General features: G+C 39.3%; 1 protein-coding gene across 1 annotated transcript; it reads left to right on the top strand.

Moving 5' to 3' along the window:
• Nucleotides 1–8394: 8394 nt before the first annotated feature.
• CMPK1 (cytidine/uridine monophosphate kinase 1) lies at nt 8395–43482 on the top strand. The gene is made up of 6 exons (XM_081307977.1): nt 8395–8866; nt 31471–31617; nt 38136–38288; nt 39726–39802; nt 40041–40137; nt 41353–43482. The coding sequence occupies exons 1-6, from the start codon at nt 8699–8701 to the stop codon at nt 41392–41394; spliced, it is 684 nt and encodes a 227-aa protein (XP_081164103.1). The 5' UTR covers nt 8395–8698; the 3' UTR covers nt 41395–43482.
• The last annotated feature ends 25607 nt before the right edge of the window (nt 43483–69089 follow it).

The following is a 69089-nucleotide window of genomic DNA, read 5'->3' as shown; positions in this document are numbered from 1 at the left end:
CACCATTCTCCAGTCAGTGTTCTAATACCTTAGTCCCTTTTTCCCCACCACTCCTGAATATCAGCCCTCACATACCATTATTTACTTTCCTGTACAGTTTAAAAAAAATATTTTTAGTTGCAGGTGGACACACTATATATTTTTTTAATGTGGTGCTGAGAATTGAACCTAGTGCCTCACATGTGCTAGGCAAGAGCTCTACCACTAAGCCACAACCCTAGCCACTCCTGTATATTTTTTTTATTTGTTCTAATTAGTTATACATGACAGCAGAATGCATTTCAGTTCATTGCACACAAATGGAGCACAGCTTTTCATTTCTCTGGTAGTACCCTTCTGTATAGTTTTATCTCTATATCACCATAAATATTGTCATGCAAACATCCTCAGCTCTCTTGGCTTTAAGCTCTCTTGTACTTGCCAGGAAAACCCAACCCTGAATGAATTCAACTATCTGTCTTTTCTGCCTTCACCTGAACAGCCAAATATCTTCAATTATTTTAAATTACCCAGAAGTCCTACCAATTAGCTTTCTTTAGAAAACCACTTATTTACTCTCAAAGGTATTTATTTCATTCTTTCTCTTTCCTCAATCATCCCACTCTTTCTCCTTACTCTAAGCTGATACTGCATTTTCTTTTCTGAGAAAACAAACATTAGATAGAACCCCTCTCATCATCTTCCTACTCTCATCAATCTTCAAACCTTGCCACAACTGTAATTTTCTTGCAACTATCAGAAGTGGACATTTTCCTCTTTAAGAATTTTATGTCATTTCAGATAGAGGATTAATATCCAGGATATAAAGAACTTAAAACCAAAAAACCAAATAATCAATAAATGGGCTAAGGAATTGAACAGACACTTCACAGAAGAAATACAATTGACCAACAAATATATGGAAAAAATGTTCAACATCTCTAGCAATTAGAGAAATGCAAATCAAAACTACTCTAGATTTCATCTCACTTCAGTCAGAATGAAAATTCTCAGGAGGCTGAGGCAGGAAGATCACAGGTTCAAAACCAGACTCAGCAACTTAGCCAGGCCCTAAGCAACTTCAATGAGACCCTGTGTCTAAATAAAATACAAAAAAGAACCAGGGATGTGGCTCAGTGGCCCGGAGTTCAATCCCTAGTACCAAAACAACAACAACAACAACAACAACAAAAACCCTCCAAAAAAAACCAAAACACATAAGCAATGATAAAAGTTGGCAAGGATGTGGGGAAAAAGGTACATTCATACATTGCTGGTGGGACTGCAGATTGTTGCAACCATTATGGAGAGCAGTATAGAGATTCTTCAGAAAACTTGGAATGGAACCACCATTTGACCCAGCTATCCCACTCCTCAGTTTATACCCAAAGGACTTAAAATCAGCATGCTACAGTGATGCAGCCACATCAATGTTTATAGCAGCTCAACTCATAATAGCTAAACTACGGAATCAACCTAGGTGCCCTTCAACAGATCAATGGATAAAGAATCCCCAGTACAAAAAAAAAAATGGTATATATACACAATGGAATATTACTCAGCCTCAAAGAAGTATGAAATTATGGCATTGGCAGGTAAATGGATGGAGCTGGAGAATATCATGCTAAGTGAAATAAGCCATCCCCCAAAACCAAAGGTTAAATGTTTTCTCTGATATGCAGATGCTAATTCACAATAAGGGGGAGCAGAAAAGAATAGAGTTACTTTGGATTAGGTAGAGGGGAGTGAAATGAAGGGAAGGGAGAGGGTTTGGGGGTAGGAAGAATAGTAGAATGAATCAGACATTATTATCCTATGTACATATATGATTACACCACCTGTGTGATTCTACATCATGTACAACCAGAAAAGTGAGAAATTATACTCCATTTATGTATGATGTGTCAAAGTGCATTCTACTGTCATCTCTTTGGGCAACATCATCAGTGTCTCCTTTTTGCCAAATCTAATTTATCTGTACATCTGCTTTTAATACATTGTTGGCCACACCACCACCACAATCCCATTCCAAATATTCTCCTGTCTTTGCGGGTATATTCTCCAGGTTTCCATTCTACCTCTCTAGATCTTTTCAATGTCCTCCTCCTCTCTCCAATTTTTAAAGGTTTGTGTTCACCAACCTGTTTTGGGACTCTTAACTCTTCTCCGTTAAGATTTTCCACTACTAAACGATGCAGTGAAATGGAGTTATAGTTTAGGACTTCCCATTGTAATCAGACTATAATCCAAGTTCCTTTCCATAACTAAAAGATGACCTTACCTCTTCTTCCATTCTCCCTTCATTCCACGGAGACGTGGTCTCACGGATCTACGTGTTTTCCTCCCTTTGAGGGACATGCTATCACAGGAGTTGTCTGCTGGCTCGGATCCCCCCTGGCCCCCGGGGCTTGGTGCCGGCCCTGGTTTCTTGTTGTGCACGTCAAAGAGGCCAGCTCCCAAGGCCTTGAAAGATTTGTGGTGTCTGTTTTCATATTCAGCCTATAACAGTCATGTGGGAACGTCCTGACCTGCTTGGGTCTGATAAGGTTCCTGGTTGAAGGCTTAGTATGAGTCGACAAGGACCACCTGCCCCCCTCCGTCCTTGCTTCCGCCTACCAGTAACTTTCCATTCTGTCTGAAAGAAATATATAAGTATGAGCTGAGATAATAAAGACAGACTCTCCCTGGATGAAGAACCTTGGTGTCCTGTGAAATCTTTTAACCCTGACGTCTCCCGCCGGACTCGGTCCATTTCTGCCGGACGCGGCAGTTTGGAGGTTCCGCCGACCGGAAAGAGGAGGTAAGCGGACAGGGGCTCCCTCCACGGAGAGGGGGGACTGGAAGCCTTCCATAAGCAGAAGGGGTCCTTCCATAAAGTAAAGAGACTGGAAGCCTTCCATTAGAAGAAGGGGTCCTTCCATAAGAAACAGAGACAGAGACCTTCCGTAAGAGAAGGGGGAAAAGTTGCAACTTAAATAAATAAGGAACCATGGGTAACTCAGCAGCAAAAGTTCGTCTGGCCAACGAACTCAGGGAGCTGCTGAACACACAAGGAACAGGAATAAAAACAAAAACTGTAACAGAATTCGTTGAAGTTATTGCCCAGGCATGTCCTTGGTTTCTGACAGGGGGATTTCTTAATAACAATGATTGGGATCAGGTCAGATGTGATTTACAAAGATTGTTGAGGGATCAAGGTCCGGAAAGTATCCCAATCGCCACTTTCTCTTTATGGAGACTGGTTAAAGATGCTTTGTTAATAGATAAAATAAAGATTAAGGAACAGCTTGCAGAATGTGAACAGGTCCTTAACCAGGTCCAGGAAGAGCAAATGGCAGAGTCCTTACCCCTTTCCCATTATTCTTTCACATCTCCTTCTTCATTCTTAGATCCACCCTAGCTGCTCTCAACCCTGCCTTCTCATCTTCCCCCTCCCTAATAGGCCCACAGAAAAGTCTTAACTGACCTTCTCCAGAATATTCACCACGGCTTATTTTAGGATTTTCAACAAAAGAATCTCTACAAAAAAGTTCAATGTGGATAAATTTCCTATTTTCATATTACCCTGTTTTATTTGGCTACTGTCTGAAAAAATCAGCACTCCAGGCACTGGACACTCCCTTACTAGTTTTTCACAAAAATATGTAAACAAGGCCTCTGGCCTTGAGCTGGGCTTCACAGTGCTGAGTACATTTCTAAGATAAGGGAGTTACTAGCTGGGCTCCATGGTAACAGCTGGCAGGAGGAGGAACTGGAAAGGGAGATAGAGGAACTAGAGGGTCGAATGAAGAAGTCAAGATTTAAAGCACCTACGGCCCCGATCCCTGTTGTGCTCCCTCCTTATAACCCCGATTGGGACGAGGACAACCCCAGAAGGTGGGGGGGGGGGAGAGGTTCAGTGGCAGCCTAAGACGGCTCAAACTTTTCCAGTAATTGAAAACCTGGATGCCGATGGACAGCCAGCCAAAGTGCATTTCCTTTAGCCTTTAAAGATATCAAACAACTTAAGGAGGCAATTATAAATTATGGGCCTCATGCTCCCTTTACATTAACCCTCTTTGAGTCTTTCTCAGCTAATCAGTTGGCTCCTAGTGATTGGCAACAACTCTGTAGGGCTGTCTTATCAGGAGGAGATTTTTTGTTATGGAAAAGTGAATATCATGAGAGATGCCGTGAGTTGGCCCAAATTAATCAGAATGCAGGTCATCCACAGAAGAATGCAGAAATGTTGACAGGGACTGGGCAATATGCCACCATTGACCAACAGATAAATTTTGACCCAGGCGTTTACGCTCAGATTGCCGCAGCTGCCGTGCATGCCTGGAAGGCCTTACCCGTCTCCAAAACAGAGGCTAAAATTTCAAAAATCTCTCAAGGACCTTCCGAGCCATATTCAGACTTTACAGCCTGCCTAATGCAGGCAGCGGGAAAAATATTCCCAAACCTGGAACAGGCCATGCCTTTGATTAAGCAATTGGTTTATGAAAATGCTAATACCTACTGCCAAAATGCCATAAAGTCCTCACGAGCCAAAAGTGTTGATGATATGATTAGAGCATGCAAGGATATAGATGGGCCCCATATCACTGGTCAAGTTCTGGCCGCGGCCCTTAAGACTGGTTTTCAAAAATCTAACAATCAAGGGGAATCATTGGAGCAGCGAGTGTCCTTCCAAGTTTGTTGCTCAGGGACGCCCATTGCAGCCGGGAAACGGGAACAGGGGCCCACCCCGGGCCCCGAAAGCCAGAGTGTACGGGGCGATACAGAGACAAAACAAGCTGCTACCGCAGTAAGATCTTGGCCAGGCAGGGAAAAATGCAGACAAAATCAAACAAAATGCAATCGGCTAAGAAAACTTGGAGAACTTTTGCCCTGAAAATGGGCAGCGAACTCCATGTTGTTTGCATCACCATGGTAACCATGGGGTGCCTGGCCCGAAGAGCGGCTTCCTGGTCCCACCTTCCACACTCTTGGGGGCTACCGATTGGTTCTTCCACAGTCACTCAGACAGGACTTCTAGTCCCACCTTCCAGCCACTAACCTGTACTGCTGTGTTTCAGATTTCTACCGGAGCTGCTCAGAGCCTGTATTTTTAAAAGATGCCTACCTGTAAATGCTAACGAAAGATATCTTTTTCAGACAAAATTTAATTCTACAAGTTTCTATGTTACAGTCCTAAATTTAAGCTAATTCTAAGTTAAATAACCTGACTTTTTCTTTAGAGTTGTGTTACTAAATAATGTTCTATTGATGAGAGATATCAAATATGCTTCTTTATATTTTACCTTTAATTTTGGAAGTTATGAGGATGCATTTGCTTGCCACAGGAACAAGCCGGCAAAGTTCCTGTGATGACCAAAAAATCCTTATTTTCATTGCTAACTATAAAAATAAAAATGTATACTCAAGGATCTTATTTCAGTTACATCAAGTGACGTCACATAAAAGAGTGCACTCCTAGTTAAAAATAAATTAAAATGGATCCAAATATTTTAAGACCACGTGGTTACATAAAGTTAATACAATTATAAGTTAAGTTCTTATTCTTAATATATATTTTTTAGATATTTAAATAACCTATATTTGTTAATCTATAAATTAATTAGCACATGCCTAATTGATTAGTTAATATATATTTGCCTAATTGTTTTTCTTCAACAGGAAACCCATAATTTATGTTTTATATCTACATTTATCAGATACTCTGCCTTTTCAGTTACAGATATTTGAGATAAATGTGTTTACTATAAATTTGCTTTTAAGTGAAAATACAATCAAGTAGTTTCTAATTCTCAAGGTTACTGTTTAAACTTATAAGATGATAAATTATTATAATTATTTCTACAAAATATCTAAGGGTTTTAACTATATTTTCATTGATATTTCTTATCAAAGTATAATAATTTGTTTATAGATTCTAAGGTTTTCAGAAATTGTTCCAAAGTATATTTTTTTTTAAGAAAAAGGTGCTTCAACAAAGAAAAAGCACACATAGATCCTAAAAAGAAGAAAGAAATCATCTTTGGGTAAAACAAGGTCTTTATATTCATTTTCCAAAAAAAAAAAAAAAAAAAAAAAAAAGGGGGGGGGTTTATATTGGTATCTAAACAGATGATGTAAAAAGTTAGAACAATTAAAAAAGAGATTTATATATACTAAACTGACTATAATTAATTTAAGGGTATTTCAGGTTATTTTCCTAATTTAACTATACTAATGTGAACAAAAATTTTGTCCATATTTTGATATGATAAACACCTATTAAAATGTAAGTTTATTTCTTTAAAGAAAGATCCTTATTGCCTAATAATTCTTACTGTTTAAGATAAAGATTAATTTTGGTAAATAAATTCACATTGTTGATTAAACATTAAGTATATTGAACTACTAACTTAAATCCCTGTATGACCTTTTGAGAGGAGACCCCTCACCCACCTCCCTGTAAAAACCTACTCCAAAAGCCTTGAAGGCACTCAGGTTAATAAAAACAGCCCCACAAAAGATGCAGGTTACCCAGATAGATTATTCTATACCCCTATCATTTATAATCCTGCCATCAAAATTAACTCCTACTGGAGTGTTTTGGCAAACAGGTCCCATTTATTGGGTCCATCAACCCGCTTCTAACTCTCGGGTGATAACTCCCTTTTATGAACTAGTGATAAATCTGATCTGGAAAGCCAAATATTTGGGTGATGCACTGTTTGGAAAAACTTTTGACATTCTCATTCAGCCTTATACCCAGGATATGATTTTAAAATTACAACAAGAACATAATCTTTGGTGTCTCTTCCTTTGTAATTTCAAAGGTCAAATTGATGATCACTTCCCCCGACATAAACTTCTAGAAGGCCTTAAAAAATGTCCTATTATTTTTCCTAAAATTATTAAAAGGGAACCTATCTCAGGAGCTCAGACTGTTTATACAGACGGAGCTAAAGGGGGGTTTGCTGTTGTTTTTGATGGATCTCAAGTAATTCAACACCCTGTTCCTAAACTGTCTGCCCAAAGATCAGAAGTTGAGGCTCTAATTATGGCTCTTAAACTTTACAATTCCACCCCACTTAATGTGTATACTGATAGTCTCTATGTTGCCAATTTAGCCTTAGTTATTGAAACAGCCCCCTATATTGGCAGACAATCTACCATCATGGAACAATTACAAACGGTTCAGCTCCTTGTTTGGGCTAGACGAGATCCTTTATTCATTGGACATATCCGAGGACATTCAGAGCTTTCTGGGCCTCTGGCGGAAGGCAATGCTAAAGCAAATGCCGCCACTCACAATATGGGACCGCTTTTCGGTCTCCTCCTTATAGTTGCTGTAGGCCCCTGCCTTGTCAAGAGAATGACACAATTTATTAAAGATCAAATTAACATTCTGACTTCTAAGCCAATACAGGTTCATTATCAACGCCTACAAACCAAGGATGATCTTGCTGAAGTTTGTCTCCGACCGATTCGAAGATGATTTTTCTACAATGATCCCTGCTTCATGCCTTCCTCCTTTTACCCCCTTTTCCTTCTTTATTTTTGTTATTCCTCTCCTCTGACTCTATGCCTTGTTGAACCGGAACCAATTAAAAACCCAATAATGACTGGCTGAATAGATACCACTGAACGCCTTGGCAACAATGAGCTGATCTTGTAGTACCCAGAGACGGGCAACTTTCACGCTTACACTGCAACCTAAGACAGGGGAATGGGGCCTCCCCAGAGACGGGTAAGCACTGTAAGGGCAGTGAACGACCTAAGACAGGGGCTACTTGATTCCCTTTGACGTGCAACAAACAAAAGAGGGGGAACTGCTGGCTCGGATCCCCCCTGGCCCCCGGGGCTTGGTGCCGGCCCTGGTTTCTTGTTGTGCACGTCAAAGAGGCCAGCTCCCAAGGCCTTGAAAGATTTGTGGTGTCTGTTTTCATATTCAGCCTATAACAGTCATGTGGGAACGTCCTGACCTGCTTGGGTCTGATAAGGTTCCTGGTTGAAGGCTTAGTATGAGTCGACAAGGACCACCTGCCCCCCTCCGTCCTTGCTTCCGCCTACCAGTAACTTTCCATTCTGTCTGAAAGAAATATATAAGTATGAGCTGAGATAATAAAGACAGACTCTCCCTGGATGAAGAACCTTGGTGTCCTGTGAAATCTTTTAACCCTGACGTCTCCCGCCGGACTCGGTCCATTTCTGCCGGACGCGGCAGTTGTCTGTTTTTGAGTTTATCTTACTTTTTGTCCTAGGTTAAACGTCACCTCTTCAGAAGCCTTCTCTACCCTAACCAAATCATATCTTTGCTTTTCCTTCCTTTATTTCATTCAAAACCATACAGTTGTTTGTACTTGGTTGTTCGGGCATTTATTCATTCGACTGCCCCCCTATTGTGAGCCGAGACAGTGGGTGTGCGCTACCGAGTACCACGCGCCAGCCCCGGAATAGATCTACACACTCCGAAGTCCAGGACGAAATAACCGCAATCTGAGGTCCCTAAACGCCGGCTCCAGCCCGGGATGAGAAAGAAGGGGGTGCGGCCCCGCCGGATGCCACGCGGCGGTACCGCCCACGCACGGCACAGGCTCCGCCCCTTCCGGCCGCGGCGGACGCCCGGGCAGCTACCGCGGCGGGGCCGCGGCGCCCACTCGGCCCGCCCCTTTCTCCACCGGCTCCCGCCCCGCCCCGTTCCGTTCTGCCCGCGCCGCGCCGGGCGCTGTCAGAGACTCGGTGTATGCTGAGGCGCTGCTGCGGCCGGTTGCTGCACGTTCTGGGCCCAAGCTCCCCGCTGCTGACCCGCCTGCCACTTCTCTGCCCTCGCAGCCTCATGAAGCCGCTGGTCGTGTTCGTCCTCGGCGGTCCCGGCGCTGGCAAGGGGACCCAGTGCGCCCGCATCGTCGAGGTGAGGCCCGGGCAGCGGCAGGCTCCCGGGGATTGCGGCGACGCAGTCCGCGCCCCCTGGTCGCGTCCGCGGACTACGCGTCCCGGCGGCCACCGCGCCGCCTGCGTGGCAGCTGCGAGGGGCGCCGGCGCGTGGTGCGCGGTCCTGCCACGGGGGCCGTCGGGGGAGCTTATTCCTGCGCCCCCTCTTCCATGCGTTTGGGGGACCAGATGCGTCTCACAAGTGGGCGGGGAGAAGGCCCGGCGCTGAGGTCAGTGTGCTGCGGGTGTGTGTGGAGGGTGAGGATGGGGAGCGCGGATTTGGGCTCGAGGCCGTGCGCGGCTCTCTAAAGAGGGAGATGGGGTTTTGCTCTCCGCGCTTTTCTGCAGGCCCTTCAAACTTCCAGCCCTTACCCTATAAAGAAGCCCTGCGTGGCAGCGCGCCCTGTGAACTGTGAGTGCTCTTTGGGCCCAATCCACCGCTGGCTTCGGGGCAGTGCCAAGCCGGAGGCTAGATCCTGCCCTGTGGTTGGGAAGGGTGACGGAGCGCTGTATCAAGCTTAAGCTTAGCCTCTGGCCCTGTCGTCAGCTCACGCTTTGTCCTTGGTCAAATCACTTCCTTTCCTGGAGCCTCACCTGTCCCACCTAATAAAGTAAGAGGCTCTGCACCCAGAGTGACTGAAAATGTCAAACACTTCCTAACGCAAAGTTTACGTTTCTGTTTTCTTTCTTTTGCTGTAAGGTGCAATAACTTTACCAGTTAAAATTGACAGAAGCGTGGTTATCTACAGTGATACCATTAAGAAGGATTAATGGACAATTCGGGAAATTTAAAAAATAAAATATCTAGGCCTAGGGTTGTGACTCAGTGGTAGAGCGCTTGCTTAGCATGTGTGAGGCACTGGGTTCTCAGCACCACATATAAATAAATAAATAAAATAAAGGTCTGTCAACAACTAAAAATATATTTTAAAAAACAAACAAAAACAAAATATCTAGAAACAGAAGAGGTGATCTGTGGTGGCGTAAAACACTCAAAAAATCACTGTGAAACTCGGTGACCAACAAAAGTTTTTGACTTAGAACTTGTAAAATGATTTCCTCCTTTTCCAGGATATGGCCTATATTTGCTTTGGGCTTTTAATTCTCTTTGTTCATAAATCAGCTCGTGTCCTATATTTTATTCTGTAGAGACCAGAAAAAGTAAGATGTGTTATGAAGTCATTGTTTTACCGTTGTATTTATAATTATCAATCATTTTTAGGAACTAGTTAAGCCAAAAATAAATACTATTTTTCTCATTTTAATTTTGTTGGGTTTGCACTTTTTAAAAGATAAGTGAGAAGTGGATGATTTCATGTTTTTGTTTTATATATGAAATAATTCACATATAAATAGCATGGTAGGGGGAGGAGCAAAGATTTGAGTCAAACAAATATGTATTCAAACTGTGATTGCAGTTACTGTTTCCCTAACAAGAGAGAGGTTACTTTGAGCTTGAGTTTCCTTTGTAAAAAGGAAGAAAATAGAAATACCTATCCTTTATGGTATTGGTGAATATTAAATGAGGCAAGATATCTTGAACACAGATGCAAATGATTTTTTTTCCGTACTTTAAACTTCGTGATGTTCTTATAGGTTTTTTTTTTTTAATTTTAAGTAGTATTATCTTTTAAAACTTGGTTAATGACTATTTTATTTGTGTACATTTAAGTATTTTCTTTCTGAATGATGAGGTGTCATTAAATGTCCACACACAAATTAATTCTACACATACTACTGGAATTCAAAAATTGGTAATTAAGAGGTTTAAAATATTAGCAGCTATTACTGAACAAAGTAAAGAAGTTAACAGGCTTAAAAGTATAATCAGCTATTACTGAACAAAGAATATTCTTACCAATTATTGAATTCTATGTGAGATATACCTATAATGTATTATATTATTAAGACTTCCTTTTGTGAGTCTATTGAATTTGGTTCAGTATTTTGTTTGTTTGTTTGTTACTAAAGGAATTGAACCTAGGGGTGCTTTATCACTGGGCCACATCCCTAGGGCCTTTTCTTTTTGAGACAGAATCTTTCTGAGTTGTTTAGGGCCTTGCTAAGTTGCTGCTGGTCTCTACTTTGGATTCCTCCTACCTCAGCCTCCTGAGTTCACTGGATTATAGACGTAAACCATTGTACCCAGCCTGGCTCTATTCTTTTTAAATAGGATTCATAAACTGAATTCCAAAAGATAATATTGTTTTGAACTAAGTTATTTTTTTTGTAGGGAAAAAGATATCTGCATCAGTGTTAAATTCTGCAGCTATCATGTTCAAGCTAATTTAGTTCATAGGGTACCTGAAATGTAGCTGAAATAGAATTTTCTTTGGGAAAATTATGTTGATTTCCAGCCCTAGCTACTCTAAGTACATCTGAGTCCTTTCCAAAGAACCTGAGGATGTCCTTCTAAGACCCTGGAACATTGCAGCTAAGGAAAAGGAGTGTGGTTGTAGGAAAGCTGGTACATATTTTTTCCTCTGGAGGCTGCATTCTATTCTGCTAATTGCTTCATAAGAAGGGAAAGGCAAATTTGATAGGATATTCTTCTGAAAATGTTCCCAACTGAGAAGAAAACATGTGAGGAAGTTTTGAGATTAACCTTGCCTGTTTATTCATACTGGTCTTTTTCCAGTTTTTTTTCCCCTAACTAATTATTTCTAAATCTCTGACCTTTTGTACTAAGTTTATTTTTGAAAATTAGCATTTTAAAAATCAGTGCAATGGCACATGCCTGTAATCCAGCAATTTGGAAGCTAAGGCAGGAGGATCATAAGTTTCAGGCTAACCTCAGCAACTTAGTGAGACCCTGTCTCAAAATAAAATATAAAAAGGGCTGGGGATGTGGCTCAGTGGTAAAGCACCCCTAGGTTCAATTCCTGGTACCAATAAATAATCAATCAGTCAGTCAAGCAGTGAAATACTTTACTATTTAAGTGCCCAGAATGGAATTATTTTGTAATGACTTGTTTATTATGGGTGGCTGTGTTATTTTTGAATTTTTATAATTAAGCTTTATTTACATTTGTTTTTATGAACTAAGAGAAATTGTGGGACTATAATCTAAACTTAGTTTTTAAAATAGCAACTATAATTTCTTCCAACAAACACATATAAATTATTTATATGTGTTTGTTGGAAGAAATATTTAAACCTGCTGTCTTACACAGTGTGAACATTTTACTTTCATAAACAAATTATGACTAAGGTTTATATCCGTGCCAAATTGAATTCTGTCGCACCCAAAAAGTATATTTGTCATCTGTGTCATAACTTCCTCATGACCTCTATGTATAATTCGTACTTTTGCATTGCCATCCTACATAATATACCTACAAAAAGTTTGTGATGCTATTGATTTTAAGCATACATAAAGCAGAAACTTGATTTTATTCATTTTTGTGTCTGTATTGTGGAAAATTTTGTCTGGCACATAGTATGTACTTAATAAGTAATTGTTGGATGAATATTAATAGAAGATGTGTGAATCCTCCGAAGATGTTTGAATTTTTAAAAATTGGTCCCTAGGGGGCGCTCAAGTAGTAGTTAGTGCTTTCAATTTTTGGACCAAAAGTGTGAATGAAACCAACCTTTGCCTTCCTTGGATTTCTCATGTGACAACTTGTGTTTATGCTCAGTGAATTAATGGTATGCTGAGCAGATTTTCAAGTTCCTAATTATAAATCCCCAAACAGATTAGCACTCAAAAGAAGGTAGTTAGAAAAAAAAATTCATTGGATGTTAATGTTCAGTATTTAAAAATGGGACTTTTTGCTCTTGGTGGAGTATTGGGTTTTGTTTTTGTTTTTTATGAAATTTTGAATTTTCAGAAAAAGAAATGGTCCACACAATCCTTGGCCCTTCTGAAGCAGTTTCTCATGTCTTGGAATCAAATTAGACATTTCCACCTTCTTTTCCTTTTTCACATTAATTTTCGTGTGGTATTTGTTTTTATTATAGCAACTGCCCACCAAAACAAACAAACAAACAAAAAAACAATCACAAAAGATATGATGTCATTGAAAGGAATGTACCATGATCTCATGTTGAAATTGAGCTAACTTTGAACTGGTAGTTCACATGGTATCTAACTTATATCTTGCTTTGTTTCTTTTGAAAACTTAAACACAGGGCTCTTTTGCGAATTTGCTGTAGTGTTCCAGGGCATCTTGGCTTACAGTTTGGGAACCGTGGCTTAAGTGATATTTCCTTAGTGAAACTCATCCTGACATTTTTAGATTAGGTCAGGTTTCTCATATACCCTCAGGACATTTTATAACATTTATTAGTTTGTTATTTGTCTTCATCTTTTGATTATTTGACTTCTCCATTATAAGCTCTAAAAACCCTGGATTTTAAAACATACAATTGTATCTTTAATATCTAGCACAAAGTCTTGGCATAAATTGATGTTCCATGAATATGTGAGTAGGTTTGAAAGTCAGTTCAGACCTGGAATCCTGTTCCTTTGTGAGTTTTAAAAATTTTTGGCTTTTTAGTTTCCAACACTGAAAACTGGGAATATTAATCTACTTAAATAGAGATCATGAGGATTACCAAGGGAACCATATAATAGAATGAATTCATATATGTCAATATACCTCTCTTTCTTTGCTTATCTATAAATAGTCAATGAAGGAAATGTTTTTAGCAGTGTACTTATTCTTTGTTAGGCATTTTTTCATTACATTGACAAAACATTGATTAAAGGGAGGCACATTTCACAAGTGCCATATCTATATATTGTTTATTAGAGAGGCAATTTGTGGAGTTCTGATCAGATTGCCTGGGTTGAAGTTCACTCTACCATCTACTATGTGTATCACCTTAGTTTAACTTTTCTGCTTCAGTTTCCTTATCTGTAAAATGGTAACAATACACATAGCATCTATGTCATTGGGCATTAACTGAACTAATATGTAAAGGGCTTGGAGCAATGCCTGGTATATGCCAAGTCCTATATAAATGTTAGCTATTACTGCTGTTATCAATTTGGCTGTTCTGTTTCTTTTACCTGTCATTATCCCTTCCGTGACTTTTGATTTGGCTCTCAGATTTATTCTTCCCTACTTTGGAAGCTGTAAAGCCTATTCCTTTTTTTTTTTTTTTTTTTTAAAGTGGTTACCCTAGAAATTTTAAGCACACATTTAAAGTCTAATAATTAATATCTTTACTTTTCTTCAAACAACACAAACACCTTAGGACACTTAGCTCTATATTCTATTCTGTTCTGTTTTCCAGAATTTTAATTTTATGTTGACTATTCTACACAAAATATATGTTAATGTTTTATAGCAAAGATGTAATGTTTGTTTAGAATATCTCCCATGCATTTGTACCATTTTTTTTTTTAAATTCACCATTTCTTTTTGTGCCTCACATCTCCTTTCTGAGGTTGTTTTTCTTTTTAAAGTATATCCTTTGGAGTTTCTTTAATCAGTATAAACTTGTGGCTGGGGATTTTTGCTATTTCCCCTGTGTGGTGAGTTCTTTCTTCCTAGTTCAACCACTGAAGGCATCATTCTTCAGGGGTTCTGACTTTATGTGGAGCTCTGATCCTACCTCCAAGCCTCTACCTTATTTAGGCCTCAGATCTTTGTTGTGGTGGTGTATAGCCTCCATCCTCCATTAAATCTGAGACTCTAAGCCATCAGTGTTTTAGGGATGGGGAGTCCCCAGGGCAGATACAACGCTGGCACTCACTCCAGATTTGTGCTTTCTTATCTGATATCTGAGTTGTTTCTTTACTTTTCTGCCAACTCAATCATGCATTTAAAAAAAATTAATGATATGCATGTGTTGTGATGGGCTCAGGAGGGGTTTCTCTGGGGGAAAAAATGTGTAATTTTTTAACCCCAATCATAATTAGATATCATCTCTTTGTGTTAAGGGAAACTCCACTTCAATATTACTTTTTTCCATTATCTTTATTATTTTTGAAATATCCTTGATTTACACCCTTTAGGTTAAAGTTTCATTGACAATAATTGGTTACCTAAATACCAAGTTCTAGTTAAGATGCTAATGAAAGAGATCTCTAGTCACTGAAAGATCTCTAGTCCAAAGTCACACGGGAGTACAGGCATTTAACAATCGGCCTTCTGAACTGAAACTCAAAGCACTTCAGGGAAGTTGCTCTATTAGGAGGACTTTTTGACCAGATTTGAGAATGAGGATGGGGAGAGAGAATAACTGTCTTATTCTTTGGTTCATGTTGTCCTGGTCATACTGACTCTGGTTACCTTAAAGCTACTTACAGTATAGCCCAATTGCCATTGTGTATTTGCTCTGGCATTTCAGTTGCTTTAACTTGTAAATCAAGAACATTTTTACAGACTAAACATGTGATAAGAACATTTTGAACTTAATAGAGAACAGGTGTCATTGACATAGTGCTTGCTGACAGTTTTATCCTGCCTGGTGAGTAAAGTTAACAAAACATCACTTTAAAAAAAAAAAAAAAAACTTGTTACTCAGAAATTTTTACTTTGAGGGGACTGGGTCCATGAAACACATTTCATGCCTGGTTTTCATCAGTCTTTTCCAAAAGACTTGAAAGTTGGTTCCATTTACCACTAGCCAGATAGCCCATACCAACAAGTAGTTAAATATGCCTAAATTTAGGACTACACAAAAGATTGCTTCCCTTTCCATTTTCTGTATAGAGCTTTCAGAATGTATTAGTCATTGATATTTGCTATTGAAGAGTATTATGTGTTTAATTTAAGCCATGGGATTTACCTTTTAATTATGTATTGTTTACATAGATAATAACATGAATCTTCATTTTCTTGGTGTCTATTGAGAATACAAAGAAAGCCTAGTAGATATTTTGATTATCTAATTGGAACTGACTTGATGCCTAATATAAATTTTCAGATAGTGGGAAATTTTCTTTGCCTGTTAGGATGAAGCAAGGATAGTCAAAATCAGACTGAATCAAGGCGGGTCAAATATACCTGGATTTTTATGTGTGGATTCAGTAAGTTCCTGATTACTTCTGTATGCCAGGATTTATTAGAATCCAGCAACTTTGGGTCTCTCTCTCTCTTTCTCTCTCTCTTTTTTTCCCCAGACATTCATCATTAAACTCTGGTATTCAAAGACCATGGTAGCTTAGAGGTGAAAGTCTTTGCATCTCTACATGGGTCACTGAGGGGCTACCTTACAGGCCCACTGAAGAATAATAGTCACTAAGAGTCAGGAGACCTGGGTTCAAGTGCCAGCTTTCCACTACTGACAAGCCAGCATATCTGTTTCCTCTTTTGTAAAATGGAGCCTTTTACAAAAGGGGATAGGTGGTGTTGCCAGTCCTAAAACAGATTTGTATCTCAAGACTTCAGTGTTAGCATATAACCCAGTCTAGCCAAAAGGCAAATTACCCAGTTACCCTGAGTGTATGTGCCTTTCCTGTTCTATACTGTATGAATGGGAGTACCAATAAATTTAATAGATTCCCTTCTGTATTTTGTGTTTTCGTAGAACTTTAGAGTGGTACCAAGGATCCTGAAACTTTGAGAAAAGAAATAGTTTTTGAAATGTAACAATTTTATGTGTGTGTTTATAAAATATATGTAGATATATATTAAATATTCATTTTTTAGTTGTAGTTGGACACAATACCTTTATTTTATTTATTTATTTTTATGTGGTGCTGAGGATTGAACCCAGGGCCTCACATGTGTTAGGCCAGTGCTCTACCGCTGAGCCATAACCCCAGCCCCTAAAATATTTTAAAAGGATATTAGGGCTAACTTCTTATAGTATAACAAAGGTTTAGAAAGAATGTAGACTTTGAAGTCAGATATTGGTTTGGATCTCTGTCTAGCATCTGTGGCTATATTGATTTTTTTTTGATTCTGTATCTTCATTTGAAAACAATATCATCTGGGTTGTTATAAAGGTTAAATGAAGTAATGCTTATACAGTACATGGCACTCAGTGTGCAAATGGTGACTGTTATTATTTTAGAAAAGACCTATAGGAAAGAGATCAAAAAGTAATTTGTACAAAAGTAGTTATGGGGAGAATGATATCTCCATTGTTTACTAATGATACACTAATCAGTTAACAGATTTTTAAAAATCTGTATGGTATTTTAGGGTCTATTGAATAAGAAAAAAATTTTCTACTTAGTGTTTTGAATTAGATTTTTGCATTTTAGAAAAGATAAATGGATTTAAGGAAAAGTTTAAGGTGTAAATGCTATTTATATTCATAATAGTTAGTAAATGGGACTAATGACCTCATAGTCACATAAGTATCATAAGTTACTACTATATATCTTATCGTGTTAGTTTTTTTTTTTTTTTTGTAATGGTGCTGGGGATTTGTGTTAGTTTTTTAAATTGTAAAATATGACATGAAATTTTGCTGTTTAAGTGTACAGTTCAGCATTAATTGCCTTTGCAATGTGAATGTATAACTATTGCCACTATATATTTCTAAAAATTTTTTGTCACCCAAACAAAAGCTAACCATTAGCAGAAACTTTGTTTTCCTTTTTCCCAGCCCCTATTAATTTCTAATCTATTTTTTGTCTCTCTGAACTTGCTTGTTCTAAGTACCTCATGTAAGTGGAATCATACTTGTCATTTTGTGTCTGCCTTATTTCACTTAATATTATAAAGTGTTCATCTGCGCTGGCATGTGTTAGAACTTCATTTCTTTTTGTAACTGAATAATGTTCCATTGTATGTATGTACCATATTTTGCTTATACATTCATCTGTTGATGAAATGCTTGAGTCGTTTCCTCCTTTCCCTATTATGAATAATGTTTCAGTCTACATTGTTGTACAAACATTTGTTTGAGTCCCTGTTTTCAGTTCTTTGGAATATATATATCTAGTAGTGGAATTTTTTTAGTTCATATGGTAATTTTGTGTTTAACTTGTTGAGGAACCACCAAACTGTTTTCTAAGGCAGCTACACTATTTTACATTCCTAGGAGCAATGTACAAGGATTCTCTTCTTCACCAGCACTTTCTGTTTTCTTGTTATTATTTTTAAAATTATGACCATCTAGTAGTTGTGAAGTAGTATTGTTTTCAGAATACTGTATCTTAAAAGTTATCTTTGCTCATTTTTTATTGTTATATATCTTCTTATGGAATTATGAAGCTTATGTATTTTAGATACAAGTCCTTTATCCAGATACATGATTTGCAGAAATTTTCTCCCATCCTGTGGATTTTTTAATTTTCTTGTAAGTGTCCATGAAATAAAAAAGTTAATATTGTTGAGGTCTTACATCTTGCACATTAGAATTTACAGTTCTCTCTTGTGGTACAGAGATGAAAAGACTGATAAGTTAGTCTGAAACTAAAAAAGAGGTATAATTGATAAATGTGTATATTGTGCTTGGGACATGGGAGTGGAAAAGAGAGGGGATAGTGATAGATGGAAAGTAAGAAGGTGGGACAGAAAGGGTCTCATTACTTTGATTTCAGGATATAGTGGGTTCTAGTTAATTAAGTCAGATTAGTAGTTTAGGAGAAGGTGTTCATTTACAAATGGTTTTCAGATCTCTTCCTATTGTGTTGTCATGGCAGGAAGGAAAATGTTATACAAAATTTTCCCATGAAGCTTAGCACTTCAGAGGGCATTTTACTTGATAAAATTAGGTTCTAATCAAGAATTAGTAGCAACCCCTTATATTCTACCCTATCATATAAAAATGGCACAGCTGTCAACATTAAATCCTAGGCTGGGTTAAGATTTGATTGCTATATCATCAAAATGTATATTCCTACATTGACTTTAATTTTAGATTGAACAAAATGTATTCATAAAGGTAAATTTTATACTAAAATTTTAAAAACATGTACTACTTTTCAAAGCCAAATAATGATTTTTTTCTCACACTTTCTTCAATTAAAACAGGTTGTTAAACTAAAAATGCAGGTGATTCTTTAATGTCTAAGCAGTGATACATATTCTTTAAAGTGAATGAGAAAGTTGCTTGGCATAATAAACTTCTGAAAGTGCTCCAACAGCTTATTCTGGAGACCAATAGTGTGGGTATATTTTCTGTGCCATAGAAATGGCATTTCCAGAACATCCTGTTTGTAATTTTGAACTCCAGTGTCTAAAGTAGGGCGGCTTCATTGAATATATTTTTTGTTTCTTAACCTTTTCTGCTATGCCTTTTGGATTCTCTCAACTGAGTATGTCTCTAAATTGCCATCTGTTTCTAGTCTATGAAACTGGACTGTTTTCTGTCTCACTCTACAACTCCTGACTTCATGCCCACGCAGAGTGTTTCTGTGTTGCTATATTATACTTTTGTTTTTCCTTTGTTTAAGGGGTGGATCACTTTCCAGAGAAATTTTTGTCTAAACATTTGAATTGATTTTTGGTTTTAGAGCAATTCCCCGATATCTTATCATTAAAACTGTTATTTTCTTTATGTGTGAGGAGTTAGGTACTGGGAGTTGAACCAAGGGGCCTTCTACTACAAGATACATCCTTTGCTTTTTTTTTAATTTTTGAGACAGAACCTCACTAAATTGCCACAGCTGGCTTTGAACTTGGAATCCTCCTGTCATGGCCTCTTAAGTAGCAGGGATTATAGGCATGTAGAAAGGCTATTTTCTACAATGATTTAGTTTTACAGTTTAAATAAATTTTTAATTGTGAAAGTTGTTTTCCTTTTTTTATTTCCTTGAGATTAGATGGTGTTTTTTTATATTGAGATTCTTTGGAGCAGGGCTGGGGATCAGACCCAGGGCTTTGGTTTTATTTATGTCCTAAAGTAAGGTGTTTTTAGTTTCTTAATATAATTCTTACACATTTAATTTTAGGTTTATTCCTAAATTTAAGTTTTTATTGACATTTTTAATAGAATCTTTTAAATGTGTTTTCTTTAATTAGTCACTGCTAGTAGGTTGAAAAGCTGTTGATGTATTTGCTTATAAAAAGAGCCAGATGTGGTGGCTCACACCTGTAATTCCAGCAACTAAGGAGGCTAAGGCAGGAGAATAGCAAGTTTGAGGCTAGCCTCAACAACTTAGCAAGACCTGTCTCAAAATTAAAAAATTAAAAGGACTGGGAGTATAGTTCAATGGTAGAGCACCCCTAGGTTCAATCCCCAGTACTGAGGGCTTGGGGAGGGATGAAAACAGAAAATAAAAACAAAAAAGAAGTAAGCAAGATAATCTTTTGCTGGTTCTCATAAGCTTTTTAATATCCTCCAGTATATCCCTGATGCTGATTTTTAGAACCTCTGTTTAAGGCTATTTACATAATGAGCTGGATTTTCATATTCTACAATATTTATTGTATTGTTGTACTTCTAAGTTTGCTCCTTTTTTGAATACATTTTATTTGATGTTGAGCTGGTTTGATAGTTCTGTTCCTTTATTGGTGTGTAATTTATCCACTTGTTATTTTGGACTTTGCTCCAAAATAAACTGATTATGAGTAAAAGGTATGTTTGTCTAACTCTTTTCTGATTGGAGTGTTCTCATAGTAGGTCTTGAATCTAATAGTGTATAGTCCATGATTTTAGGAGTATGTGTTTCAGAAGATTCTTCTGGTTGTTAGAACTAGGAATGATATTTTGTTGTGGCTGGTAGTATAGTATTCATGTTATTTCTGATAGTATAGATAGTGTTTCTGTTTACAAAATAAAGACTTGAGAAACTGGGCATGGTGATACATCCCTATAATCCCAGGTACTTGGGGAGGCTTAAGTGGGAGGATCACAATCTAGAGACCAGCCTGAGTAAGGTAGTAACATGTTGCCTGTCCCCACCAGCCCTCCAGAACAAAAGACCAAGAAAGGTTAAATTTCCCAGTGTCACACTGGGCTGTGGTGGAGTTTAGTTATAAAGCTTTTAGTTTTAGTTATAAAATCATGAACACGCTTGTTCAGCATACTAAGTATTTTTACTTTATTCACCCTTTTCATGTTCTTAGATGAATTCTGTGTTTCTTTAATTGTATTTCCCCATTTGTTTGGTCATTTTGCCAGTGCTCAGATATTTTGTTTGCATATTATTGTCATTCAGAGTTTTATCTTTGTATATTTTTGTCAAGTGTTGATTCTTAAATCTAAATTTTTTTTCTTAAAGAGTATTTGAGCTATTAAAATGCTATCATTTCTCCTTCCTCTTTTCTCCTTTATAGGATTCTGATGAGTCTCTTTATAAGCAGCATTCTCAAGGAGTTGCATCTCTTAGGCTGACTTTTTTGTTTTTGATTTTTCCCAGGGTGAATTCCATTCTCATTTTAATTTTATTAGTCCCTTTAAAATAAGAAACAAGTACAATTTGGTCAGCTTAGTGGTTGTTGAGAAACCTCTGTTTTATTAGGGCTTCATCAGTCAGATGTATATAAAGACCAGTGTTACCATTGCTTGTAGACCTTCTTGAAGTGCTTTCATAGGAATGAAATTAACTGAATTCTAGTCTTAGGTCACTTGCCAGTTTGGGTTGTAGTGATATGGGAGGGACTTCTTAAGATACTACTTTTGCCCAGAAATGAGATGAGTATGTAGATTGTAGGCTTTGTAGTGATAATAAAAATTGATTATTTAATTAACAAAACTGTGGGTGTTTTCTAAGAGTAATAAGACCTGTCTGCCTATTCATTAATGCTGGAAGTTTTCACATGATCATCTATGAACTCCTGAGCTATATCCCTAGTCCTCTTGATTTTCAATTTTGAGACAAAGTCTTGCTAAATTGCTGAGACTGGCCTTGAATTTGGTCTTCTCCCTCAGCATCCTTAGTCCCTGGGATTCCAAGCTTGTGCCACCACTTCCTGCTTGGTCTTCCTCTTTGATCCATTTTCCATTTGTTTCCAATGTAGGAAATGCAAATTCATTCAGAATGATGGAGATGAGTTAAGAAATACAAGTACTGGAATTGACCAATATGAATGAAAAGGAGTGTGAAAATTTCAATTCTCATTTGCTATAAGGACCATTTGGTATGTAAGTAAAATACCATAATCCTCAATTATGTGAGAAGCTTTCTGCAAAATGTTGGAGGGATATCCAGGTCTTAAAAACCTGGTGACTCCTAACTCAGTTTTTCTTCAAGTCTATTATTCGGCTTTCTTGCTATTGCTTCTGAACAATCTACTTTTTCCCAAGCAGACACAGTTGATATAGATTAGTAAAGTTGTGGAAATATGAAGAATTTCCTTTATTTTTAGTAGTAGAATTCAAGTCATTTTAGAAATGCAAGTCACTATTATGTCTTTTTTAAAAATATTTTTTAAAGGGGCTCGGAGTGTGGCTCAAGTGGTAGCACGCTCGCCTGGCATGCGTGTGGCACTGGGTTCGATCCTCAGCACCACATAAAAATAAAATAAAGATATTGTGTCCACCTAAAATTAAAAAATAAACATAAAAAATATTTTTTAAGTTGTACATGGACATAATATCTTTATTTTTTTTATTTTTTATGTGCTGAGGATCAAACCCAGTGCCTCACACAGTGAGGGACCCCTCTACTACTGAGCTACAACCCCAGCCCTCACTATTACATCTTTTGTAAATACAAACTGTTTATCTCCTCTGAATCAGCTTACTGCCCAGCACTTTGTAAACGTTTAATAAATATTTGTAGATTTAAAATAAGTTCAAAATGTTGCTTAAGTTTTTTTACATAAAGATCAAAACATTTAGAAAAATGAAATGGGGCTGTAATTGTCTGCATTTGAATAGATTATCTCCTTCCTCTTTTCTCCTTTACAGGATTGTAAGCTTTAAATATCATTCTCTAATCATAGGAAAATATGCTACATGTTAATTTGAAGTATGTCTGCTAATGCTTCTTGCTTAAAAGTTTTAACTTAATTTATAAATTCTATACTTTATAGTTAATGTGGATTCATAATTAAATAGGTATCATTAAATGCAATACACATATTTAGAAATTCAGTGAGCACCAACTGAAAATGAGATTGGAAATCAACTAGCAATTTAAGTCAGATATTACATTCAGCTTTTCTCCCACTGGATCTAGACTTTTTCTTGCTATTTTTTTAAAAATTATTTTTAGTTGAGGATGGACACAATGCCTTTATTTTATTTATTTTTATGTGGTGCTGAGGATCGAACCCAGTGCCTCACACATGCAAGGCAAGTGCTCTACCACCGAACTATGACTCCAACTCCTTTCTTTGTTTTTTATGTTTTCCCCATAGTGCTGGGGCTTGTAAAATGTTGGAGGGATATCCAGGTCTTGCACATGCTAAGCAAGCACTATGTCACTGAGCTACAGCCCCAAGCCCTAGGATTTTTCTTCTTCTTTTTCTTGTTTTTTTTTTTTTAATATATATTTTTAGTTGTTGATGGACCTTTTTTTAATTCACCTATTTATATGAAACTGGAAGCCAGTGCCCCACACACGCCAGGCACTGAGCCACAACCCCAGCCCCATAGGTTCTTTATCTATCTATCTATCTATCTATCTATCTATGAATGACAGTGGAATGCATTACAATTCTTATTACACATATACAACACAATTTTTCATGTCTCTGGTATATACAAAGTATATTCACACCAACTTGTGTCTTCATACATGTACTTTGGATAATAATGATCATCACATTCCACCATCATTAATAACTCCATGCCCCCTTCCTTCCCCTCCAACCCCTTTGCCTTATCTAGAGTTCATTTATTCCTCCCAGAGGCATTTTCTTAACAGTGCTTTTTCTTAATGGTAATTATAGTAGGAAAAACTGTTTTTAATCCTCTGTGGATGGACTGGAAGGAACCCTAGAAAGTTGGCAAATAAGTACCTGGGCACTGTTATGATTATTATTAATATTTTCAACACTATCAACCACATTTATTTTCTTGACATTTACAGACTGCTACAGGCCATAACATAAGAATATACATTCCTTTTTTAAATTGGTGCAATATAATTGTATATAATAGAGGGATTCGTTTTGCTATATTTGTACATGTACATAATGAAATTTGATCAATCTTATTCTCCAGTTTTTCCTTCCCCTTCACCCTCCTTCAATCCCCTTGCTATATTCTACTGATCTCCTCCTCCTCCTCCTCCTCCTTCTCATTATTATTATTATTATTAATGTGTTACAACTAATAAAAGCAGGATTCATTGTGTATATTCTTTCATACATGGACATAGCATAATTTGGTAGATTTAATTCCCCAATATTTCTCCAGGCACTGTGATCTTATAGTCAAAGAAAAGTAAATTTTCCAGGACTGGCAAGTGTATTCATGGAATATCTTTATATGACATTGTTTAGATTAATTGGGGAAATTCTATTAGCTTTGCCTTTGAAACAAATGATACCCTCACAAAAGTGTCCTGGCATGTTGTAGGCTGTAAAACAATTGTTTGCAACAGGTACCAGACTGGTGAGTATAGATGACTCTTCATAGCACCCATAGCATTTCTTGAATGTTCTATGGAAGGTGAATTGTCAACAGCCATCATGTAGGTTTTTTTTAAAATGCTGATATTTTATTTTGGAGGTACAAACCCAGAACATTAGTGGTGAGAAAATGGAAGCAAGGCAGGGGTGAACGGTAGGTAATGCAGTGATTGTTTCCAAGCTGGACACTGCTTCATGACAAGCCTTGAAGAGGCCTAGCATGCATATGCCCTGCCTACTTGGGAATCTCTCCAGAGGCTTGGCTGTATGGGAGAAATAATGCCTTATAGCAATTCATGGAAGGGAGAGAAGGCAGAATTCATCCACATGGCTTTCTCCTACCTCCCATTTCCCATTAGTCAAAATTTTCCTCTGTGAGTATTAATTGCCCTACACTTCAAGGTTGCTGTGGCTACATGGGATGCCAAACTCCATGCCCTATGATGGGACATTCTATGAGTCTGGAAGAGGTAAACTCTGAGCATGTGGATCATGAGTGACAAAGATAATCTTATATAGCTGGTGTGGTGGCACATGCCTGTAATCCCATTGGCTTGGGAGGCTGAAACAGGAGGATTGCAAGTTCAAAGCTAGCCTCAGCAATTTAGCAAGACCCTAAGTAACTTAGTGAGAATGTGTCTCAAAAGTAAAAAAAAAATAAAAAGGGCTGGGGATGTGGCTCAGTGGTTAAGCACCTAGGGGTTCAGTCCCTGGTAGCAAAAAAAACTAAACAAAACCCAAAACCCCAAACCTCCAAAAAACAAAAGCCAAAAAACTGGTACCCTACATATAACATGTCCAGTATAGGCCAGTACTATTTTTTCCATTTTCCAGAAGGGGAAATAAGGATAGTGATCACAGATCCTTTCTAAGATCACATGGCTAATGAGTGGAAAGTTCAAGATTTGAACATAGTCTGGCTCTGGAAAGACCAGACTTTGGATTTTATGTAGTAGCAAAGGAGAGTCACTAAAAGGTTTCAGGTCAGGGAGTGACTTGATAAAGAGCTTTTCAGACAAACTCTCAATCTCCATTGTGGGGGCTGGGTTTGTGGTTGAGTGCCCCATTGAGTGCTTGCTTAGCACGTTCGAAGCCCTGTGTTCAGTCCTCAGCACCACATAAAAATAAATAAACAAAACAAAGGTATTGTGTCCAACTACAGCTAAGAAAAATAAATATTAAAAAAAAATCTCCATTGTGCTCATCTTCCTGTCTGACAACACTTATAATAATAGGTATCCCCATCGAGGTAAGGCCATTCAAGATAGGCTTTGAGGGGTTTGAGGAACTCTGATGGAGTTCAGAGCTTCATCTGGGCTTTGACATTGCCTCTTTTTTTTTAAATTATTTTTTTAGTTGTTGATGGACCTTTATTATATTTATTTATGTGCAGTTCTGAGACTTGAACCCAGTGCCTCACACCTGCTAGGCAAGTGCTATACCACTGAGCTACAACACCAGCCCTTGATGTTGCCTCTTAACCTTTGTCTTCACCTAAGCCTGCTCCTACCAAGAGATGAGGCAGGCAGAACCTGAGTAGAAAAGCAAAAATGAGAGGAAGAGATGGACCTTAAGATCAGGAGCAATAGGACCATCTGTCTGTCCACTACTGGCTTGCGGGTCTGGGGATCCTGGCAGCCCCAACATATGGATTTTAAGGTTCACTAATCTTAAAGAGAATACAAAGTAAACTTGGTCTTAAATACTTCATAGATGTTCATTTAAAAGACACATAGTAGTTTTGATTTGCTATGTCCACAATGTCTCCTATGCATGGAGCTCCACAGAGAGCTCCCCTGCTGAGCGAGCATAACCTTGCTTTGGATGACTTGATACTGGACTACATGAACCTGTTAGTATGATCTCCAGTATGTGAGGCCTCTTGCTTAAGCTAAAGTGATACACTTGGGTCACTGTTTGCTGTTCCTTCATTCAGCTTTTCCAGTTCCCTAAGGGAATACCCTGAGCCTAACTCTACCCCACCTGCTGTTGGGGGAATGCAGTTCATATTTGTAGATATATTCACTTGTTTTCTTGTTGAAACTAGTTAATAAAGTTTTTAAATGTGGTTGTAAAACAAAATTAAAACATTTTACTCTGTTGCTTTAAAAATATATTTGTATCTAGTATTTCTGCTTCCTTCCTTCTGTGTAATGTAGAAGGTTCAGTAGCACTATCCATGGTCCTTTCTAATTGCCACATTAATAAGAGGTGCCTGGCATCTGGATCTCTTTCTACATTTAGGAACTTTCTATTTATGCATCATTTGTGTGTTGAACATTTTTGTTTTTATTGTTCACATAGAACTACATAATCTGATTTTTAAAAAAATATTTGTTTTTTAGTTTTAGTTGGTGACAATACCTTTATTTTATTTATTTATTTATTTATTTATTTTTATGTGGTGCTAAGGGTTGAACCCAGGGCCTCACAGGTTCTAGGTGGGATCTCTACCACTGAACCACAACCCCAGCCCATAATATTTTTTGTAGGTGGTGTTGAGGATCAAACCCAGGACCCTGTGCATGCTTGGGAAATGCTCTACTACTGAGCTATATTGGTCTCCAGATTAATCAAGTCGTTTGAGCCAGGCACGGTGTGCATGCCTGTAATCCCAGTGGCTCAGTAGGCTGAAGCAGGAGGATTGCAAGTTCAAAGCTAGCTTCAGCAGCTTAGGGAGGGCCTAAGCAACTTAGTGAGACTCTGTCTCAAAATTAAAACATATAAAAGGGACTGTGAATGTGGCTTAGTGGTTAAGTGCCCCTGGGTTCATTCCTCAGTACCAAAAACAAAAAACAAAAAAACACAAAAGATGGTTTGATGTTTGATGCTATAAGATTGGCAGCATTTGCATAGTTGCTGTAAAATAGAATGTTTTTGTACTTGTTGAATATGGTTCCTTTTGTTCCCTCCAGATCTTAGTGTGAGATTCATGAAAGTGGTTGAGTTTTTCAGCTTCTTCATTAGTTGCTTTTGTTTTGTTTTGTTTTTGTGATGCTGAGGGTCAAACCCAGGGCCTTGTGCATGCGAGGAAAGCACTCTACCAACTGAGCTATATCCTGAGCCCTGAGTTTTTCAACTTCTTCAAGGAAAAAATGAAAATAAAAAATATAGACAGTTACACTAAATAAATTATTGATTACACTGTATTGTTTTCTCATTTTACCCAAGGGGAAATGGCAATATAATATAGCATCTTAAGGGACTTAGCTTAACTGTCATCCTATTCCCTGACCTAATATATGATTTCTAAGTTTATGTATTTGTCACTAGAAAACTACTTTTCAATTGACTAGTAGCTGGTAATTGTAGTTATTGTCTGTTATAGTATTTATAAGGTGCTGTGGCTGTGAATGTAACCCTTAAGACTGTAGTTAGTGACCCACTAGGTTTTAATTGCTAGAAAGTCTCAGGATGTAAAAAAGTTTTGGTAAAGGTTGGAAAATGTCCATTCTTGCTTTCCTCAAAATTGGCATCAGTGATTACTTAATAACAACAGAATGTTTTGAAAATATACCTGCAAGAGTCTAGCTGTTATTAAAATGCCATAATAACTAGTATGTAAGTGATCATTCCTTTTTTGTTGCTGTTGCAACTCTGTGGTAAGAGGATAACTTCAACAAAATCCTTAAGAAGAATATAATATGAAAAGGTATCTGGTAAGAGAATTTTTAAAAATGGAATGTGGATGAGAAGTTGAAAGACACATGTATAGGTTTAACATAGTTGTGTTTGTTTAAATTACCTTGCAGGTCAGGTTATTTTCTCTTTGATAAACCATAAAATTCTTTTATAATATCATTTATATATATATCTATAGTTTACTGGTTTCTGTTTTTTAAAAAAATAGTGTTATAATGCCAAACCCCATTTTAATGCAATATAAAGCTTGCAAATTTGGGCTCTCCTGTGTCAGGAAACAAACAGTATACTAATTTCTAAATTACTAGCTAGGCTTCTAAATGTACATGTTTTTCATACAGCAGAGATTGTAAAGCAATCTGTATCATTGATGTTTTCACTGAGTGTTTGCCATTGTTTGGTACTGTTTGTCTCTGCATTTATTCAATATTACCATATGCTGTAATCACTAGATCAGAGTGAGTATCCAGCAAGAGGAGACTGCCAAGTAGTAGCCAAAATAAACAGTGGGAAATGAAGCTGCTATAAAATTTTGTGGACAGCAGTTACACAGTGCTCTTTGAAAATTGTACATAGTAGGTGGGAAAGTAGGTCATGCCTCATTTTTTAAATAAAGTCCTTTTCTTCAAACAGCTTTCAGAAGTTTGCCTATACTCAGTGATCCAAATAGGCATTTATAAATGATGTGAAATAATTTAAAAATAAGTTTAAATAATTAAACAACTTTGTATTTCTATTTCATGTAAATGTGGTTTTTCAATAAAAATACTAATTGTAGTAATTAGATATCTCTTTTTGGTCATTTCTTCTAGTGGAAGGACCTATATGACTAAGAGACAGGGATGGTATTAAGGTTTTTGTTTGTTCTCATTTAGCTTTATACCCAAGTTAAGTCAGCAAATAATCTGTTCAGAGTTTGTTTTCCTTTATTGACCACCATACTGCTAGCTTACTATTTAGTAAGCAAGAACAAGCTTAACCAAGAATTTTGGAAAGTAGGAAAAAGGTAAACAATATGGCTTCTGCCATCCAAAAAATAAATAAATAAAATGACCCTTGGGCTGGGGATATAGCTCCATGGTAAAGCACCTGCCTGGTGTTCATGAGTCCTTGTGTTTGATTTCCAGAACTGTTAAAACAAACAAACAAACAAAAAACACTTTAAAAATATCTTAAACAAAACAAAGCTCACCATATCCTGGATAATTGAAAGAGCTGTTTTTTATAAAATGAGAAATCAAACAGTTTAAAAGTGTGGGTTATCTCAAATCTTCACATGGAAATTTAATATAACATTTAAATTATCCAAGTATTTATCATAGATAAGATAAAAATCTATAGAGAAAATCTTAAAGAATTTAGGATGTTGGTTGGTGCAACTGAGCATTGAATGTCTTCTAATATTTGAGAGAAAAAAAAACATTTTTCAAGTGGCTTGTATAGTTCTTTTTTTAAAATTTCTTAGTTATAGGTGGACACAACGTCTTTATTTTTCATTACTCAGAATTATTTCTTACACTGTATTGTTTTCTCATTTAACCCAAGGGGAAATGGCAATATAATATAGCATCTTAAGGGACTTAGCTTAACTGTCATCCTATACCCTGACCTAATATATGATTTCTAAGTCCTGAATAATAAATATCTATGCCATAATAATAATACTGCCACTGTTGACCTTTTATAAGATATTCATATCTGTTGTCTCACTTAAGCTCCTTTAGTTTTTTTTGTCAAAACCCATTAAAGTAAGTGTCTGTCTGTCTGTCTGTCTGTCTCTTTCTCTATATATAAAACATATGTGCATTGTATAAAAACACTTCAGTCAACCACCGGCTACATGTATGATTTGGTGCCATAAGATATATCACTAAAGTAAGGCTTTGTAGCTCTCTTAGTTTGTGTAAGTATACACTGATGTTCACACAACAACAAAATCATCTGATGACACATTTCTCAGAAGTATCTTTGTCATTAAGTCATATATTCCTTAGTGATAGGAATAAGGTCTGAGAAATGTGCCATTAGGCATTTTGTTGTTTGAGCACCACTAAGTGCACTTTCACCTACCTACATGATTTAGGGTAGTTACTCAATATGGCCTCTTGATGCAGTCAGTAGACATAGTAAGCCTGAGATGTTTGAGGCGGATGCTGGGAACATGTCATAAACAGGTTTTTTTGTGGGGGAGGGTGGATACTGGGATTAAACTCAGGGTGCTCAAACACTGAGGCACATTCCCAGCCCTATTTTGTATTTTATTTGGAGACCAGGTCTCACTGAGTTGCTTAGCGCCTTGCTTTTGTGAGGCTGGCTTTGAACTCATGATCCTCTTGCCTTAGCTTCCCATGCCACTGGGATTATGGGTGTGCACCAATTTTTCGATAAATAGAAGGAATGCACTCTAATTATAAAAAGTATAGTAAATACATAAACCAGTAATATTGTTTATTATTATCAAGAAGTATGTACTGTACATAATTGCATGTACTATACTTTTATATGAGTGGCAACACTTTGGGGTTTTTTTACGCCAGCATTGCCAATGTTATGTGAGTAATACATTGTGCTACAACTTCTCAACTACGGTGTCACTAAGCAATAAAAATTTTTGACTCCATTATAATCCTATGTACCATCATATATAGTGATTCATCATTGACAGAAACATTGTTATGCAGTGCATGACTGTGTATTATATGAAAAGATAAGGTTAGTATCTTCATGATAACAAGAATATAATTGAATGGCTTTTATGCCCAAATAGTAGTAAGCAATTTATGTGCATTATCGCATTTAATTATACCTACAAACTTGAAAAGTAGGTTTCTGTTTTCCCACTTTACAAATGAGACTTCTTATCACAAGTAAAAAGCTACAAAATGGACTTTGGGGCATGATAGGAATGGTCTAGGTAGAGAGATATTGATACTTTCAGGCACATTTGATTATGTGAGCACTCTCCAGAGTGGTCAGGAAAGGTGATTTTGTGGGGAAGGTAGATCTTATGCTATTTACTATTAAAGGAAAAACAAAAGGAATGAGGTTTATAAATGGTGATGTTTAATTTAGGCTTTTGGGGGTGGTGTATACTAGGGATGGAACCCAAGGGCTTTGTATGTGCTAGGGTCTTGACCCCTAGCCACACTCCCCGCCCCCAATTTAGACATTTCAAGTTTAAGAAAGCAAAAATTTTTATAGAAGGTAGGTGTAGCCAAGTCGTAAGATTTTTGATGTTTTGTCTTGATTCATATAAAATTTTGTTAGACTTTTCTTTGAACAGTATTTATAGTACTTAAGCTTGGGTTGTGTATGTGCAGGAGTATAATGAGGTACTAATGCCTTGAACATTTAAGATAAATTTGGGAATGATTTTATATTTACACACATGTTTATGAAGGGTACTTATTAGTAATCCCACTGGAGTATATGAAATCTCAAAATTTTTTTATTAATATACAAGCAAAACTTGTTTATTGTTGAAAGTTAGAATAAAAAATGTATAGTCCTACTACTGGGTTTGAATGAATTTTGAGTTTTCTCCTTTGTGTCCTTTCTTTAGAAATATGGCTACACCCACCTCTCTGCAGGAGAACTTCTTCGTGATGAAAGGAAGAACCCAGATTCACAGTATGGTGAACTCATTGAAAAGTACATTAAAGATGGAAAGATTGTGCCAGTTGAGATAACCATCAGTTTGTTAAAGAGGGTAAGGAGCACAAATGCCAACCAGTTCAGAGCAGCAAGGAAGCAAATTAAATCCACCCTTTTTGGAGTAGTGGAACAATAGGAGTGTTGAATTCCTTGCATGTAGAAGGTAGTCATGATGTTTGAGAATGGCAGAACTGGAAACTCTGCTTTCCCTTGGGAAGAAATTGAACAGCTGTATACTTCAACTGAACAATCTGTGTGTACATTCTTGAGCCTTTCCTTTGCAATATACAAACATTTGTTCTGTTTTCTATTTCTCTTTCTTCTTTTCCCTCTTTTCTTTTCTTATCCCTTGACCCAAGTCCTTTGGGTATAAATTGAGGAGCGGGAAAATGGGGTCAAATGGTGGTTCCATTCCAAGTTTTCTTAGGAATCTCCATACTGCTTTTCATAGTGGTTGCCACAGTTTGCAGTCCCACCAGCAGTGTATGAGTGTACCTTTTCCCCCACATGCTCGCCAACATTTATTGTTACTTATATTCTTGATAATTGCCATTCTGAATGGAATTAGATGGAATCTCAGTATAGTTTTAATTCGCATTTCTCTAATTGCTATATTTGTTGACCATTCATATTTCTTCTTCTGTGAAGTGCCTGTTTAGTTCCTTTACTTAATTATTGGTGGGATTATTTTTTTGGGGGGGGGTAAGTTTTTTGAGTTCTTTATTTATCCTGAAGATTAATGCTCTGAGGTTCAGGTGGTAAAGATTTTCTCTCCACTCTGTAGGCTCTCTGTTCACATTCTTGATTGTTTCCTTTGCTGTGAAGCTTTTTAGTTTGATACCATCCTATTTACTGATTCTCGATTTTATTTCTTATGATTTGGGAGTCTTGAGAAAATCAGTTCCTAAGAAGACATGATGGAGAGTTGGGCCTAGTTTTTCTTTTAGTGGGCTCACGGTGTCTGATCTAATGCTTAGGTCCTTGATCAACTTAGAGTTGAGTTTTGTGCAAGGTGAGAGATAGGGTTTAATTTCATTCTACTACATATGTATTTCCAGTTTTCCTAGCACCATTTGTTGAGGAAGCTATCTTTTCTCCAATGTATGTTTATGGCGCCTTTGTCTAATATGAGATAACTGTATTTATGTGGGTTTGTCTCTGTGTCTTCTATTCTCTTCCATTGGTATTCATGTCTGTTTTTGTGCCAATAGCTCTGTAGTATAATTTAAGGTCTGGTATTGTGATGCTTCCTGCATCACTTCTCTTTTTTTTAATATTTATTTTTTAGTTGTAGTTGGACACAATACTTTCATTTTATTTATTTATTTTTATGTGGTGCTGATGATTGAAACCAGGGCCTTGCAGGTGCTTGGTGAGTGCTCTACTGCTGAGCCACAACCCCAGCCCCTGCATCACTTTTCTTACAAGGATTGCTTTGGCTATTCTGGGCCTCTTATTTTTCCGATTGATTTTCATGACTGCTTTTTCTATTTCTATGAAGAATGTCAATGGAATTTTAATAGGAATTGCATTAAATCTGCATAGCACTTTTGGTAGTATGGCTATTTTGACAATATTAATTCTGCCTATCCATAAACATGGGAGATCTTTCCATCTTCTCACGTTGTCCTCAGTTTCTTTCTTTAGTTTTCTGTAGTTGTCATTGTAGAGGTCTTTCACCTTTTTGTTAGATTGATTCCCAAATATTTTATTTATTCATTTATTTATTTATTTTGAGGCTATTGTGAATGGAATGGTTTTCCTAATTTCTCTTTCAGCTGATCATCATTGGTGTATAGGGACACAATTGACTTATGGGTCTTAATTTTTTTTTTCTTCTGTTTTTTTTTTTTTTAATTAGTGGATGTCACTCTGTACTGACAAATGATTTCTTCTTTCTACATTATCATCCACATTTTCTTTTTTTTTTTTTTTTTTTAAAGAGAATTTTTTTAATATTTATTTTTTAGTTATTGGCGGACACAACATCTTTGTTTGTATGTAGTGCTGAGGATCGAACCCGGGTCGCACGCATGCCAGGCGAGCGCGCTACCGCTTGAGCCACATCCCCAGCCCTGGGTCTTAATTTTATATCCTACTACTTTGCTGAATTTGTTTATGAGTTCTAGAAGTTTTCTGGAGGTTTTGGGGTCTTCTAAAATATGGAACCATGTTGTCGGCAAATAGGGATAGTTGGAGCTCTTCTTTTCCTATTTGTATCCTTTTAATTTCTCTGTTGAACAGGAATGGTGAAAGAGGGCGTTCCTATCTTGTTCCAGTTTTTAGAGGAAATGTTTTCAATTTTTCTCCATTTAGAATGTTGGCCTTGGGTTTAACATATATAGCTTTTACAATTGTAATGTATGTTCCCTAGTTTTCCTAGTGTTTTTTTTTTTTAAGAGAGAGTGAGAGAGGAGAGAGAGAGAGAGAGAGAGAGAATTTTTAATATTTATTTTTTAGTTCTCGGCGGACACAACATCTTTGTTGGTATGTGGTGCTGAGGATCGAACCCGGGTTGCACGCATGCCAGGCGAGCGAGCTACCGCTTGAGCCACATCCCCAGCCCTTCCTAGTGTTTTGAACATGAATGGATGCTGTATTTTGTCAAGTGCTTTTTCAGCACCTATTGAGATGATTATATGATTATTGTCTTTAAGTCTACTGATGTGTTAAATTATTTATTGATTTCTGTATGTTGAGCCAGCCTTGCACCCCTTAATGAACCTCATTTGATCATGGTGCACTATATTTTTAACATGTTTTTGTATGCAATTTGTAGTATTTTATTAAGGATTTTTTCCTCTTTGTTTACCAGGGATATGGGTTTAAAGTTTTCTTTCCTTGATGTGTCTTTGTCTTGTTTTGGCATCAGAGTGATGCTACTAGCTTCATAGAATGAGTTTGGAAAGGTTCCCTCCTTTTCTTTTTCATGGAATAATTTGAGGAAGATTGGTGTTAGTTCTTCTTTGAAGGTTTGGTAGAACTCGGCTGAGAATCTGTCTGGTCCTGGAGTTTTCTTTGTTGGTAGGCTTTTGATGGCATCTTCAGTGTCATTGCTTGAAATTGATCTGTTTAAATTTTCTGTGTCCTCCTGATTCAATTTGGATAGGTTATATATATATATATATATCTCCAGAAATTTGTTGATATCTTCAAGATTTTCTATTTTATTGGAGTATAAATTTTCAAAATAGTTTCTGCTTATCATTTATATTTCTGATTATCATTTATATTTCAGTGTCCATAGTGATATTTCCTTTTTCATCATGGAGTTTAGTAATTTGAGTTTTTCCTTCTTTCTCTTAGTTAGCTTTTATTTTGTTGATTTTTTGAATTTTTTTGATTGTTTCATTGATATTGGCTCTGATTTTAATTATTTCCTCACTTCTGCTTTTAGTGTTGATTTGTTCTTTTTCTAGGGCTTTGAGATGTAATGTTAAATTAGTTATTTGGTGACTTTCTAATTTTTAAATTTCATTGCTGGTTTCTTCTGCTATCCATTGGTCATTAAATAATGTATTATTTAGAGTCCAGGTGTTAGTGTATTTCATTTTTTATTTTATCGTTGATTACTAATTTCATTCCATTATGATCTGATAGAATGCAAGGTATGATATTTCTCTCTCTCTTTTTGTATTTGCCAAAAGTTGCGTTGTGGCTTAAGATTATGGTCTGTTTTAAAGAAGGATTCGTGTGCTGCTGCGAAGAAAGTATATTCAGTCATTGATGGATGAAATATTCTATACATGTCTATTAAGTTTAAATTATTTGTATTTTTTAGTTGTATATCTTCTTCATTTAGTTTTTGTTTGGAGACTCTATCTAGTGGTGAGAGGTGCATTAAAGTCACTCAGTATTATTGTGTTGTGATCTATTTGCTTCTTGAAATTGAAAATGATTTGTTTGATGTATGTAGATGCTCCATTGTTTGTGGCATAAATATTTACAATTGTTATGTCTTATTGATGTATATTTTCCTTAAACAGCATGAAATGACCTTCTTTGTTCCTTCTGATTAGCTTTGGCTTGAAGTCCACTTTATCTGATAAAAGGCTAGAAACCCCCTGCTTGTTTATGAGATACATGAGAATGATGTTTTTTCCCATCCTTTTACCTTCAGTGTGTGGATGACTTTGCCTATGAGATGAGCTTTTTGGAGGAGATAGCATATTGTTGAGACTTGTTTTTTAATCCAATCTGCCAGTCGATGTCCTTTGATTAATGAGCTTAGGCCATTTACATTCAATGTTATTATTGAGAAATGATTTTTATTCCCTATCATTTTTATTGATTTGTGGATTTTAATTTGTATTAGTTTCTCTTTTGATTGATTTTCTTCTAGTATAATTCCTGCTTTTGCTTGTTTTCACTTTTATTTTTCATTTCTTCTTCATGAAAAATTTTATTGAGTATGTTTTGTACTGTGGGCTTTCTAGTTGTGAATTCTTTTAACTTTTGTTTGTCATGGAAGATTTTTATTTAATCATCAAATCTGAAGTTAATTTTGCTGGGTATAGTATTCTTGGCTGGCATTCATTTTCTTTCAGAGCTTGGTATGCATTATCTCAATACCTCCTAGCTTTGAGGGTCTGAGTTGAGAAATCAGCTGAGATCTGAATTGGTTTCCCTCTAAATGTGACCTGTTGTTTTTTTCTCTGGCAGCTTTAAAATTCTATCATTACTCTGTATGTTAGGCATTTTCATAGTAATGTGCCTTGGTGTGGGTCTGTTGTAATCCTCCTCTATTTGATTTTCCATTTCATTCTTATGATTTGTGAAATTTTCAGATATTATGTATTTGAAAAGATTGTGTATTCCTTTGGTTTATATTTCTGAGCCTTCATCTATCCTAATAAATCTTATATTTGGTCTTTTCATGTTATCCCATATTTCTTGCAAGTTCTATTCATGTTCTTTTAACATCTTTTTTATATGGTCAACTTTATTTTCAAGATTATATATTTTGTCCTCATTGCCTGAAACTCTGTTTTTCAAGTGGTCTAGTCTGCTGGTGATACTTTCCATTTAATTTTTAATTTTGTTTATTGAGTCTCTCATTTTGAGAATTTCTTCTTGATTTATCTTTTTTTAAAAATTTCTCTTTATTGAAATGATCTTTCACTTCCTGTACTTTCTCTGATTTCACTCCTTATATTACCTTTTCCCTTGCAGATCAGTTTAATTATGAACATTCTGAACTCCTTCTCTGACATTTCTTTCACTGTGGTATCAATGGATTCTGTTATGCAAGTATTTTGTTTTGTTTGGGGTGATTTGTTCCCTTGTTTTTTCATGTTGTTCATGTGTTTACCCATCTAATTGTATGGATCTGAAGTAGTAGAGTTTCTACACTGTGGACTTAACAGTGTCCTTGAGTGTTTAGGGGGGGACAAATAATAATGATAACTAATGCAAACCATATACAGCATTAAGCAAATAGTTCCTGCTATGACATCTACAGTTGCAAGAATGACAAAACATTTACCCTGAGATGAGAAACTTTCCTTCATCCTGGCCTTCTGTCATGATTCTCTGCCTCCCCTCAGTACCAGAGAGATGAAGTCAATTGACCATGGACTGAGACCCCTGAAACCATGAACCAAAATAAACTTGAGATCTGGAGAAGTTTGAGTCTTTAGTCCCCGATATATCCTTGTTTCCTGGTATACATTCTTTCTTCTTTAGAAGTCTGTCAATTCCTTTGATGTGTCCATTTCTGATTCATTTCACCCCACTCTTAATTTTCTGGTAGAGGCTGAAAGCAGGATTCTTTTTTCCTCATTATGCTTGTTTCACTTGAACCAAATATTTAAGCTGATGTCTGCATCAGTGCACAGAAAAATAATTAAATAGAGAAGAGGAGAGTAGAGAAACAAAGAAGAAATGAAAATATAATATTGAGGATAAAGATTTAGCTGCCACTCTCTTGCTCAGCTCTGATGAAAGAGCAGGGCTTTCTGGCACTCACAGAGCTGCTGCTAAAGGAAGGCAGGATAGCCTTTACAAACCCATTTTGTCCCATTGTCCCAGATGTGGAACCCCTATAAAAACTTAAATATAGTATATAATATGTAATACAATTTTATAGCACATAATATATAATTATATAATAGAAGACAGTTATAATATAGTGATTATAATATTAATAAACATAATAATATATAAGCTCTAGATGATTATTTCCAGTCTATTTTAATGCACCCATGTCAGTTTCATTGGGATATCTGCAAAACTGAAAACTTGAGACTTGAACAGCAACAGCTACTGAATAAAAGGTTTTTGTTTTGTTTTGTTTTGTTTTTTAGAGAGAGAATTTTTTTTTTAATATTTATTTTTTAGTTATCAGCAGACACAACATCTTTGTTTGTATGTGGTGCTGAGGATTGAACCCGGGCCGCACTCATGCCAGATGAGCGCGCTACCACTTGAGCCACATCCCCAGCCCCTGAATAAAAGTTTTGAGGATATAAAACTGGAAATGAAAAGAAAACAATAACAAAACACCCACAGATCCACTATTCTGCTTAAGAAATTTGTTAATGTAGTACTAAAACCTAAATCTTTTTTCTTTAGGAAATGGATCAAACAATGGCTGCCAATGCTGAGAAGAATAAGTTCTTGATTGATGGATTTCCAAGAAATCAAGACAATCTTCAAGGTTGGAACAAGACCATGGATGGGAAGGCAGATATATCTTTTGTTCTGTTTTTTGACTGTGATAATGAGGTAAGAGGAAAATCTTTATCTGCCCACATCAGTTTTAAGCAACTGATTGTCATCTATTAAGAGAAAGACTAAGTGATTTTATTTCTGTTTGCGTTTTTTTTTTTTTTTTTTTTTTTTAATCAGTATTTTTCCAGTTGGTAGACTGGGTGGACAGAACAGGACTATCTTGCTGTTGGAGTACTAATAGCTGCTTGACATCAGCAGTTTGGTGAACCTAAAATTTGATTTAATTTCACAATAACAAGAATCAGTTCTTTTAAATTTAAGAATTGCCATGCATGGCTGGGTACAGTGGCACACACTTGTAATTTCTGCTATGGAGGCATCAGTTCAAGGCCAGCCTGAGCAACTGAGGCCTTGTCTCAAAATAAAACTTAAACAAAAACAAAAAAGGTAGAGTATCCCTATGTTCAATCCTAGTACTGCAAAAGAAAGGGGGGGGGGAGAATTGATATGCACCATGATGTTATGTAATGAAACTGAACTACTACTTTTTAAAATATTCAGTGTTCTCAGAGAGTGTATTGTTTACTAGGAGGGGGGAAAACTTTTCTGGAAAGTTAGGGAGGCTTTCTTTTTAAAAGAAACCTGCAGTATAGCCCAGTTCACTTCTAAGAATGAAATGGTCTTGAAAAAAGCAGGAAAAAGTTCTTTTTTTTCCTCCCCCACCTCTTCTGATAACATGCCCAGACATACCTTTAAATAACTGAATGAATTTCTTATTTAATTAAAAGGCCTGACTGTCTGACAACTGCTGTGATATAAATTTCATTAAATTAATGCCAACAGCCTGAAAGAATAAGAATCTAAAGTACTGCCTTAAAGGAAGTTGGCTATTCTTAGGTTGAGTTACAGATGTGCCTTTGGTAGAGTCTTGCTGCAGCCTTTGAGTTGTTTTAAATGTAACTCTTCTTCTAACCCCCAAAAATATGTTTTCACTTATCCTTCAAAAGTTAACTTTAGAATGTTACCACAGCTTTATAACTAAAAAATGTTTATTCACAATTAACAAGAAATGCTTTATTCAAATATGTTGACTCTTAAATATTTGGATATTTATGGAATTATTGTAAAGTAAGCAAAAATGAAACAAAGTTTGAGGCATGTAATTCATACCTAATAAGTTAATAATATATCCGAGATGGAACCATACACATACAGATCTTCTTTTTATTGCGGTTTGAAAAAAATATACACAGGAAAAACTGAGTCATGAATGAATTCTTATTATGTTCTGTACTTATTTAACCTAGTTTATATAAATTGAACCACATGTTTAATTTTAAAAAGAGTTGCATGTTGATTAATGAATTAGACACATTGGGTTTAATGCAGGATATTTTTGGTAGTTTTTTCAAACTTTTCAGGCTAAAAGAATGGCAAGCTCATATCTTTCTGTTTTTTAAATAACATTTTTACTTAAATATCTCTTTTTAGATCTGTATCGAACGATGTCTTGAGAGGGGAAAGAGTAGTGGTAGGAGTGATGACAACAGAGAGAGCTTGGAAAAGAGGTACTTTTCAGTTTTTACATTTAACCATCTCAATCCCAGTGTGGAGCTTGAGTGACAAATTAAATTCCTGTCCTGTTTTAGTGTAGAAAACTAAATTAAAAGATTCTGCTGATACAGGTGCAGTGGCCTGTGTAAGGAGAGGATGCTGAGGCATTTGGGTTGGGCCTAATGTCCTCTGAGCCATTCTGTAACATGGAAGAAGATACCTAGAATCTTATGATATTTGCTTCTTTTACAGAATTCAGACTTACCTTCAGTCAACAAAGCCAATTATTGACTTATATGAAGAAATGGGGAAAGTCAAGAAAATAGACGCTTCTAAGTCTGTTGATGAAGTGAGTGTCCCTGGCCTGTTTTTGAGGAAGAGTCAAGTGAAAATGTGATTATTTCTTCAGAAGTAGGCAGGAGTAAAATAAAAACTAATGACAGATTAGTTTGTTTTCTTTTCAAGACACTTGAGAATCAATGAGAAAATAGGTTTTTCTCTCTTTTGAATATCAGGTCTAAAATAGGTTTTACAACTTCAGATTTGTTCTTCATGAGAAGTGGATGGTTTATTCATTCTAAATCTCTTTTCCTAAACACTGGAACATTGGTATTTTGATCGCTGTGATTTGGATCATTTAATTTTTTAAAAAAATCTATAGTTGTGACTGGCAAGTCATCTAGCGCAAGAGCTCCACAGTGCCTTCTCCTTTTTCATCACAGAACACATAGCTCCAAAGGTGCAGGGTTTCCACAACTCATCTCTGCCTTCATAAATCAGTGATCTCTAAATTGTGATTTGAGCCTGCACATTTTCTAGTGTTTCTTAGTTCACTAATTGTTCTTTCCCTTATTCTTTGACTCGCCTTTCTTTTATATTCATAAGATAGAAAGGTCCAGAAGAAGAATATTCAGTGAAACTTTTTTAAAATCTGTTACCACTTTCTGTAGAGGTAATACATAAGAAAACTTCATTTTTTAGAATTAGAACTAAAGGAAATAAGCCACTTCAGTTCACATTTTACTAAAGTATTGATAGCCTGTCAAGAAGTATGTTTTGAGTTGGTTGAAGTGATACATACCTGTAATCTTATGACTTTGGAGACTGAGACAGGAGGATTACAAATTCGAGGCTAGCCTGGGCAGCTTAGTGAGACCTGTCTCAAAAAAAAAAAAAAAACCCACCTGGGGATGTGGCTTATTCATGGAGTGCCCTCGGCTCTATACCCAGTATGGCAAAAACAAACAAAAAATTATGTTTTATCCTAAAAGCATCAATAAAATTGAATGCACATGTTCGTAATTTTATGTTTATGATGTTTAAAGTGAAATAGATGAACCTAAGAAATTATGTGATTTAAAAAATAGATCCATTTTAAAAATTAATATAACATTGGTTTTAATAATTTATCTATATGGTAGGGGTTTTTTTTTTTTTTTGTCCCCACTCTTTTGCCCACTCTTCATCCCATGCCATCTCCATGTTATGAACTGAATCCATGGCCTTGCACATGTTATATGGCATTTCACTGTCTGGTTTTAAAATTATTCTTTTTTCTTCACAGGTTTTTGATGAAGTTGTGAAGATTTTTGACAAAGAAGGCTAACTCTAAACCTGAAAGCATCCTTGAAATCATGCTTGAATATTGATTGCTTTGATAGCTGCTATTACAACCCCTTTTAAAGGCAATTTTAATCTTCAAAATTACATCTTAATTAATGACTAGAAAATACATAGTAAGACAAGACAAAGTAAATTTTTATGGTGTTTTTTCTTTTTGATTTGTTTTTGGTCACAGGAGTAGACAGTGAATTCAGGTTTAATTACTTCTTAGTTATTATGGTGCTCACAAAACAAAGAAGGGTATCAGCTAGTTCTTTGTTTTTATTAATGACTGTCCTTTTTATAGTTTGTGCCTTCTGTGAGCAAAATTTTTTAGTATGCATGTACATCCCTTTAGAAATTACAACATATTAGAATTAAGGATTCCCACTTCTTTTCTTGCAGGTTTTAAATTTCAAACCTCTTAATTGAATTTGTGGACCAAATTTCAAAGGAATTATTTTGTGTAGTCAGTTCTTGTGCAAGGTGTTTGGTAAACAAACTCATAAAATGGATTCAAACAGCGTTTTAGTATTTATGAAATAACTGACCATTTCCTACAGTAAGATGGGAAAACTTAGGCTTTGATTTACTTCAACTTGCACAAAGTTGTATGTCAGGGCTTCCAGGGTTTGGGTTGGGGGCAGGAGGGGTTTAGAGCCTGGAGGAATTGTCAGTTTTATTCTGACATAATCTGAGGATATGGAGCAAGGATCACATCTAATGGCTTGTGTTCCTTATGCTCAATTGTACAGTGCTATTCATTTAGTAAACTGATCTTAACACAATTCCTAGCAGTGGAACCTTGAAATGCATGTGCTAGATTTATACTAAAATGATTCAGTTCTCATTTTAGCAACACTTCCAAGTCTTTGTTTTTTTTGAGACTAAATATAGGGATAAGATAAATTGTAAAACAACCTAATGATTAAAGTTCCCATTTGCATTTTATTTTCTGAAATACTTTTTCATAGTTACTTGTTTTAAAAGATTTTAAAAATCATTGCACTTTGGTCAGAAAAATAATAAATTTATCTTACAAATGTTTGATTCCCTTCCTGGCTAATTTTGATTAGTAAATTTTGGGGTGGGGAAAGGACATCACATTGAAGCATTGATAGGCACAAAATTTTAAAAAGGCTCGAGTCCATTCTTCCTTTAAAATCTCTGAGAAATTTTTTTCTCCTTCTCTCACTAATGCTAAGTAGTAACCATGGTGTGTGTGTGTGTGTCTCTCTCTCTCTCTCTTTTTTTTTTGGTGGTGGTACAACTTGGGATTAAACCCAGGGGTACTCTACCACTGAGCTACATCCCAGCCCTTTGTATTTTTTATTTTGAGACACAGTTGGTGCCCTGGCTGGCCTTGAATTTGCAGTCCTCCTGCGGCAGCCTCCTTAGTAGCTGGGATTACAGGTGTGTGGCACCATGCCTGGCTCCTTAGTTCTTAATAGAGAGTTCTTAAATGTTTTTCATTTTCAAGACTTAAATTACTTGGTATCCAGGGTTAAATAAGGCATGGAATTTTTTAATAATTAAATTTTATATTTAAAGTTATTGGGAATAGTGAGAACGAGTTAATGGCTATTCTTATAATAGAATCATTTATTTCTATGCACATTATGAAACTGACTTACTGATGAGAAATTTTTCAATATATTTGCCATTAGAAAACAAAGTATCCCTTAATATAATATAGTATATTGGCCATCAAAATTTATGTTGATATTAATCTTGGTTTCTTGGAAGAGATTGTAGTTTTTTCTAACACTTTAATCCATCCAATACAGAGGGCCTTTATTAATGGTTTCATCATACCACTGTATTGTGAAGCAAAGGTAAAGACTAAGGTTTTGAGAGCATTCCTAGTCACACAAGTAAATAAATCTGTCAGGTGGGAATCTAAATATTTATACCAACAATTGTGAGAGCATCCATATAGTTTTGAAGACTGCTGAGACTAGGTGTTTTGCCTCCTTTCATCAGGTATCTTTCTTTGGCATTTGAGAATAGAAACCAAGAAATATGGTAATTACTAAATTATGAAGCTTTGGGTTTTTTTTTTTTTTTTTTTTTTTTTTTTTTTTTTTTTTTTTTTGCTTTTAAGTAGAAAAATATGTTGGCAAGATTGAATTTTGTAGTTGATTGAGATACATCTGATTTCACTAGTTTGGTCATTCCATTTGTTAAAGATATAGTCACTAAGACATTCTTTAGTTTCTGGAAAGTCCCTAATTTGAGCCTTACTGTGTTGCTGTGTTTCTTTAAATTATTTCCATTCTGTGATGTTGAATGTGTATAAGTTATTTAGTAAAATAATCCCAATAAATTTTGTGCTAAGGCCTTTGCTATTTGCTGGCTCAGATTTCTGTTCTCTTAAGCATATTAAAGATCAAGAAGTATCATATTTAACATGTGGGTTCTCAAAAGGCAAAAGCAGAATTCAAATCTGGGAGAATTTTCTGCCCTGTGTATTATGTTTGGGCATCTTGACTTAGGTGGGAAGCATGACTTTATCCCATTTCTTCAAAAAGTAATCTGGGCCAGGCACAGTGGTGCGTCCCTGTAATCCCAGGAATTTGGAAACTAAGGCAGGGGGATTGGATATTTAAGGTCAACCTCGGCAACTTAGTGAGACCCAGTCTCAAAATAAAAAACGACTGAGAATATAGCTCAGTGGTAATGTACCCTTGGGTTCAATCTGTAGTATGTTAAAAAAAAAAAGTAGTGGTTGTATTAATCTGGATTCAGTCACATGCAGCCTGTTTCATTACTGTGGGAAGCATCATTTGTTTGCCTTTGAGAGGGAAATTGACAGCAGGCAATGGGTCTCAGAAGGGCTTTTGTGGATTTATGGCTTTGTCCTTGTGATTGTAGTGGTTGCCAAATACTCCAGTGGTTCTTGAAGATAATAGCAATTGAAGAAATAGGCCAAACTAGGTTAGCATCTCTTCCCTGGAGTTTTGTGTCTTCATCTTCAAATGGGTACTAATCGCACAAACCAGTGCTCAAATATTCCAGGAGTTTTCTGTCTAAAAAACTCTGATATGCATAGATTTTCAGATGTCTCATGTTGATTTACTTACATATTCTTATTTCAGTTCTCCCCAGTCTACCTGCATCTTCACCTAAATTAAGTACTCCTTAATTCTAACCATCTTTCTTTTTTTTTTTTTTTTTCTTTCACTGAAGAAAGGCAAACAATGGTCCTAATGACCTATTCCTTTATTTCCTCTTCCCTGAGGCCAGTATAAGTATTTGCTTGGATCCAGGTGTGCTTGGGATGGGTGATATTCATATGGGAATTCATTAAGCCCTGAAGGCCACCATCTTTCTGTTGGGAGAGCTGAAGGAAGAAATTGAATTTAAGGTCATGGCTAACCATACTAGCTCCAGCATCCCTTAGGCTCAGACCTTTATGGAGTCCTGCTGTGTCTGCTCTTCAGAGCAGAACCTGCTTCTCTCAGGTCCATCTTCAAGGAGGTTTTTCTTTCGTGGGCTTGCCTTCCTAAATCCCAGTTCTAAGAAGAAAGTTTACTTATTTATTTAGAGGAGACAGAGAGGTAATAAGTCAGAAATTTTCTGTTTGTATGAAGTTGTTTCAGACAGAGAATTATTATTTTACTTATGATATATTTTGAAGTAACCATACATTCTAAACACTGGCCTTACAGCCTAACCAATTAGAGGAAACCATCTTCAGAGGCAAGTTACCAGGTACATTACCACTTCATACCCACCTGTAACAAGGACTTTGGCTCCTCACTCGGGCCTGTAAGTGCCCAGTGGTTAGCCCAAAGCAGAATAAAAAACTTGGTATCTCTGCCTCTGTTTTGCATCTGTCCCTTTGTTCTGAGTCAGTCACCTTGGATTCCAGGAACAATAGGTCTCATCAATAAGCATCTTATAATGAATGGAAACTACCTCCAAAGCAACAACCACTTTCTTACTGCAGCCTACAAGGCTGCCTGACCAATCCTGAGATAATCATCAGCCAAACCACCCTATGACCAAGATTGCTTGACTGCACACTTTGGTCCTATTATCTATATAATGTGGGAGTTCATGTCAGTTCTCCCAAAGACAAGGCTGCGACACTGATCACCTATTCACTGTAGGGCCATATTGATTAAAATTCCTTTTTGCTTTTCACTGTTCCTTTTTCCATTTGGTTTTTGGGGCAAATGGCTAGACCTAATTTAGGGGGCCTTTCCCATCAGGCCTCTGGCCTGGAATCTAGTAACACACCACACTTAGTGTGGTTACAGATACTGTACAGGCTGTCTTCTACACAGTAGAATCAAAAGCCATTAAGCAATATACATGTAATTAGCTTATGGTATCCTCATTTGGGTGAATAACCACATTTAGGAAGAAAGTTAAAAAAAAAAAAAAAGAATTTAAAGCCACAATGTAAACTTTGGAAATGTTCCTGTACTAATTTCTTGAAATCTTCCTGGAAAGAGTGTGCTACTGAGCATATAATATATATATATATATATATATCTTTTCACTAGCAAACCAGTTTTCAGAGATGCTGACCCCTGTGACTGGTATCAGAGTTGGTTACAGGTAGGTTACATCTTTGGGCATTGTGTTTGTCAGCAGACCAAATATATATATATATATATCTTTTCACTAGCAAACCAGTTTTCAGAGATGCTGACCCCTGTGACTGGTATCAGAGTTGGTTACAGGTAGGTTACATCTTTGGGCATTGTGTTTGTCAGCAGACCAAAGAATGACAATAGCAAAATAATAATTATTATAACAAAATAGTTTTAAAATTGTTGATACAAAATATGTTTGAGATATTAAGTTTTTCATTGCAAATTTCTAAGCTCTTCAACTTTTCTGAGGATTCTGGGTTGAACTTTCTCATGCCCTGGTCCCAAAAGCTTCCAAGTGCTGGGAGAAAGACACTGAGTAAGTTCAGCAATCAGTACTTACACAAAATTGTGTGTTTGGCTCACCCTGACTTGTTTATTGGTTTTATAAAGAAGCATTTTTACATGGCTCCAAAGCAGCTGCCAAAAATTGGCCAGCTGAGTATCTGATCATGATGAGACTGTATCAAAATGACCTCATGATGTCAAGCTTTTTTTCCTCTTATTACTTGGTACTCAGTAGGCACTTTGTCCTGTCCTCAACTGGGATAATGGTCAAGATGGAAAATTATTTGAAGGGGGGAGATGCTAACGTTTAATTGGCTTTTAGATTGGATGAAATTATTCCCACACTGAAACAGTCAAGTTAAAACACCTGTGTCAGCTGGGTATGGTGTCACGTGGCTTAGTTAGCTTCTTGGGAGTGTGAGTCGGGAGTATTGCTTGAGCCTGAGTTCAAAGGCAGCCTGGGCAACATAGTGAGACCTCCTTCTCAAAACAAAAGAAAAAACCCAGCTATATCAGAATTCCTCTGGTCTCAAAACATCTGTGACAGATGTTCATGTCATATACTATCAAACATGATTGGGCAGAGGCTGTAATTTATATCCCTTCCTCTATTTAGGGTCTTTTTTAGGTATAAGAGCTACTTGGGGAAAGAAGGTAACAATTGGATTTGAGGCTGCTACTGCTAGTGTGTACTAATTTAAAGTTCCAAAATTCAGGTGATGGGCTGAGGCAGGGAGAGTAACACCCTTTATTTAGAGAATTAGGATTTTGCAGGTTCTATACCATACATGATGGCTCTTGTGGAGGCTGACTTATTCTACAGATTGTCACTCCCAACAGTATCATTTTCTTTCTTTTTTAAAATTTGAGTTAGGCAGGTACTCAATTTCTGAGCTACATCTCCAGTCCTGTAAGTTTTTTCTAAGTTGCTAAAGCTAGATGTGAATTTATGGTCATCCTGCCTTAGCCTCCCAAGTAGCTGGGATTGGGCATATACCACCATGCCAAATCAACTGTTTCATTCATTCATTCATTCATTTTTGTGGTGCTAAGGATCGAACCCAGAGCCTCACCCATACCACTGAGCCACACCCCCAAACACATTTCTTAATCTGTTCAGAAGTTTTCATAATCCCATTTTCTTCCTCTTAACGAGTGTTTTGTTGAAGAAAGTGTGTTTTAGGAATGTGACTCCCCTTAATACCATCTATCTTCATTTATCTTTAGTTTGTGTTTTGAGGAATTTTTATGGATATTTCTGAGTTTAGTTTGCATATTTGATTTAAGAAAGTATTTATTACCATCAGCAAATTCATTTTATGGACCATACAGTTTATGGCTAATTGGTGAAATAATGGCAAGATACATACAGTAGACACTCAATTAGTATTTGTTGAAAAAATTAACTGAAAAAAGTATTTCGGACAGCAGCCATCACTGAACTTTGGGTCTCAGTAGGGTCTGTTTGTGATACCCTTGGGATTCTATTTTCATTCCTCTTGAAGATTGGGAGCTGATAGTTATAAAGTACTAGGGGTAGAAAGGGAGTTGGATTTTGGACACCATCAGCTTCCCTCTCTTTTCAGTACAAAACTGAGAATGACTTAAAATGTAACTATCTTGGAAAAAAAGGAGGGCCATGACCAGAAAACAAAGATTTGGTAAAAACCTTCCCCTCCCACCAATCTATATTCAATCTGTGTTGGTAGATTTTTTTCCCCCCCACACAATACTGGGGATTGAATCCAGGGCTGTTTTACCACCGAACTACATCCCTAGCCCTATTTTTGTATTTTATTTTGAGACAGGGTCTTGCTGAGTTGTGGAGGCTGACTTCAAACTTGTGATCCTCCTGCCTCAACTTCCTGATTAGCTAATAAATTCCAGGTGTGCACCACCATGCCTGGCTCTAACTCTTAATGACCCAGCACAGGGTAGATTCTTAGTAAACTTTTGTATAGTGGAAGAAGGAAAGTGACCTCCTTAGTGCCCTCCAGACAGACTGGAGCAGAAGCTGGCCTAGAACCTGTGGTCCTTTCTCCCTGCTCTGGCTCCAGCATCAGCATGGTTTCACTACTGTCATTCCCATCAAGGACTTGGACAGGCAAAATAGTATCTTGTGATGCTCTAGAGCCAGTTACTGTGTGACAGGACTTCATTTAGTAGCCAAGCATTTATTGAATTTTTGTATTTTAAACCATATTTAAGACAAAAACCAATGCCTCAGGCCTCACCTCCAGGAGTTAAAGTTAAGTTTAAATCTCCTGGGAGAAGGTGATCTAAACTAAACCAGTGGCTCTCAGATGTTGGAGTGTATCAAAATCATTTAGAGGGCTTGTTAAACCCACACTCTTGGCCCCCTGCCCAGTAAATCTACAGTGTGGTCAAGAATTTGCATTTCTTATAGAGTTTCAGGTGACACTCATATTGATACTTTGAGAACCAGTGTATTACACAAAGTGAACACAACAGATAATGGAAACAGCCTTGCAGTTTGCTGGGCAAGGGACCACATCTTTTTGGTCTTTGTATCCATAGTACCTAGCACAGAGTAGGTACTTAGTGTTTGGTGAATTGACAACTGGTGATAACCTTAATGAAAGCTTACATATTAAATAGTTGCCTCATCTTGCCATGCCTGAAATTCATGGATTGAGGGGGGTGAATACTGTAAGAGGGTCCCAAATGTTCTCTCACAGGGAGTTGTCAAATGGATACGGACGTGTGAGCTGCCACTCTCTGAAAAGGTGCAAAGAGCTCAAGGGACCACCGACTGTCTCCAACCTCCGAAAGGGATGGAGTCCATGTGTTCAGTGTGGCTTGAGGGCAGAGCTAAGGCTGAGGAGGCAAGGCCTTCTGTTAAAACTGCCCAGGAGTAAATTGGGCTCCTGAGGACACAATGAATTTCCCATAACTGGAAATGTGCAAGCAGATCCTGGGCACTGCAGCTTTCTAGCCCTGATTTTCAGGGACAGTCGTATTCAAATCATAGCTATCTACGTCCCCCTGGAACTTGAGGCACATTCTGTAGGCCCTTTTGAAACCCAGGACACAGAGGAAGGAGTTCCCCCTTGTTTTAGTCAGCGTTTTTGCTGCTGTGACTAAAAGACCCAACTAGAACAATTGTAAAGGAGGAAAATTGTATTTGAGGGCTCTCAGTTTCAGAGGTCTCAGTCTGTGGTAAGCTGGCTCCATTCCTTGGGGCTCCAGGTGAGGCTGAATATCATGGCAGAGGGAAGCCGCTCATGTGATGATTAGGAAGCAGAGACTAAGCTCAGCTCACCAAATATATGCCCCAAAGGTATGCCTCCAATGACCCATCTCTTCCAGCCACACCCTACCCACCTTCAGTTACCACTCAGGTAATCTCTATCAGGGGATTAATTCACTGATTGGGTTAAGGTTCTCAGAATCCAATCATTCTCCTCTAAACCTCCTTGCATTGTTTCACACATGAGCACTTGTGGGACATATCACATCCAAACCATAACACCCTCCATAGAAGAGGGGAGGGAAGGAGGAAGGGCATCATGAGGATCTGTGTCTTCTCAGAACCCAAATTCTGAGAAATTCTCTTAAGCCTCTGTTCCTGCTTCCCAGGTGCCTTTCTCAGTGCTTGGGGCAACCGCCCAACCAAGTTTGCTGGTGGAAGTATTGCTGATGGCCAGGAGGTGACTGGATTGTAGTGGAGGAGAGAAGCAGCACTAGCAAGGAGATAGCAGTGAGGGATGCGGGAGACTCACCTAGGTGGAGGTGGTGAGGGTCCCTGTACCAACTAATGGGCAATAGGAGTGTGCAAAGATGAGATGGGGATGTACAAAGACTGAGTAGCAGGTGAAGGAATGTGGGTTCTGTTTTGTGGTTGAAGGCTGGGTAACTGTTAAGCTGGATGAGTCAGTTCCACAAAGGCATTTAGATTGTGGAGGCAACTCTCTTGCTTTTCTCCTCTTCCTCCTCACTATAAGCTCCCTTGAGTTCTATTCTGAAACCCTTAATGGTTTTTCCATCTCACTAGGGATCTCTCTGGGTTGGGGCTGGGCCCAGGGCAAACTGGGGAGAGGAGGTGGGTCTCAGCAATAAGTAACCCACAGAATTGTGTCTGTTATTTAAGAAAAGTTTCTGGGTTTTTGGCTAATTGCAAAAATACATAATGGATACTTTTTGCATCTGCTAGTTATTCTGGAACAGGCCTGCATCCAAGAGCAAACTTTAAACAAACAATAAGATTATGAAGCTTAACTATTTCAATGTGTAACAGAAAAGAAAGCCAAGCTCCAAGAAGTTGTATTAACACATGCACTCAGACACAAGCACACAGTGATCATACCAACAGATACAAGTATGTACAAACATACAGTCCCATGTTTTGGCAAAGGTGCACAAAAGGCATGCTTGCACACTAGCACACACAACTCACACATGAGCCCAATTACCAGCACAAATACACTCCCAAGGCACTTACAAAATGGCACGCTCATACACACAAACACATGTATACACCTACACATTTGGGCAACAGGAGAACACAACCCCAGATGCAAACGCATTCACACAACTCATTTTTACTACAATGAGAGATTCTCCTGGGTTAGTGAGTGGGTCCTCCTCTCAACAAATAAGCACTCAATCTGTGGGGTGCTGGCTGAGTCTGGGTGGTATTAGTGTAATTTTCAGTTTGGCCACTAGGGGGCGCCCAGTATCCATCTTGCCTTCACCTTTTCACTGGTCCTGTCAGCTGGTCAATTGTTCTGCACACAGAAGCCTGCGCTTCCCTGTTCTGGTTCCCTGCACAAAGTTCCGAGCTTCCAGCCCCAACCCTTTAGGATCCACTGTACTTATTCTCATTTTCTTCTGCCTCACACTACTGAAAAAGATCCTTGCCATTCTAGCAGACTGCCTGCTTTGGAGCTCCAGGCTGCTCCTGTAATGGGCTCCTTGGATAACTGGATCTGTCAGGCTTTGATCATCCATCACATGATTCCTACCTAGAGCTTCCTTATCAGGAGCATCTGTCAAAATCCTACCTGTTTTCAGTTCATTTCAGCATCTTCCAGCAGAGGACTCCAGCTTCAACATCTTAAAAGTAAAATTGAGTGAATGAGTTAACACCCAGCCCAAATACTGACTTTGCCTTCCCTATTCACCACGGCTGGGGTGATCTCTCACCCTTCAACACTTACCTCCTGGCTCTTTGTGCTTCAATGATAAAAATGCCAGCTTTGAAACACAAGGTAGCAGCAGAAAGACCCAAAATGTCATGAAGTCCATTCCTTTCTTCATCCCTGACAGGTAGCTACCTAGTATGAAAAAAAATGCCCTTCCCTGAGCAACCCTCCTCACTGGGTAGCTCAGAATTCTTCAAGGCTCCTCCTCCATGGATATCCTCAGAGTCCTTCATGACAGAGTCTGGGGCAAGCTCTGAAAAGACAAGGTTTCTGCCTTCCAAGAGTTAATGCTCTGCTGAGGGAATTAGCCAGCAGAGTGAAGCGTGCACTAGTAGAGTAAGTGCAAAGTACATAGGAGGCTGTGATGAACTTTCCAGAGGAGTGGGAAAGCTCACAGAGCGCTGATCAGAGACTCACAGAATGAGTACAGACAGGCATCACTGTTGCTGTCTAGTGAATGTCTACTGCGCTCACAACTGCTAATCCTCACAGAAAAAATTCCAACAAGGTCTGCCTGTCTGCAGTTTGAGAGCATAACTACTGGTCCAGAATGTCTCCCATAACACAAACAAGAGTTTGGGACAGACAGGTAAAGGGCATGCCAGTGTGTGTTTTCTATCATTGCATTAAAAAATCCACACACTTGGTACCTTAAAACAACACTGCTTATTACTTCATGATTCTGAAGGTCAGAAGTCTGAGCGAAGTTGACTAAATTCACAGCCCATACCTCAAGCCTGAAATCAAGATGTTAGCTGGACCAGGCTTTTACCTGAAGACTCTCAAGAAACAGTCCATCTCCAACCTCATTCATGTGGTTGGCATTCATGTGGTTCTTTGTGATTGTAGGGCTGAGGTTCCCATTTCCTCGCTGACTGGTAGCCATGGGGTACTCTTGATTCCTGCTCTCAGATCCTTTGCATGTGCGCCTGACATTTTCAAGAGAGTAAAGGCAGACAGAATTTCCTTATTCTTTGAATCTCTGACTTCTGTCACCAACTGAACAAGGCTCTGCCTTAATATCAAGGGCTTGTGTAATAATATTAGGCCCACTTGGGCAATCTCCCAATTTTAAGTCAACTTAAAAGGTTAGTACCTTAATTGCATCTGCAAAATCCCTTTTGCATGTAATGTAACATATTCATAGAGGAGGGAGTTATCCAAAGGTGAGGATCTTTGGGGGCCATGATAGAATTCTGGCTGCCCAGTGACCTTTACCATTGCATAGTTCCTTTCCCTTTATGAACTGAACATGTGATTATGTTATATGGCAAAAGGTGGATTATCTGGGTAGACTAAGTCAAGTCACATGAGCCCATAAAAAGTGAGTTTTCTCCGGCTGGTAGGAGAGAAGAAATCAGAGATTTGAGACACATGAAATAATTGCTTCGTGATTGTTTGCTTTGAAAATAGAGGGGGACAGGTGCCAGGAAAGGAAAAAAGCTTGTAGGAGCTGGGAGCGACACCCAGATGGCAGTCAGCAAGGAAATGGGGACCTCAGTTCTATAAGTAACTGAATTCTGCCCGCAATTGAATGAACTTGGAGGTGGACTCTTACCTGAGCCTCCAGATAAAAGCTGTGCCCAGCCTGCATATTGGTTCTATCCTTGTGATACCAGGAGCAGAGGACCTAGTTGAGCCCATAGAACTTTTGGCCTGCAGAAGTAAGGTAATAAAGAGGCGCTGTTTTAAGCTGCCAAGTTTGTGGTAATTTTTTATAAAGCAACAGAAAGCTAATATGCCAGTCAAATAGCACCGAATTCACCAGACCACGGTGAGCTCTGATCATCTACCTACATCTTTTTCCTTTACTCCTCTTCCTCCTCCTCCTCCTCCTCTGTTTAAAACATAGTTTTGCTGGGTGCAGTGGCGCACACCTGTAATCTCAGTGACTTGGGGGTTGAGGCAGGAAGATTGCAAGTTCAAGACCAGCCTGGGAAACTTAGCAAGACCCTGACTCAAAATAAAATTTTAGAAAGGGGCTGCGAATGTAGCTCAGTGGTAGAGTGCATGCTTAGCACTGGATTCAATCCTCAGTACTGCAAACAAAGCAAACAACAATAGCAAAAGGCTGATTCTGACACATACTACAACATAGATAAACCTGGAAGAAATTATGTTAAGTAAAATAAGCCAGTTACAAAAAGACAAGTACAGAATGACTCCACTTATAGGAGTAATTAAATTCACAGAGGCAGAAAGTAGATGGTGCTTGCTGGGAAGCAGGAAGTTGCTGTTTAATGGGTGCTGAGTTTCAGCTGATGAAGATGTGGCCATTCTGGAGACGAAAGATGGTGGTGGTTACACGGAAAGTGAATGTACATACGGCCACTGAACTGCATAATTAAAAATGGTTAAAATGCTGAATTTTGGTTTATATATATTGCCACGATAAAACAATTGCAAAGTTCATCAAAGTGATGCATAATGTGGTTAAAAGCAGCAGCTGCCACCCTTTGCCCCACCTTCTGTGAGGTGAAAGATTTGACTCCGAGTTTTTTTTCTAGACTTGCCTCCATATATTAAAATAATAGTCTTTGCTCTTTTTTCTTTTCTTGTCTTTCAATTTTATTTTATTTTGTGGTACTGGGAGTTTAAACCCAGAGGCTCTTCTACCATTGAGCTACATCTCTAGCCCTTTTTATCTTGAGACAGGGTCTTGCTAAGTTGCCCAGGGTGGCTTTAAACTTACAAACCTTCTTTCTCAGTCTCCCAAGCCATTGGGGTCACAGGTATGTGTCACTATGCCTGGTATTTTTTTCTTTTTAATTTAGGCAAAATAACATGGTAAAGATTTCAACTAGTGAAAATTATGTCTCTGTCTGATCCTAGTCTCTATTTCTACAGGCCCCCACCAAAGTAATACCAGGTACTGGTTTTCAGTCTGTTTTCTCCAAAATATTCAATGAATAAATAAGAATAAGCATATTGCATATATATGTATATATTTGCACATATATCTCTATCATTACACTGAGAAACATAATACATTGTTTTGGTTTTTCTTATTTTGCATTACTGGGGATCAATCCCAGTAACCCAAGACATTGCAAGGCTCTACTCCTGAGCTACATACCCAGACCTTTGTTTTTCATTTTGAGACAGGGTCTTTCTTGTTAAGTTGCTGAACTTGTGATCCTCCTGCCTCACTCTCCTTACTGGCTATATTGTATCCCCTATTATTTAATCAATCCCCTCCTGATAAACATGTGGCTTGTTTTCAGCCTCTTGTTGCTGTACACGATGCTGCAAGGAGTCACCTAGAATGAACAATACAGGAACTTTCTTTGCCTCTCCTCTTCCATCTTTTGTCATGGGTAGCTTTTACTTTTACATTGTTAAGGTTAAGGATGGGGGCTGGGGATGTGGCTCAAGCGGTAGCACGCTCGCCTGGCATGCGTGCGGCCCGGGTTCGATCCTCAGCACCACATACCAACAAAGATGTTGTGTCCGCCGAGAACTAAAAAAATAAGTACATAAATAAAATTAAAAAAAAAAAAAGGTTAAGGATGTTTAAATTCTCTTCTTCAACCACAACTAAGTCTTCTTCATTTTGATCGTAGACGCATCCTGGAGCTTAGACAAATAAACTGTGATTTTTGTGTAATTGGGTTAGTGCTATTTACTGCAGGGCTGCCGTTACTAGACTGCGTTTCCTTGCTTAACACCATTTCTCCTCTTTCTAATGGCCTTACCTTTCCCTCCTGTAGTCTCTCTTTCCCCCATTCTGCTCCTTCCTGCAGTCTCTTTTCAAGACCCTCTGTTCTTCTACTCCAGGTTGGTCTGCTAGTTCCCAAGACTGCTGGTTATGTGTCCTTCCAACTCTGACTTCCTTTTATAGTTTTCTGCACAGGCTTACTCTTTTATGAAATTCCTGTTTCTCTTTTTTCTGGTTTATTCCCTTTTTTTTTTTTTTTCTGGAGCACAACTTCCAAGGAAGAGTGCATAGGATGTAAATATTCAGACTTCTTATGTCTCTATAGGCCTTTATTATCTCTCTCTCTCTTTTTTTTTTTTTTTTGGTTCATTATCTCTTATAATTTATTGTTTGGCCTGCATAGATTTCTAGCTAAGTTTGCTCACCATTTTGGAACATTTTTTGAAGCATTTCTCCACTGTCTTCTAGCATCCATGGTTGCTGCTAAGAATTCTAAAATCAGGCTGGGGATGTGGCTCAAGCGATAGTGTACTCGCCTAGCATGCACAGGGCGCTGGGTTCGATCCTCAGCACCACATAAAAAACAAAATAAAGATGTTGTGTCCACCAAAAACACTAAAACACTAAATCAATCTCTCTCTCTCTCTGAAAAAAAAAAAAGAATTCTGAAGTCATTCTGATTCTTATCTTTTGTTACCTTTTCTCTTTATTTTCTTATTTCTTCCCAGGGAAAGCTTTTATAAATTTCATTGTCTGTTCAAAAATGTCAGGATGTTATACCTGAGTGCAGATCACTTTTTTCATTCATTTTTAGGAACATCATTCTTTTAAAATGAAACTTTGTGAACTTCATAGGATTTTTTTTTTTTTTTTTTTTTTTTTTTTTTTTTTTTTGCTGGGTGGGGGGAAGGCAGTGCTGGAACCCAGGGCCTCTCACATGCTAGGCAAGCACTCTACCACTGAGCTATGCCCCAAGGCCCTGAACTGATTTTTTTAAATATTTTTTTTAGCTGTAGATGGACACAATATCTTTATTTATTTATTTTTTATGTGGTGCTGAGGATCGAACCCAGTGCCTCACACATGCGAGGCAGGTACTACAGAACTATAGCCCCAGCCCTGAACTGATTCTTAATGTCTCATATTTCTTTCTCATATTTCCTCCCTCCTTATCTTTTTATTTCACTGTCTGAGAAATTTTCTTAACTTTAAAACATTCTGTTACATTTACAATTCTCAAAAGCTTTCTCCTACCCTGTTTCTTTTTTCTTCACCTACCACCCAGTTTATATTTGATGAACAGGGTACCTTGTGGAATCTCTGTAAGGATATTAAAAGAGTCTACATTTTTTTTAAGTTCTTTTCTGTTCCTTGCTTTATTTCTGCTTCCTGATGTCATTTAATGTGTTTGTCTTACTCTAGGTGTCGAGGCTTTCCACAAATGTGCAGTAATTTTGTTCATTCATTTGAGAATGAAATGTTAAAGCTCTCTGCTGGCTGGCATGCCCTGGGTTGACTGGGCAGTCAGTCACTATAGACTTCCTCCCTCTAATCCCACCCCAAAGGCAGAACACGGAAGGTCTTCTGAGGATGTTAAGTTTCTCCAGAAGCCCCCTGATCTTCTATTTGCAGAGCAGACACCAGATCTCTTGGTGCTCTGCCCCAGGGGAAGAGAGAGGCTGTCCAGTGTAGCTGGACAATCCATGTGAAGCTCTGAGACTTGCTGGTTCTCTCAGGGCTGCCGACCTCCTTTCTGGGCTGTGTCTTTCACTCTATGCTCTCCAGACGAAGGCTGGGTCTGCCCTTCTGCCTTAGTCATGCTTCCCTTGGCTGACTACTGTTGTAATATCTTATGGGGCTACTTAACCCAAATCTTTATTGTTGTGAGTTTATATCCTCCTTATTCCTTTATAGTCATTTTAGAAAGCTGTCAAGAGAAAGGCGGATAAAACCAGCAATTTGTCATCCCCAGTAACCCATCAGCCCAAGCTCACTCTTCTGTCCTTCTTATTACCACACTGGACCAATGGGAGCTCCTCAAAGTGTGGCTCAGGGCTCCCATGCCTGCCCCCTCTCTGCTAACCTCAGGTCCTCTCCTTCACCTTTCCAGGTTCTCTCCTCTTCAGGAAAGGACTACCCCGAGGCTGGCCATCAGCTGAAAGTTGCTAGGAACACAGACCCCATACATTCCAACCTAACAAATGAATGGTAGCATTTCTGTTCTAGGGCTTGGTTTGGGGTACTTTGTCAGGCTTGGGGGTACTTTTATGTCTTAAACCCTTTGAATGATCCCACATTACTCACCAGTGATAATAACACAAGGCTAACTGCCAAAGAACTGAGAAAGACTGGCTGAGGCTGAAGAGAGGGTGCTGCTTCTTGGCACTGCCTTCTGTCTTCCCAGGTCTGGATGTGAAGCCTGTGATTGCCCAGGAGTTACTGCTTTCCCTGGCCTGTGACACTGCAAAGTTTGGTCACACTGGAGGTAGTTTTGCATCCTGGGCCTTCTTGTGATGGACACTGGGCCTGGGTGACATCCCCAAGACTGGGATACCAGGCCTCCTTGAGTCCTGAAGGGCTCCACCTGGAGGATCCTTTGTAGGTAGGGTCTGACCAACCAATCTGGCTGGCCCAGGATGGAGGGAGTCCTCAGATGTGAGTTTTTTAGTGGCAAAACTGGAAAGTCCTCGGAACACAAAACGAGTTGGTCACCCTACTGCAGAAGACACCTCTTCTACTTACTCCCCTCCAGCGCCATGTACTTTCCATAGAGGAAGGTTTTGGTACTCTAAGCTAAATTCCCAGGGTTCCAATTAGACCCCTCTCATCAGCCTCGCTCCCACCTCTTCCCTATCACTGCATTAACCCTTGTCTCTGATTACCAGAACTGGTTCATATAACCTCTCCTAACCATGAGGGAGGCTGAGTACAGCCTCTGTAGTAGGAGACAGGCAAAGGTGAAAGAATAACAGCTGTGTGGGCAACCAATGGTATCTGCTCTAATTGATGTGAGTCTAGGAGAAAGAAGAGTCGGGTGGAAAAATGACCCAAGGCTAAGGAAGGGGACTTCACTGCTCATCCCAGAAGTAAAAGTGTCTTTGTGGTAACAAATGTGTTGAGAGCTGCCTATTTAGATAGCAGCCACTGTATGATGATCAGAATCCTGTCCTGGGAGATTGGCTTCACTGCAGTGTAAGACTGAAAATTCAGTTTCCATTCTGTTTGTTTCCTCATCTATACAATGAAAGGATTCCTTCCAATTCTTTCAGGCCATGAAGCCAGGGCCAAAGAGAAGAACTGGTGCTAAACTGTGCAGAGGCTGTGAATTGCCCAAGTCCGGCTCAGTAAAACCTGCCTCTAGCCACGGGTGTCAGGATTTGCCAAACAAACCCTAATCACTTAATGGGAAATTAAAATGGTGACTGGTTCCTCTCCTTAATTGCCCCTTTGAAAACAACACATGGGAGATTTATAGAAGTCACCATAATTACCTCATAAAAACCCTGGAGTTTGAAGATGAACACGCCTGGTTTCTGGGAAGAATTTAGAGGCAAAAAATGAGGGCAAGGAATTCCTGGCCTGTCTTGGCCTCTGTTCCCTGGAATCCAGGGCTCTGCCCACAAAGTGCCTGCTGCCACCCTGGTCCCAGCCAAACATTATTCCAAACGCTCTGCAGTCAATGTTAGCTTGGAAATCTGTTCCTGGGCCCCAGTCTGTCATTCATATTGCCTAAGAAAGACCAAATACACCAAGAAGTCCCAACATCCCTGAAGGCCAGAAGGCCAGAAGACCTCTGAGACTGCTTGCAACATCTGAGATACAGGACAGGAGGAGAGGTTAGGGGACACAGGCTGAGGCTTGACATGGAAAGACAAAGCTCATAGGTTTTCCTGAGGCCATCCAGTCCTGGCTTGCACATCTCCCATGACAAGGAGTTTCAACCACTAAGTCACAATGACAGCAAGAAGGTTCACACTCTGCTCAGCAGAAATTGGCTCCTTTTCACTGCCTCATAATTGAACTCGGAACCACTGGCATCCAAGTTAGAACTGTCCTCTGGGTTTGCCTCTCCAGCTCCTCCCCTCCATAGTGATTCTTTTCATTCTTTCCTCTTATACTTCATTCATTCAAAACTATTAAATCCCTAACGTTCCTTATACCATAATCTATTCTTTGTGTGTGTGTGTGTGTGTGTGTGTGTGTGTATGTGTGTGTGAGAAAGAGAGGGGCGGGGAGAGGGAGAGGCATTGGGTCAGTATGAATCCAGCAAAGGGCCAGGGTCAGAACAATGAGTATGAACCCAGGGCTTGCATGTACTAGGTAAGTGTTCTATCTGAGGTCCATCTCCGGCCCTTTTTATTTATATTTTGTTTTGGGACAAGGTCTTGCTAATTTGCCCAGGCTGGCCTTGAACTTGTGATTCTCCTTGTATGGAATTGCTCAAGAAATGCTAGGGACTCCAGTAGATGTAAATCAGGGTGGCTTCCCCAAGGGCTGTGGCTGCAATGTCCCCCTTGTGTTTGGCAAATTGTTCCTCCTCTGGCTGAGAGCTGCCATCCTCTTCAATACTCTATCAGAGGGCATGGGCCCCAAACTGGACCACTCAGACTTCTCAGGAGCTTTTCCCAACCACAGCTTTTTCACTTTTTTCTCTATTTGCAGAACTGTAATGATGGGCATACAGGGTAACCAACAGCCAGGGCCCCACTGTGGAGAAAGTGGTCTGTGAGAGTGAAGTGAACATAAAGAGGACTCATGAGTGTTTGGTTCCAGAGAGGCCTAAGTCCAAGTTCATCTTTACAATGGTTTCTGCCCAATACACCCTCCTACCTTATTTTTCTTAAGTAGTCTGATTTGGTGTCAGTCACTTGCAACCAGTGACTGCTGATAATACCTTCTGCTTTCCCTCCCTGAGCCTCGGTTTCCTTACCTATGAAATGATGAGACCATATTCCATCCATTTTCATCTCCAGTGCTCTATTACTATATTCATCCATTTGTTCATTGGACGAATCAGTCTGTTGGCATTCACTGCTCATCTGTTCTGTCCCTGGCCTTTTGCTGGATACCGGGAATCTTGCTTGAGGAATAATTCACAAAACACACATAGGTGGCAGATGGAGTGAAACGAGCATTCAATACCTCCTCTGACTGGCTATGATAAACAGAGGTGCAGGTGCTGTGGGGAAGTCAGAGAAGGAGACTTACCCCTGTCTGGCAGACTCCCAGGAGGTATGAGCTGAGCTTTTCAGATGGGGGCAGAAAGAAGAGGAAATGTAGAATAACTGACTTTTTTTAAAAAATGTTTTTTAAATTGACAATGGACCTTTATTTTGTTTATTAATTTATTTATATGTGGTGCTAAGAATCGAACCCAATGCCTCACACATGCTAGGCAAGCTCACATACACTGAGCCACAAGCCCAGTCCAAGAACTGACTTTTGTAAAAGGCCAAAGGAGATGAGAGAAGACTGAAGCCTGGAGCAGGAGCAGAAGGGACACAAGAGATATGATCACAAATTCTCTACTCTTCCCGAATTTATGTGTATTCTTCATCTATGGAGCTTCTGAAAATCCCTGGGTGGAGTCTTCAAGTGTAGATGAAAGAAGTGAGTCTTGTCCACAGTGAATCCCTGGAGTAAGCGATTCTTTCCCTATCAGGCTGCTCTGTTGGTCCTCGGCCCCATCAGGGAAGCCATGTTCACAGTCGCACCCAGTGTCTCATCCTAGGGCCGTGGGACACGTCTAAAAATAGGAAGGCATGTGAGCCTAATGCCAACCAGACGAAGAGCAGCCCAGGAAGGCAGGCCCGGGAGGAGCGTGAACATACCCCTCCCTTGTAAGAAACATACTCATTACATTCTGAGCAAAGGCAACTCACAATGCACCCTGGAGACAACATGCAGTTATTGCCTCCAAACGTGCCAAAGCCCTGTTAATGACTGCACGCCTGCTCTTAGGGCACAACTGTTCCAGATGCTGCTTCCTGCCTCTGCAGAGCCCTCCCTCCTGCCACCCAAGCTTCTGCACCATTAGTGGGGTTCTAGTCTTAGGAGATGCATGCTCTGCTGGGGGTCTTGGGGTGAGTGACTGGTCTCTCTGGGCCTCTTGGGGGGGCAGCTTAGGGGATCTTTGCCTTAAAGGATTATTGTAGGGACCTATGGTAGGGATGATGTCTATTGGCCTGGTTATTGGCCTGGCAGTGTGGTGAAAGAAGAGGTTCAAGGGCAGGGAGGCCTGGAGTCAGGGCTATGAGTTGGGGCAGAGGAAACTGGGCTCTAAACTTGGGTATTTTCAGTTTCTGAATCTATCAAATGGTGAGTCTGTGGAGAAGCAGTGATTTCTTTTTTTTCTTTTTTCTTTTTTTTTTTTTTTTTAGTTTTAGGTGGACACAACATCTTTATTTTATTTTTATGTGGTGCTGAGAATCGAACCCAGTGCTTCATGCATGCTAGGTAAGTGTGCTATCACTTGAGTCACATCCCCAGCCCGAGAAGCAGTGATTTCAAACTCAAAGCCCCAAACAGGGATTGCTACCCCTGGATGTGCTCTGGAATTTGAACCAGTTTCTAGCTGGATAACTGGGCAGTTCTAACTCTGTGAAACTCCATTCTCTCATTTGCAAATTCAGGATAGTTTTTGAAATCAACATTTTTTTTCTAGTTGATGAATTCATGCATGCTTTTTGAAAATTCAATCAAGTTATTTTTGAATAGGTTATACACTCAACATGATTCCAAATTCAGAATATGCAAATACTGTAGCACAAGAAACTCCTGTTTCTTGTTGTTGGTGGCTTTTTTTGTTTGTTTTTGAGATAGGGTCTTTCTATGTTGCTCAGGATGGTCTCAAACTCATGGTCTGAAGTGATCCTCCTATCTCAGCCTCCCAAGTAGCTGGGATGACTGGATTGTACCATGTGGCCAGGACATATAACTTACATAACTACAGATCTCTCTCCCAGAGGTAGCAATTATTATTGGTATCTGGCATATTAAATATCTATAATTTTTAAAAACTTTTTGTTGAGTATTAACACATATACAATGAAATGCATATATCAAAAGGACACAACTGGGTGAATAGTGTTCATGATTTTAATTTCTTTAAAAAAAAAAGTGGAGTCACCTAAAGATAAAACTGTTGATATTTTGGCACATTTTCTTCCTGTTGTTTTTCAAACATTGAAACCATGCTGTATAACTTTTATAGCCTGCTTTTTATATTTACCATCTTAACTTGAGCATTTCCTCATGTCATTAAAAATTTCTCAAAAATAGTTCTTTTGATGTTTGCCTAATGTTCCAAAGAACAGATCCAACCTGATTGCATGATATTAGGTTCAATTTTTCCTCTACAATAAATAATAGTGATGACTGTCCTTGAACATGCACCATTAAGCATATGCCCTGGGATGAATTCTCAGAAGGGGTAATTATGGAATCAAGTCACAGATAAAACAGAGGGTCAGGCTTGCCTCAAAGAGCCACTGAAAGGATTTGAGATATTATGTAAGGCTAAAGCCTAGTGCTGGGCACAGAACTGGAGCTCCATGAGTATGAGCCTAAGGGTTCCAGAGAGAAGACAAGTAAGGCAAGGAAGTGTCTACTCTCCTTCTCCCCACAGACCCTCCCACCCCCACCCACAGGCTGCCCTTCCCTTCCTAGAGCCTCCTACTGAACCGGATGGGAAAGCCTCAGTCTCATCTGATCTTGATTATTCTAACTGTTGGAGTCTTGCCAACTGATAGGCTGGTGAATGTTAAACAGCTGGATATTAGCTGGTGGGGGGCACCCAGATTTGTAGTGTTTGCCAATTTCTGTGGTGTAAATGCTCCCATGTGGCTTATTTAAAAATGCTAACATGAGGTCACCAAGAGCAGAACTGGGATGGGATACACACTCTGACCAGCTAGTTAGAGCTGGCTAGAGCATACTAGTTCTCATCTTTTTCTTTTTGGTATGGAGTATTGAACCAAGGGTCACTGAGTTACATCCCCATTGAGTTATATCCCCAGCCCTATTTTTATTTTGAGACATGGTCTTCTTAAGTTACCCAGGCTGGCCTTGAACCTGTGCTCTTTCTGCCTCAGCCTCTGGAGTTGCTGGGATTACAGGTGTGCACCATTGTGCTTGACTCATTTCTTGTCTGTCTACGGACCCAAGTTTCTCTCTTCTTATTCCCTCCTTGTTCATATTCCACCCTGAAGTCCTTCAAAGAGGATAGAGACTTAATATTTTGTGAGAGATAAACCTTATGGAAGAATTAGTAAATGACCTCTATCATTTCTCTAAAGGAGAAACTGAGGTTCATGATAGTCAAGCTGACTGCTCCAGATTGCTCAGACAGATGGTCTTTCACAGTGTTATTACCTGGTTCCTGTGTGGATGTGTCTCAGATGTGAAAACGTATCATCTTTTCTATCCACTTTTTTTCCTCTTTAGGGATCTGTCCTAGATCTACTTATATCCCAGGCCCTCTGCTCAAGTGGGGGAGCAGGATATGTGAGCAGCTCATGCAAGGTGGAAAGGCAGAGTCGGCCATAGAGGTTGCCCTGTTGAGGTGACTCCAGTGTGGCTTTCCAGCCTCCTCTCTTCTCCCTTGGCAGCAGACAAATGTGGAGGGCTCCTCTTTCTCCTTCATAATGGTACCTGCCCACCCCCTCCCCATTGTCTATCCTTTTCCACATAGCAACCTGCTTCATGGGCATGTGACCCATCCCCAGTTACAGGAGTAGGTAGGTCCTGGGAAAACCAGTCATTCCTGCTTGTCAGTGATTGGGCTAGGAGTAGGGAAGTTATCCATTTCTGGCCAATGAGAGATAAGTAGAAATCTGGAGATGGGGGTTGGGAGTTTTCCTCTCCTAAGGGATACGCACAGAAAGAGACACCCTTCCTTCTACTGGACAATTGGAATCATGTGCCGTAGATCTGGTTGTTGGCATTACCTTGCAGCAGCCTGAAGATGAAGCCAACTTAAGAGGGCTAGTCAAGCCCAGGGCATCCAGGAAAAGTGAAACCAGAGCCCTGCCTCTGACCTTCTTGTCAGGGAGAATACATATTTCCCTACCATTGGAACTGGTTTGAGTTTTCTATTACTTGACACTAAAAACATCCAAAGTGATAAACACTTCCTGTGCATCTTCCACACCACAAATGCAGGGGTTATTGTATACAGCACTTTCCTATTCAAGTCCTTCAATGACTTCTTTTAGCATTTAGAACCAAAGTCTTTGTTTAAAGTCTCTCTCCCTTCATAATCATCCACCCTCCCCCAAATGTCAGCTCCTAAGCATAAGGTAGGAAGGACCGTTGGGGCCCTGCATAGTCTGCCACCAATGCAGGGCTGCACGAAGACTGTTGAATATATGCAGAGAAGAAGGAGCTGAGGCTCAATTTTGGGCTTTGCACTGACTTGCTCTGGGACTTCAGGCAAGCCTCTCCCTTTTCTGGACCTCAATAATTAAAACTATAAAAGAGACACATTGCACTCTAGCAGTAGATTAAGAATGGGGATTTAAAAAAACACCTCCTGGCTAGTAGTTGTGCTTTTAATATCCATGGATGGATTAAAAATCATGACAAAAATCAAAACAACTGCAAAGCTTTTAAATGTGGTTGTATTTATCCATCACAACAGCATCTATATCCATTTGAGGAGCATTTGTGCTTGTGTGTGTGAGACACACTATGCATTCAGTTTGCAGACAGCACTGGGTGCCACGTGGCTTCCAGATGCCTTTAGTGAGGGGCCCAGTGGTTGGGAATCACTGGCCTAGATCATTGCGGAGTCCTCAGGCTCTAGGAGCTTTTGTGTCTAACGTGGGACATGGGGGTGTGCAACTTGCACAGGGCCTACAGCAAAGAAGTGGGGGAGGTGGTTAAAGTCACTCCTGCAGCTGGGGCTCCTGGGGCTCAACCAGGAAGCACCACTCCCCTTCAGCTTCCCCAGAAAGGAGAACCAGGGAGGCCTGAGGCCCAGAGCCATCCCCGAGTGCCCAGTCGAGGCAGATGTCAGAACGCTGAAGACCTCAAACCCTAAATGTTATGGAGCATACATACTTCAGATGTCTCGTGTGTGGTTTAGGAGTGGCTGGAATTACACCCCTGGGGCTGAGCCAACATTGTCTGAGCCTGAGCTGAGCCTGAACCCTGCTAAGGCAAGGACCACATGGGGGGGTCTCAGCCCTGGGCCATGGTGCAGAGAGGTGAGGGCAGGAGGCTGATTCCTAACTGGAAATCAGGCTCAGGGACTTTTTGCTCTTTTGGAGATGTGTGTTCACTTGTTCATTCATTCATTCAGTGAGGTGGTCATTCAGTGAGGTGGTCAGTTGGGCACACACACACAAAATGCTCACAGCCTGTCACAGGGTTCCAGGATGACTAGGCTCACAACTGACCCCATAGCTGCCCCCCTTCTTCTTGGGGAAGGCAGGCATGAGTGTGTGCTGAAGTCCCTCTGGGTACAGTCAGGAGAGAGGTGTTACAGGTCTTTTGTCTGAGGAAGGAGAAAGAAAGGATAAATTGGGAAATGTTGCCTAGGAGAAAAAATGGTTATCTTCTGAGAGCAGCTTGCAGGGGACAAGTTAGAATGTACCAAGCAGGTCAGGGAGGAAAGGCTCCAGTCAGGGGAGCAGTGGAAGAGACAATTTGTTCCTCTCTGTGTTTGGATGGGAAAGCCCTCAGGGTTTTGTGTGCTTATTTGTCTGTTTTTTGTTTGACAACTTGGAGGTGGAGCTTTTCAGAGGGAAACATGAAACTTGTTGCAATAAAGGTCTTAGGAGATGAGGGGATGCTTTGGGGGAAAATAGATGAGTGAATTTGTATCTAAGCTGGCAAACTGCATTGTCCTGATTTTGATTAGCAAAGGCTTAGAGTGGGAGGAACCTGGCACTTGGGCTGAAAGTAGGTCCTTTTAGCTCTGTGTAGAATGTGTGTCACAGAGATGGGGGTGGGAGGGAGTGTGGCAGGCAGCTGGGGAGCAAGGGAAGTCCTGCAGCATAAGTCATCCAGCTCCGGAGTTGGTATGACTCCTGAGAGAGGTGAGGAGCCCCTGCAGGTGTTTAAGCAACAGTCACAGATGAGATCTGGCTCTAGAAAGAGAAGGAATTTGATGAGGAGGCAGGGAGAGCAGCCAGAGGCCACTGTCACCAGCAGGGGAAGAACAGGTACTAGGCGCAACAAGGACTGAGAGCAAAGGACAAGAGAATGAATTTGAGAGAAATTCCTGAGAAGTGACAGGTCTCAGTGACTAGAGGTGAATGGACAGGGAGAGAAAGGGGAGAGGATGATGACTGGTTTCTGGACTATGTGACCACATTTAGGCCACCATGAGAGATGGACACCTGTAGGTTCTCTATTCTGTCTGGAGTGACTGGGATGGTGTGAATACTCCTTCCTGAGAGCCATAGCCTTAGTGGGCACCTATCTGGCCTCTTAGCCCCTTGCCTCTTCCCTCTCTATCCCATCCTCTGGGGGGCTGGGGAATCTGAATGGGTGATCTATTCGGGTCTCTCCCCAGCCGGAAACTTTTAAAGGTCCCTATTGCTAGTCCCTTCGCCTGGCAAATTAAGTCAGCTACAATCTAACACCATTTGCCTCCCTTCTCAGTCCTGTGACCCTCTACAGGACTGAGAACATGGAAGAGGGACCTCACCAGTCTGGCCAAATAACAGTAACAATGACAACCAGTGGTTACCCAGCACCGGAATGTGCATGCAGTACTCTAAGCACTTTATACATATTTATTAGCTCAGGTAACTCACACTGAGGTCTTGCATTTCCCACTCGTTCTTGCTTTCAGAACTTTGCACCCAGTTTTCTCAAGCTGGTATCCAGCCATCCTTCCAACTATTCAATATATCTACTGTCATTAACTTTATTTTGGTACTGGGTATTGTACCCAGGGGCACTTAACCACTGAGCCACATCCCCAGCTCTTTTTCATATTTTATTTAGAGACAAGGTCTCACTGAATTACTTAGGCCTCGCCAAGTTGCTAAGGCTGGCTTTGAACTCACCATTCTCCTGCCTCAGCCCCCAGAGCTGCTGGGATTACAGGTGTGTGTCACTGCACCCAGCTATTCTCATCAACTTTTGCCAGACATTTCACTAAGTGCCAGGGATCCAAAGATGTATGAGATGTGTGCCCTCAGTGCATGCAGTGTCTAGTTAGGGAGACAGACACATGAAAGGATGATGATGATACAAGATAAGTAAGTGCAGTGACAGAGAATGAGACCCAAATCTAGCCTGGGCCCTTCCCCTCCTGGTCCTCTGGAGCTTTACATCTTCCTCCTGATTTGGCCAGGCTCTTTCATGTCCCTGCATCCTGCACTGACCACTGGAGGGGGAGAGTCTGCTTGTCTGCCTCCTCTTGAACACATAAAGGCAGAGAACAGTTTGACTCTTGCTTAGGATCCAGTGCTCGGACAGCACCCACCCCCCCACACACCCTCAGGACTGGGGGAATGAAAGCTTGAGGAGTGAAGAAGTCAAAGTACCCTCTTCCTGGATTACTTCCTGATGCTCCCCCAGATTCTGCCCTGCACATGCTTTCTTTCTGAGATTGGCTCAAGCCCCGTTGGAGCCGGGCCCTGTGGGCAAGGCTGGGCTGCTCCTTTCATCCTTATTTCAGGAGCAGAAGGGGCCTTGCCACAGTGGGTTCCCAGATGCCCCAGTCAGCTTAGAACTGCCTGCCTCGGGATCCTGAGGAATGAGCAGTAACCTGGGCAGCTCTAGTTTAGGGAGGCAGAGGGAGGAAGCCCTGCAGGAGCCCTCAGGGCTTTTGGGAGGCAAATGGTTTTAGACTGTAGCTGACTTTCGTATTGGGGGTGGTCTAAGAATTCCTGCAATTCCAAGCCCCTTTTCTCACCTCTGGACTTCTGGATCCCTAGACACCATGATGGAGGGTTTTAGAAATAAGTAACTCTGGGATGGTCTCAAACTAGTAACTCTGGGATGGGAATATTCCAGAAAGCCTTAAAGGTTCTGGTAATAGCTCAGGCCAGCCCCTTGGACTCTCACTGGGTTAACACATTCCTTCTCTCTGTAGGCAGAGCACCTTTCTCCTAGGCAGACTACTTGGAAGCTCTGGCCCCACCCTCTCTGCTCCTTGCCTCAAAGTCTGGGCTAGTGGTGACTCTGCAGAGCTGGGGCTGGGGATGGAGGGTCTTGGGGGATAGTGCAAACAGCTTTGGACAAGGGTGGGAATTTCCACTCCTATCTAGAGAGCCATCAACACTATGTGCCCTGACCTGGGCCTTTGGCCTCCAAAGGGCAGTGGGAAGGCCGGCCCCAGGGCCAATCCCTGGCCATTAATCCCTCCTGCCAGCCCGAATATCCACCCAGTGTGGTCAGACAAAGGACGGCCCAGCCCAGCCACTGTGTTCCTCCCGCCCCAGGGGCTCCACTCAGACGTTGGGCCGCCTGGAATCCAGGCCCATGAGAAAGGGGCCGCCTTCACTGGCCATCTTATGCCCGGATGCTCAGCCGCATCACGTCCGGCCCAGGGCCTGTGAAAAGAGGGCCCAGCCACGCTGAAAACGCGGATTAGCCCTTGGGCCGCCCCCTGACACTGGACTGCTTGGCTCTGGGAAGCAGGCCCAATGGAGGGGGCCAGTCAGTCACAAAGAACTGGAAGAGTCTGGGTTCTCATCCCTTTGGCCCTGCTCCCTGTCCCCACCCTCCTCAGGATTAGTTTAGTCAACGGCACATTCAACATCATTTATTGAACATATACTACGTCTCAGGCTGTCATGGATGGAAAATTGAAAGTATAAGAAAATTACAGTTGGCTATGGGAGGTAATACAATTCAATTTCCCCCATGACCCTTCACTTTCTGAAGGTATGAGTTAGGGGCTTCATCCTTAGGGAGAGTAGGAAAAGAAGCACCGGCCCTGGCTCTCTTCACCGAGAGTCTAGCTGCAGGGATATGCTGCACCTGACTGAAAAGATGCCCTGCTTTTCTTCCTGTGCTCCTG

This window comes from Spermophilus citellus (genome assembly GCF_964194105.1).
Source record: "Spermophilus citellus genome assembly, chromosome: 9".
Taxonomy (NCBI): Eukaryota; Metazoa; Chordata; class Mammalia; order Rodentia; family Sciuridae; genus Spermophilus; species Spermophilus citellus.
This window is presented reverse-complemented; position numbering and strand designations above follow the sequence as displayed.

Excerpts from the sequence above, each read along its gene's own strand:
- CMPK1 (XM_081307977.1), top strand. The coding sequence starts at position 8,699 with ATGCTGAGGCGCTGCTGCGGCCGGTTGCTGCACGTTCTGGGCCCAAGC. Across the intron at positions 8,867-31,470 it reads AGTGCGCCCGCATCGTCGAG|AAATATGGCTACACCCACCT; the intron begins GTGAGGCCCGGG and ends TCCTTTCTTTAG. Across the intron at positions 31,618-38,135 it reads CCATCAGTTTGTTAAAGAGG|GAAATGGATCAAACAATGGC; the intron begins GTAAGGAGCACA and ends TTTTTTCTTTAG.